Source organism: Topomyia yanbarensis, chromosome 2, assembly GCF_030247195.1.
Source record: "Topomyia yanbarensis strain Yona2022 chromosome 2, ASM3024719v1, whole genome shotgun sequence".
NCBI lineage: Eukaryota > Metazoa > Arthropoda > Insecta > Diptera > Culicidae > Topomyia > Topomyia yanbarensis.
Window position 1 is genome coordinate 199,990,585 of NC_080671.1, and position 64,081 is coordinate 200,054,665.

The 64,081-nt window shown below is 37.9% G+C and overlaps 3 protein-coding genes across 3 annotated transcripts; 1 reads left to right on the top strand and 2 right to left on the bottom strand.

Annotated features, from left to right (window-relative positions):
- Positions 1-6,546: 6,546 nt before the first annotated feature.
- LOC131679982 (uncharacterized) lies at positions 6,547-10,977 on the bottom strand. Its single transcript, XM_058960723.1, has 2 exons — positions 10,568-10,977; positions 6,547-9,025 (listed from the first exon to the last, which is right to left on the bottom strand). Exons 1-2 carry the CDS (start codon positions 10,975-10,977, stop codon positions 6,547-6,549), a joined length of 2,889 nt encoding a protein of 962 aa, XP_058816706.1.
- Positions 10,978-13,119: 2,142 nt separating this feature from the next.
- On the top strand, positions 13,120-39,377 carry LOC131682663 (multiple epidermal growth factor-like domains protein 8). The gene is made up of 5 exons (XM_058964323.1): positions 13,120-13,485; positions 13,602-14,141; positions 14,201-14,434; positions 14,563-21,412; positions 33,359-39,377. Exons 2-5 carry the CDS (start codon positions 13,797-13,799, stop codon positions 34,504-34,506), a joined length of 8,577 nt encoding a protein of 2,858 aa, XP_058820306.1. The 5' UTR covers positions 13,120-13,485; positions 13,602-13,796; the 3' UTR covers positions 34,507-39,377.
- A 16,361-nt stretch (positions 39,378-55,738) lies between these two features.
- LOC131682664 (caspase-like) lies at positions 55,739-57,241 on the bottom strand. The gene is made up of 3 exons (XM_058964324.1): positions 57,032-57,241; positions 56,452-56,750; positions 55,739-56,399 (listed from the first exon to the last, which is right to left on the bottom strand). Exons 2-3 carry the CDS (start codon positions 56,747-56,749, stop codon positions 55,873-55,875), a joined length of 825 nt encoding a protein of 274 aa, XP_058820307.1. The 5' UTR covers position 56,750; positions 57,032-57,241; the 3' UTR covers positions 55,739-55,872.
- Between the last annotated feature and the right edge of the window lie 6,840 nt (positions 57,242-64,081).

Here is a 64,081-nt window from a genome sequence, read left to right on the forward strand (position 1 = left end):
GTTACACGCAGATCTTTAGTTATGCATCGATAGCATACTTTTCTATCCACTCATTGAATGCTTAGGGTAAGGTGGGGCAAATCCGACCTAGTAAATGGTTTTGGCTATTAAATGCTCATTTTACATCGGATCAAGTCGTTTTATATACCAAATTAAAGGTGAGACTCTTGGGCAACTATCTTTATAAAATATTTTATTTGGATCTTGGGAATATCTTAAGATACAAGCGTTTTACAAAAATGTTAATTTTTGCTGTTTTCAAAAATGGTAGGGTAAACCCGACCCCCTATGTTTTTGGTTGATTTAGTGCAGATATTACTCAAATTTTATGATTTTTTAATGATAAATCAATGAATGTTGTGTTATTGAATTGTAACATGATGAAAATGGAGTTCAATGTCAATCTTGGAATGCTAAAATCACGAGCAGTAGCACGTAATGATATTCCCATTTGCCTCGGAGCAATTGTTCGACGAATACTATAATCATCACGTTTTTGTGTCTTTCGTTTGTAATTATGAACCATTTTGCATAAAAATAATAAATAATAACAATAAAAATATCTTTCAATTTGATAAATAAAAAATTTCTTAGCAAAAAAGCGGTCGGATTTACCCCAATATTTAGAGGTCGGATTTGCCCCACCGCGTCATTTTTCATTACGATGCAATTAAAAAAAATATGAATAAGGTTGAACTAAATTCATCTATGAACTTTGTGGGACTTAAATCAAAGAATTTAAATCCACTTACATTTATTATGCAATCACTTTAACAATTAGAAATATCCTGTAGTCAATGATGCACAAAAGTCAAATAAAAGTTGTAAAAACACACTTTTTGTCGTATGAGCATCTCAATGTAGATTAATAAAATGCTCTCATACCATCATTATGATTATTTTCGATGCTCTACACGACAACATTGATATTAGTTCGCGTAGTGCTTCTGATTTTCGGTAACAGAGGGGGGTCGGGTTTACCCAACGGCCGGATTTACCCCACCTTACCCTATTAGAAGTATGTGCTGGAAAATGCATAAAAATTACAGCTGAATAAAAGAGAAGGGGATAGAAAGTATGCTAACTACCCGAATAGAAATGTACAGTAACAAAACCTTGATTTTCACTGTGACAGTACAGTATTTTTACAATAATTTACAGTAAGTTTTAGTGTTATGCTACAATACAAAAACAATAAACTTTAACGTTTTTATAGTAAATTTCAATGTAAAATAGACCTTTACAGTGAAAAAGGGGGGTGGTTATGTATCTTAACATTAAAAAAATCAGTTTTTCTCCATACATTTTTTTTCTCAAAAACAGTAAAATTTAATGTGAATGCACTGTATCAGTTTTTTGCTGAACAGTGAAATTTATTGTTACATGAAATTTTATTGTAAATTTACTGTGAGAACTTGGCATCGAACAATGTTGAAACAGTAATAACTATAATATTTATTATTTTATGATTGTTTGTAGGGTAAATGCTATTGTAAAATTCTATCCGGGTATGCATATTTTTGTTTCTCAGTGTACAAGTAACGCACAACTTTTTATGCGCACGACACCAAGGAATGTGCGTTGTTCAGTCAGCAGCAGAGCTTAAAAAAATTGGCATCGCTGCATGAACTTGAAAGAAAACGAAATTCAATTCATGATCGCTGCGATGAATGAAATTTTTGGTTCGTTTCCATCGCCATTCGTTCTCCCGACGCAGCGCTTTCAGGTACGGACATGTTCGGTTTCAGAATCAAAGTGAATTTTATTTCTATGTTGGCTCTAAGGGTGCTTACAGAGTGGCCGCGAGAAGCTGAGCAGGGGCTGGCACTGACATTAAAATGCGAGATGCGAGAAACCAAAGAGAATAGGGAAAGAGACGAATAGTGTGAAGCCAAAAATACATAATAACATAATAACAAATGAATGCTTTGGTTGGTGAACGAATTTATATTTCCTCTACACTCAAGCATTCGATTCTGCATGAAATTTCAGTCAGTTGGAAAGTGAATGAATGAGAGAGGCGTTGAATCTGAATGTCGGTTTCGGTAAATGCAAGCAGAAATAGGTAACTGATTTTGAAATTTCGTAACACTGGTCAGCAGTAGGGCATTGCAAAACAAAAAAAAACATTTTTGTGTTCTCGAAGCAGCGATGCCACATGTTTTTTTGAAATGTCTGTAGAAGAATAACTAAAATGTCTGTAAAAGTCTGTAGATGGTTGTGTAAATTCTAGTTACACTAAAATTTTACTTTAAAAATAGATTGAAAGTAGAATTCTATTGTGAAGGAATCACTCGTATTCGAAAACAGTTATTCTAGTGAAATTTTACTAAACACTATTACCCTTTTAAAAGTCTGTAGATCTCTGGCTACGTCTGTAGGAGACATCAAAAGTCTGTAAAATACAGACATGTCTGTAAAATACAGACATGTCTGTAAATCTGGCATCGCTGTCTCGAAGGCCCCCCCCCCTCTCATATTGTGACAAATGTCAAAGTAAGCGTAGATGCCAAATTTCACATTATTTGGGCAATTCTAGACCCCGTCCACTTCGCTTTCTATTCTATTCTAACCCTTACAGAGCCAGTATTGAAAAGCATCCTGGAAAACACTGCAGTTATTCTGTAGTGTTTTTCTTGTCAATATTAATATTTGAAGCATATTTTCATATATCGCAAATATTAAAGCGGCCAGGCCTACTGTGCAGAGTTGGGTTTGAAGATGTTTCAAAATTAGACGGCAATCAAATTATTCATTTAATGAATAATCAAATTAACGATTTGTTTTGAATCTTAAAGGAGGAAGAAACGAGGACAACCGTACCGACCGTTTCAGTTTAAAGGGGATATAATAAATCGTTGGGAGTGACTTGGCTAAGAAGGTTAATGTCACTCCATTAGTCCTTTGGGATGGGACAGAGGCATTTAAACCTTGCCCTGGATAATAAGCCTAGGTTAAAGCGCCTTTTCTCGCTCCTAGACCCCGTCCACTTCGCTTTTTCAATTTTCATGTAAGAATAATATTTTATAATCTTATTTTACAGAATGTATATCGTTATAATATATTTTTATATTCAAATAAAAAAATATTTAATCAAACTAAATCTTTACTGATATTTACATACAAATGTTCTCCCATTTTAAAATCAATATTTTTGCAGATGGCTTTTATAAGAAATGAAATAACATTCAAGTCGATGCAAACTTAAATTCTATAAGAATTTCATGCCATATTTATTTATCATACACTCAATTTAAATACGCCATGCATTTGAAGCTTAAGTGTGTCGTATGTTGGAACTAATGTTTTCAAAGAAGCGCGTTATTAAGTGTCTGACACATGAGTTCTAAGTGTCAAGACAATTGCGGCAAAATTAAGTGTTAACACTTGAGTTTAATGTGCGAATTATCTGCAGTGTATTTTCACCTGGTTCGCTTTAGGTTGTTCGCATCGCTCTGATGTAAATTTGTTTCAGTGTTCGGTGTTCCCAATGCGATATTTTAGCCAGCTGTTCTAAATGTTATTTGATTTTGTTATTGTTTGTGTCTTATGTGACACATATTGGTTTTTCTGCTGTCAGTCGTCACACATATCAATGAAAAAAATTAGAACAGTGTTCTATTCGTGTTTTAAATTGTGGAAAATTTAAAACAGAATAGTCAAGCTGTTTTAAATCTGATCCAAAAATTGCTCGAAAAATAGAACTGCATCTCAGCATTGCGATCGATCTGTTTTAGTCGGTGATGTAAAATAGAACATCTCATACCCCATAGAAAATTTGACAGCTGCGAAATTGCAAACTCGACCGACGAAATCGGGTGTCTTCGAGATAGACCTATTAATTTAACGACTAAATCGGATTACGTCGGATATATTTTCGAATTAACATATTAAGGTTCAAGTTACCTTTTTTAAGCATGTGTTAGAATTGAACGCTTGGTAGTGTGCGTAGAAAAATTTGTGTTCAGCTTTGCCACCAGATTATCCATTTAAACCTTTTTAAAACTCTAAAAGAAGAATATCAGTCGATTTATTAGATCATCACGATTCAATTCATGCAAAATACCTGCTGGAAAAACCTTCGGCTTAGCTAAATGGTGCTTTTGAAAAAGTGGCTGTGGTTTTTTCATTGCGCAGTTGTGTTGCGTACCCCAGCTCGGTGTGGTAGTGTGATAAAAAATCACAGCCACTTTTTCAAAAGCACCATCCAGCTAAGCCGATGGTTTTTCCAGCAGGTATTTTGCATGAATTGAATCGTGATGATCTAATAAATCGACTGATATTCTTCTTTTAGAGTTTTGAAAAGGTTTAAATGGATAATCTGGTGGCAAAGCTGAACACAATTTTTCTTACGCATACTACCAAGCCTTGAGGTAACTTGAGCCTTAATCGGTAGATTTAATCTGTGTAAATCTGGTGCTCGATTTAATCTACTGAGACATCGGTTGGGAACATTGGAACATGATTTAATTGACATATTATCAGAGATGCCAGATTTGCAGGCAAGTCTGCAAATTGGCAGACTTTTAATTTAAGCTGCAGATTTTTTCGATGACGCAGATATTTGCAGATTTTTTAGTTTGCTTGCAGATATTTGCAAATTTTTTAGTTTGGTTGCAGATATTTACAGATTTTTGAATATAAAGGCTTTTGGTTACACTAGCTTTCCTGACATTTTTTGTTTTTCCCAGACTTTTAAAATTATTATTGCAGGCATTTGAAAAAAGTACCTGGCATCTCTGCATATTATTCAACAGACGAAATCGGTTCGCTTATTAGGTTTTACACCAACGGACATAACCCCGCAAAACGAGCCGGATGAACTTCGTTTGACAATTCTCGGTGGTTTGTTTACATGGGAATTATGTAAGTTCGAATATAACAGATGAGCAACCGTTGCACTCGTACTCACGCAGCTGACGAAGTAAACAAACCACCGAGAATTGTCAAACATGAACTTCATTCATCTTGAGTTCATTCGTGTCGTCATCTTGTAGAACTCAATTGACCACGAGATTGACAAAACCAGTGGTCTGAAGTTTTTTATTTCAAATATTATATTTTGAATTGCATGCGCAATGGAAAATATTCCGATTATAATTTCTGAATACGAAAATCATTCGGTAATCGGCTAGTTTTGAGTAAGTTTCAGTTGCATTGTTTTCCGTTTGTATATTTATAATATTCCGTATTCGTATTAGCAACCGTCGATATTTTGGAATTTTCTGACTTCATCTAACAGAGGAACAGATACTAGACTGTCTATCGGTTATGCATTAAAACGTGTGTTTTGACGTTGCCTATTTTAGACTGGTGGAGCAAATTTTTATTTTTTGTTTTCCAGTGAGCTGCTTCTGCAGATCCACTGATGCCAATTGCTAGTGCTAGTTTAAAATAAGTAGCGAGAAAAAAATTCACCAATAAATACTTCTATTCCAATATTCTTTTGTGCTTATTTACAGAAATTCTCGATGCTAGGTTCCCTTTATTTATAAGTATCGATAAATCGACCCAATTAATTGTTTTGCATCCACCGATTTAGTCGTGTTACGTCGGCTGATTTCGTCGGTTGTTTCGTTGACATACGCTCATGTTAAACTCTCATAAGAGTCGGTGCAACAATCTATAAATTCGTCGGTTTTGAAGTCGGGCGGTACAGACGATGAAAACCGATTTCGTCGTAGGGAAAATCAGGATTTTTATGGGGTATAGAATACATCAGCGTTGCGAACAGCCTTATGTCGTTTTTCATTGAAAAATACCGGGGCAGATTGCACTGGTTTTGCATTTTCTAGCAGAAGTGGGAATGAAACGCGTGTAGTGGCCTCCCGGATAGAATTTTACAATAGCATTTACCCTACAAACAATCGTAAAACAATAAATATTATAGTTATTACTGTTTCTACTTTGTTCGATGCCAAGTTCTCTCAGTAGATTTGCAATAAAATTTCATGTAACAATAAATTTCACTGTTCAGCAAAAAACTGATACAGCGCATTCGCATTAAATTTTACTGTTTTCGAGAAAAAAAAATGTATGGAGATATTTTTAATGTTAAGATACATAACCACCCCCCTTTTTCACTGTAAAAGTCTATTTTACATTGAAATTTACTATAAAAACGTTAAAGTTTATTGTTTTTGTATTGTAGCATAACACTAAAACTTACTGTAAATTATTGTAAAAATACTGTACTGTCACAGTGAAAATCAAGGTTTTGTTACTGTACATTTCTATTCGGGCTGCTCTTCTGCTAAAGCGAACCCTACATGTGTAGAAATATTGTCAATAAATTGAATATTGATGTGTAAGGGTATCTTTAAAATATTGATTATGTAGAAATCAAATGGGATTGACGTATTGAAGCAGTCTTGACAATATTTTTATTGACAATATTCTTGTCCCGTGTAGGGTCCGCTCAAGAGAAGAGACGACAACAGGCTTCTTGTTGTTGTTGTTGTTGCGTTTTGACGTTTATGGCTTGAGGGACTGTGTTGCCTCATATCCGCCAGTTGCTGCCTTCTGGTAATTTTTGACGTATCTTGTTTATGGTTTCAATCTGGCCATCTTCAAAAATTTCACTATTTCCTTCAGTTTTTCTTCTTCTAGCTCTCCCATTAATTCCTTCAGGTTCCGGTATATCTCCCAGTCAAAATTTCTTACGTGCCCGTATTTAATGCACCAAAGTAGGGCATGTTCGGTTGTATCCAGCTCTTCGCATATATCACATTCTTCTGACTCTTGGAGTTTGAGTTTTGCTAGCCAAAAGTTTGAGTAGTCGTATCCCGCTATTATTCTATTTAGAAGCCTTATGTCTTTTCCGTTCAGCTGATAGTTCCAGTACCATGGTTTTTCCGGGTAGTTCTCCACTATTTCAAAGAATTTCCGACCTTTTCCGTCTTCGAGAGTGATTCTTCTGTACCAGTCATTCGTGCTTATGTTTAGTTGTGTTCTAAACTCGCAGACCAAGTCGTGCCAAAGTAATTTATTCCGTACTACAGCTGGATTGTTTAAGCCAAGCTTGGCTAATTCATCCGCCCGTTCATTGCCTTCGACGCCCACGTGTGCAGGGATCCATTGCAGGCTTATATGTTTTTTTGACATGTTTTTAAATATTTCATACGAGATCTGATCCACACTTTCCAGATTGGCCTGGTTGATCAGGTACCAACATGCTGATTGAGAGTCCGTCAATATGACCGTCTTAGAATGTTTGGTTGTTGATGCCTCTTTCGATGCTATCCAAATAGCCAGGATTTCTGCTGTCATAATGCAGCATCTATTTTCCAGTTTCATACTAATCTCTGTGCCATTTTCTTCAAAGAACACTCCTATGCTACAACTGGTATCTGATCGCGATGCATCGGTGTAGATGTGCTTGCAGTGGGTATATTTCCTTCGAATCATATCATTTGTAATTTGTCTGATAACGGTTGCCGCTAGATTTTGCTTCGAGTGGGGCATTCCGTCTATTACGGTTTCAATTGCAATCTTCGTTTCGTGAATTTTGTTCTGTTGATTAGGGTACACGCTTAACAACTGGTCCAGGTTTTCTAAAAATATTTTTTCCATATATGTGCATTTATCTGATTGTACAGTATCCTTTGTTGCTGCTAGTTTCTGGAGCTGTTCCCCGATGGGATCATGTCTCCTTATGTGTTGCACCATCCTTTTCTTTGTATGATATTCTCGTATAAGGAATAATGGTTTTTCGTTGCTCAGTGCTGCTAAAGTATTTATTGGTGTTGTCTTGGTGCATCCGGTTGCAATCCTTTGGCACTGTCTGTTCGATACTTCCAGCATATTTTGGTACGATTTCGATGCTCCACCATATATGGACGATCCATAGAGAATATAGTTTCCATATAGGGCTTTGTGAAACATTGTCATGACTTTGAGGGTGGCACCATTTTTTATGCTTCCAATAATTTTAAGCATGTTCTGTCGATCGCTTATTTTGTCTCGCATGGTCCTGATGTGTGTTCCGTAGGTTAGATTTTTATCTATATAAATCCCCAGGTATTTATAGTTGCGGACCGTTTCTATGGCTATTTCGCCCACTTTTAATATCAGATCAATGTTTGCGGCTGTGAATAGTATTGCCTTCGTTTTTGTCTCATTCAGCTGGAGGTGTAGATCCGTACACTTACTTGCGAAATGATCTATTTCTATTTGTGCCTTTGCTACTGCTTCATCGCGTGTTTTTCCTTTTATTATCTTGAGAAAATCGTCCGCAAATTGTATTGTTACCACCCCCTCTTGCACTGCGTCGTGTAGTTTTGCCGTGTATAGGTTGAATAGCATGGGGGAGAGTACGTCGCCTTGAGGTAATCCTTGTTCTGCAATCATTTCGACTCTTCCTTCCTCTGATTGCAATATCAATGTACGATTGTGGAGGAAGTTTGTTATCCACCTTGTTATATCAACAGCAAAATCCATCTCTTCCATTACTGCCAGTAGCTTTTGTACTACCACCGTATTGAAAGCGTTGGAGAAGTCGAAGAAAACTCCTACGCAAACTTGTCCTGTCCGTTTACTGTCCATTATAAAATTTGTGGCATATTCTATGCAGTCTTCCGTTGATTTCTCAGGTTGAAATCCGAATGAAAGTTTTGGTAGCAACTGTTTTTCGTGTACGTGTTTTTTAATCTTTGTTAGGACATTTCCATTGATGGCTTTGGTAAGTGTTGGTATCATTGCTATTGGCCTGTATGCCGAGCAGTCGTTTGGATCACGCCCTGCCTTGAGTATTGGGATTATTTTTACTTCTTTAAGATGATTCGGTAGATGCCCAGTTTTGTAGAACGTGTTTAGTTCTTCTATAACTTTTAATTTTGTTTCTGTGTTTAGTTGTCGTAGCATACTGTAGGTGATTCGGTCGGTTCCGGGAGCTGATTTTTTTTTCTTTTTTTGTAGGAATCCATTGAGACTGTCCAGTGTTATCAGATTTTCTGTCACTTCCGGGTATAAATGGGTATTTTTGGTGTTCGCTATTGGAGCTGTGTCTGTGTTGTGTGTCCAGAAACTGTTGGGCCGTATCTTTAGAGGCCAGTATGAGATTGTTTTTTGATTTGTCTTCGTGTCTGTTCCTGAGATTCTTGACGAGTTTCCAGTTTCCCTTGGTGTCTCTTGGATCTATGTCTTTTGTTGTCTCCGCTAACTTTTCTCTCATTAAAATTTTCTTTTCTCGTAAGAAGGTTGCGTTTGCCTTTTGTAATGCGGTTAAATTTTTCACGTTTGAGTTTTGGTTATATCTTCTCCTGGCTATCTTTTTCTCTTCGTACAATATGCTTAAATTTTCATTCCAATAGTATTTAGGTGTGTAATTGTTAACTAATTTATTGTTTTTTATTTTAGTTTGTATTATATTTTCTAGATCTTTGATAGTTTCAAAATCACTACAGGTTATTTCCTTTATCTCCTTATTGATTTTATTATAGTTGTATTTTTCTCTTTCTTTTTTAGCTTTGATAATTTCCAGATTTAATTGAATCACTAAGTGTCCGGAACCTCCTATAGTGTGGTCCAGTACTTGCCAATTTGCATTGGTAAACAAGGCTGGACTGCAAAGCGATAAATCTATAGCGCTCGGTCTGAGAGATATATTTGGTGGCCTGTATGTTTTCTCTCCGCTGTTGATTATCAATAGTTCTGAAGATAGTATGGCGTCCAGTACAATATTTCCTTTGTTGTTGTTATTGGTACTTCCCCATGCTACATTGTGGGCGTTAAAATCGCCACATAGTACCAATTTGGATTTTCCTCTGGTTTCTGAAATGAGGTTATTAAGTCCTGTTTTGAGGTCTTCTATTGATATTCGTGGATTTATGTAAACGGATACTAGGTGCAACTGTGTATTGGTTATTTGTATGCCTACTACTTCAAACATGTTTGTACTACTTAATGACATTTTTTGAAAATTGTATACATCTCGTAGGTATATGCCAACCCCACCTCCAAGTTCGGTAGACCTGGGTGCGAGAATCTTGTGGTATCCTGAAATGCTTAGTGTTTTTAAATTGTTATCGTTTACCCATATTTCTGCCAACATGGCGGCGTCGTATTTATTTGTGTGTAGTTCGTGTGAAAGTTCAATCTTGTTTTTTCAAAAACTTTGAATGTTATTTTGTAGGATCTTGAATGTTATTACTGCTGCTAGGAGCTGGTCCTGTTTCTTGCATGGTATATCCGAGGGATTGTGCCAGCGTTCTCACTGCCTCGATGATCAGCGTGTAACTCGAGTCGTCATTGCGGTTAACTGCCCAGGTAACCAACAAGCATTAGTGTATGCAGTAAAGTAGCGTAAAATTTGAATTCCGGATGCTTCTTGCAGTATGCTGGCATTCGTTATGCATAACTGTTGTTAATCAGCATTTGAAAAACTGTTTAAAAACTTCTTGCCAGTAAGCAGCATTCTGAATGCACCACAGTAGTAAAAAAGCATTTTCATAGCACAGCAGTAATGTAGCCGTATATTTTGCCAAAAGCGACTTTTAAATAGCATTTAAAACGACTTAAGTGCTTATCAAGTAGCCGTTAAGGCGCATTCAGCTTGCTTATTGGTTACCTGGGTGCTGTTGTTAAACTTTTGAACGTTTCGTTAGCCATCTGCTTGTATGCTTCGCGTTGCTCCGCTATCACTTTCATTTTTTCCTCCCATCGCTTTCGCAGTTCTAAATGCTGTTCCATCGATGTAGTTTCCGGTTTCTGTTCTTTAGGTTTCCTATCCGCAGCTTTTCGTTTTCTTGCTGGTTCTTCTACTTCCAATTGAGCTTTCTGTTTCTCGTTTGCAGGCTTCTTGTTGTTGTTTGACCGATTTATGCTTCCCTCCGAATGGCTCCTCCTTTTCACTGCCTCTGCGTAACTTTCCTGGATAGTCATAAATTCCTCTGTGTGTTCCAAAATGCTGTAACTGTTTCGAGTGGGTACGATTAGTTCCTGCCGTGCCTCAAAGTACGTTAGGTTTCTATGTGCCATTAATGTTTTTATTTTGGACTGTTGTTCTCTCGTTGGACAATTGACTTCTGTAGCTTGATGTTTACCGTTACAGTTCGCGCATTTAGTTTCCTGCGTGTATTATCTCTCGTCATGTTCGTCACCACAATTTTTGCACCTTGCTTTTCCTTTGCAGTTAATGTCGATGTGTCCGCATCGCAAACATTGCTGGCACATAACCGTTTTTGTGATATACGGTTTAACAGCGACGTTAACACTGAACAACTTCACCCGAGAAGGCAGTTTGTTTCCTCTGAATACAACTCCAATATTGCTCGACGCTATTCTTTTGCCCTCTCTCGTCCTAGTCATTCGGAAGACTTCTGATACCGTGATTCCGCACTCCATATTCTCCAGCAGCTCTTGGTCTGATAGATTTTCTGGGAATCCGTTAATTACTCCTTTAACCATTACGAGGTATTTCGGGATGTATGCTTTGTAGTGCTTTAGACTTAGATTTTTGCACGTAGTCAAACGATTTGCTTCTTTCATGTCCAACATGTAAACCATTACCTTATTTTTTCCAGTCTTTCTTATGTCAATAATCGATTTGCTGAATCCATTTTGTTTGAGAATTATTCCCACGTTTATCTTATTGATTCCACTGAACCGGTCATTTTCCATCACATCCCTCTGAATTACCACTCGATATGGGCCTTCATCGTTGCCGCACACTCAAAAAAAAGTAAACGTTATGCCTATTGATTTTACACATAGATTTTTGCAATTAACGGAGGCATATAGACACTATTTGCTGGCACATAAACCTAATGTGTGTATTCACAAGAAATATTAATCTTACATTCACATTTCATAACTATTAGGCACATAAAACCCCATTCTATAATAATATGCACATATAACTTATGTGTGTGCATACATAGTTTATACAGTTGACACATAGAAGGTATGTGTGCGCGTGATAACAATAGCATTTCTTCTTCATATGAATTTTAAGCGGTTTGAAGCAAATAGAATTAACGTTTGGATTTCTTTCAGTGCAGTAGCTATAGTTTTCGTACACTTTTCCTTCTTGTCCGCCATTCTGCTTCGGTATAGCTCCTGTACCGAGTACGCCATTTTGTACGTTGGGGCACGCATTTTCTTTTCCGACATTTTCACTTCCTATATCGTTCATTTCTGTATCCACTGGTACCCCTAATGGGGCACCTTTTTCAACACTCATTTTTCCTGCACTCTATACTGTTTTTCTTTTGTATTCTGCTTTCTGAAATTTATCACCAAACACAATAACGCCGAGATATTTCACTTTTTCTGTCTGCTTTCTAAAAACGTGACCTGGCCTGTTAAAACCTCACACTTGAATGCTAACAGGCTTCTTGCTCTTCTTAATTTTCTCGACTAGAGCCTGCCGTAAAACTAATGACAACAAGTGGTTAATGTTGTCAGATTACTTTTTATGCTTTTCACAATTTATTGCTGAAAATAATTTTGTGTCTCAAAAATCGCACCTCTATTAAGAATTCACAATGCTAGCTGCAATTAAAAATTTAGTTTAATTGTTTTTGATGTCTCTCTTTACAATACACGTAGCTATATCGTCATTCAAGACTTTTATTCAATTTGCATGAAATGTTGGTGAGTACGAAAAGTAGCCAGAATAGATTCAGCAGCACTGTTTTCCATCCCGTTTGTAAATATAATGAACGCTCATCATGACTGGCAAAACGATCAATCAGAAGCTGGTTCAATATTGAGGTTAGGACTGGATCAAATTAGCTACACTGAGAAACAAAAATATGCATAATTAGCCTACTTTTTATTCCCGTTTCTTTTCTTCTGCTGTGATTTTTATGCATAAACTTCTAATAAGCATTCAATGAGTGGATAGACCGAATATGTCTAATGCATAAAATTTACAGCAGAAGAAACGAGAGGCAGATAGAAAAGTATGCTATCGATGCATAAATAAAATTCTGCGTGTACGTGATTGTCTTCTCTTCACTTAGCTCTTCTGCTAGAAAATGCAACACCAGTGCAACCCACTACCCGGGGTTTTTCAATGAAAAACGCCATTAGTTGGCCAGACTCTTATCAAAGGGTTATGTATTAAAAAATAAATGTACACCCCTGAAATAATGTCATTAGTGTCAGATAAGCTCGCAGTCGCAAAAACAGAAATTTCATTGGTGTTCGCTGAATCACAAGCGCGTTTTTTGCCAAAAACATATCAAAATTAACGTTTTAGAGGAACCCACAACTATTATTAATGTTTGTTTGTTCAAGTTTTAATCCTCTAAACTAGTTATTCGACTTTTGGGTTCGAGTTCTTAGAATAAAAACGAAAAGAAAGTCGATAAAATCTCGTGTTTGTAGTTGACTAGCGGGCGTACTGGTGATACAAAACTTGTGATTATAAATATTTTTTCTAACACATGGAATGCCCTACTGAAAGTTATTAGCCTGCATTTATTGTCACTAGCACATCCAATGCATAGATAATTACCACAGAATGCCCATACCTGACAGGTAAGCAAACGTCGTTCCGAATAAGCAGATGCGATTTCATCGTTTTGATGAGCTTGCATCTAATTGAAGACAGGTAAAATGTAATTACCATTTCCCTTTTCTATTCATGACCTCAGACAGCCTCCTACAGCAAAAGTGAACAATAGCGAAAACCTGGGTTAAAGCAGCAATTGAAGGAAGTGAGAATCAATAAACATAATCTGATAGCAATAGTCCACAACACATTCGGGAAAATGAGACAATCGTTGTAGTTGTTACATAAACAAGGTTTGCACTACTTCTTGCATCTAGCTGGGATTGCTGCAGAGAGGATGCATGTTTGGCTGATTTTACTTTGCTGCTTTTTATTTGCTACAACTCTTGCAAAGAATCAGCAGCAGCAATCTTGCGACAAAACTAGGCGTGTGTTTACCGACCCTTACGGCGAGATCAGTGATGGTCCGTCTGGATTCAATTACACCCAGGATTCGCATTGCGAATGGTTAATCCGTGCTCGCAACAGCAGCCAGTTTATTACGCTCACTTTTCGGAGTATGGGAACTGAGTGTTCGTATGATTACATATTTATATATGATGGTGATTCATTCCGATCGCCGCTGCTTGGTAGTTTTAGCGGTAAAACCGAACCGCAAAAAGTTATGGCCTCGTCGGGAAGTGTAAGTTAACAGTAAAGGCAAATTTATTTGTTACAGTTATTTAAAACGATTTATTTCAGATGTTAGTGCTTCTATATAGTGATACTAACTACGTCCTGGAAGGTTTTAAGGCTGAGTTTTCTGTTACTAACTGTCCCAATAATTGTACCGGTCATGGTAAATGTGTCGAACACATTTGTGTATGTTATGATAAGTGGATAGGGAATGATTGTAGTCTAGATGCCTGTCCAGATGGCTGTGGAGAGGAGGAGGGAAAAGGAATCTGTAAAAATGCGCGATGCGTTTGCTCAAGCGTAAGTATTCAGAATACAGTTTGCTAAGTTAATCCAATAATCATTTGAGAGTTATGAAAACTGTTTGCAATCCAAAGTATCTCGTAATATTGAAAACTATCTTATTAAACTGCGCTTTCTTTTTACAGGAGTACTCCGGTCAATCGTGTAGCTTGCACAAAACCCGTCCTGTGCCAAACGAATGGCATTGGCTGTCCAACTCGAAGAATGGATTAGCTCCTCGTGCGACCCACAGTGCAGTGTACTATGCCCGTACTGATTCTCTGTACGTGTTTGGGGGATACAATCTAAACAAAGTGCTGAACAGTTTGCATATTTATCGATTCGATAAAAGTTTGTGGGAAAATGAGTGGGGTGTAACTTTGGGCAGCGAAGAATTTCAGTCCGTGACAAAAATGAACGGAAAGGCCAGAAGAGGAATGCTGCTGTCGGAGGAAGCGAGTGAAGCACTGGGACTGAAAAGGGAACCTAATTTCTTCAATAATTTTATCTACTCGTTGGCGGATAATAGAACCGGACCCTTTGGTGTAGTGTACGGTAATAATACACGACCCGCAGCGAGATTTGGTCATGCTGCATGTGCAGTGAAGGATGGTTTTGTAGTATTCGGCGGTAAACTTGCTGGTGGTCAACTGTCAAATGATTTATGGCTGTATAATATCAGTGCAAATGGAGGAACGTGGTCGAAGAGAGCAACTAACTCAACCTTCAAGCCTCCAGCTCTCACCAGACACACTTTTACGTTGGCCGGTGATTATATGTATGCGTTTGGTGGAGCATTAGAAAACGGAGGATTTTCCTCAAGATTGTTCAGGATAAAATTGCTTTCCAAACCATCCAAAGAACAATGGGAAGAAGTGATTCCAAGAGGTGGTAAAACCTTGGATTTACGGATTGTGGCGCATACCACATCGTATCACAAACATACCAATTCATTGATCGTATACGGTGGTGTTGTGGCAGGAGTTGCTCGATTTTCCAAACTATCAGATCGAATGTTTACGTTTCAATTAGATAATTTACACTGGACTGAAATAATGTATCCAAGAACGCCTTTAAGAGATGCCTACATTCCAAGAGAGCGAGCCTTTCACACAACCACAATCAATGGGAATTATCTTATTGTTTTTGGGGGTTATTCTCATCGGCACAACAAGGAAGAAATATGCTATGACAATCAAATGTATCTTTATCACTTGGGATGCCATAACTGGATCAATCAGGATGTGCTAGGAACTAATAAGAAGTCTCGCTATCCTAAACAGCAGGGAGTATTTGCTCATGCTGCAGCAATAAGAAATGGCAACACTCTGTTCTTGGTTGGAGGATATCATGGAAACGTAAATGGGGACTTACTTGCCTACACTCTGCCACCGATGCTAGTTGTCACGAATGACGATACATTTGAACCGGAAGCCGCATGTCCAAGACATGCTTCTGTTACCGAGTGCCTGTCAGATCCGGAATGTGGATGGTGTTCGGCTGATAGTGTGTGTTATGGTAGAACGATTGGAGCGAACTGTACGACAAATTTGCAAACGACTAGATGCCGCGGCATATGCCCATCGCTGGGAGATTGTCATTCATGCTTAATCCATGGATCATCTTCGTTAGGCAGTTTCAAATCAATTGCCAGCAAGCTAGGGCTCGATCGATGTACGTGGTGCGTTCAAAATGCCCGATGTCACCATAAAGATGACAACTACGGCGTGTGTGGAGAGGATACTCCTTCACAAAACCCCGGCTGGTGGGGACCTAAGGGAACAGAAATTGTTAATGCTGATCAATGTACACAGAAAGATACGCGACCAGGGCTGACGTTCTTAAAATATCTTGATCCAGTCAATTGGTCCATGCCTGATACTGTTATGATTGTGAATGCAACAATGGTTGATTTCAACGTCCCTTCGACGACCACACATACCGAGCAATTGTTCAATGGGCAAGTCGTAGCTAGATTACTCGGGTTCATCCGTCCTCCTGAAGTATGGGAAGGAGCAGGAGAGAGACTTAGAGCCTGTGCCAGCTACTCCCAAGCTGTATTGCGCATGGCGCTAACAAATAGTCCAAATAATGAGCCTCTGAAGAAACTGAATCCTGCTGTTACAGCTAACATTACTGCCACCCAAACCGTTTGTGAAATGGTACAATGGAGAAGTCTTGAACCATGGTTCCGTGTAATGGTCGATTTTCAAGCCAAGCGCAGTATCAATGTTGGTATTCAGAACCAACATCAGCAGGTTAGCAAGATGGGACTACAACACAGCACAATCAATCAAGAAAATGCGAAAGCTTTCACTTTTGAATTTTTGGAACCATACTCCAATGGATCATGCAGCACCTACACTAATTGCCTCCACTGCTTATCGGACTCACTGTGTGGATGGTGTGAAATGACGAATTTGTGTATTTCACGACAAGAGAAGGAATCGGTTATCTGTCGAAAGGGAAACCACTGGCGCTACCTAACTGTGCAGCCAGCACAATGCTCCAATTGTTCAAACTACATTTCTTGTGAGCAGTGCATAAACACCGGCCAGTGTGAATGGTGGGCCGAAGATGCCCGGTGTTCGCGCAAAGGACGATCAGTAACAGCGGTTACGGAATTAGGTCAATGTCCAGTGCCATGTTATCTTCGTGGTAATTGTTCTGCCTGTCTCAATGAACGAGGTCGTTGTGTTTGGTGTGAAGCAACAAGCCAATGTTTTAGCTTTTCCGTGTACACCAGTGAGTACCAGTTTGGACTGTGTCGTGAGTGGTTGGATCAAACGATGCCAATGGGATTCACGCAAACCCAGGATCCAAATACTAGTGTGGGAGGCAATAACGTGTTGCACCCTGCTCAACAGTGTAAATCATGTGCCAGTCTCCAGAATTGTTCCTACTGTTTACGATCGCTTAGTTGTGGATGGTGCTATGATGTGGATAATCCTATCGAAGGCGTCTGCACGCAAGGAGATTTCAATCGTTCTGCCTTAGATTGCCGGACAGTATTGAATGTTACGGAAGACAAAGTTCGTTGGTCCTATGCACAGTGTCCGGATGTGGATGAATGCGAACTGGGGCTTCATGATTGCCATGAACAAGCCGAGTGTAGCAACACTCACGGTTCATACAGCTGTCGCTGTAGGAAGGGCTATTTAGGTGATGGTGTACGAAATTGTATTCAGACCTGTTATGAAACGTGCGTTCACGGTTACTGTTCCGGTGGACCGGAATATAAATGCCAGTGTGACCTTGGTTGGACAGGAATTGATTGCAGTCGAAACTGTGAATGTAACAATCATTCGACTTGCTTGCAAGGAGTTGGTAAATGTGACAAGTGTATGAATTGGACAGAAGGTTTGTACTGCGAGAGGTGTAGTCCAGGCAGTTTCGGAAATGCCACATCTGAAATGGGATGCCAGCCATGTGATTGCAACGGCCATGGCAACGAAGCATTGGGTGTATGCGATTCGCAGACTGGCGAGTGTTATTGTCAAGATAATACGGAAGGGCTCAAGTGTGAAATGTGCAATCGAAACTTTTACGGTGATCCAAGAGGAGGTGGACAGTGTTATTATCAATGTGAAGCGCGTGGAGTACTGACACAGGTCGGAACAGAAGGAATCGGGTCGTATCAATCGCATCGTTCTGCCCGTGGTGGAGCCGAGGCTCGCGAGTGTCTGTGGATTATCAGTCCCTATGTAAAGCACGGTGTTGAATTGAAGAACGCTATCATACAGTTTGAAATAGAACCGCATGATATGAATGTTACTTGCGGGCAAAACGCAGTGTATGTGTACGATGGACTGCCGGATTTGACTGGTGCTACGCAACAGAAACAACTATTGGCCGTGTTCTGTAGTGAAGATAAAAGTCCGTGGCTCACAGAAGCAAGGTCAGGTCATCTCACAATCCATTACAAACAAGGAGGACACGGGCAAGGCTTTAATGCTGTGTATAGTGTGATGAGTTGTACGATTAACACCTGCAAACGCCCATACATCTGTTTCGACGATAAATGTGTTTGTCCGAAAGGATTTGCTGGACCCCGATGTGCATTAAAAATATGTCCCTCTGATTGTAATATTGAGTTGAAACAAGGAATTTGTGACGTCGGCTACGGACGCTGTATTTGTGCTAGTGGTTATGGTGGTACTGATTGTTCACGTCTGATCAAACCTTCGAATATTGTTTTTACAGAATTATTCAACTCGTATCTCATTTCGGACAGTTTCGAGCACCTAAGAAAAACATTGCCCCGTTTCGGCCATTCGTTAGTTGCCGACCGTCGTGGTTCATTGTGGATGTTTGGCGGCTACTCACTGTCGCATGGCGTGCTAAATGACATTCGCCAGTTCGATACGAAAAATAATACATGGATGCAGGTGACTGTTGATTCTAGTCCCGAAGATCGGATGCCTCAGGGACGGTACTTCCATGCAGCTGAAATTATTCTCTCCAAACAAGCGATCTACATTTACGGTGGTCTGTCTCGTAACCAAATGAGCCATCAGATATTGGACGACTTCTGGCAGTTTGGATTACAGACGCAACGTTGGAGCTTGGTTAATCAAAAGGGGGCAAAACCACCACCTCTGGCTGGTCATTCTATAACGCTGATAAAGGAAATGGACAAAGAAGTTCTTCTGGTTATTGGCGGATTTTCGGTGGATAATGGAATGCAGAGCAACGTATGGATGTTTGATTTAAGTTCAAACATTTGGTCAAAAGTGCTCACATCGGGAGCAAAACCAGCTAGTATTTTTGGTCACAGCGCTGTTTGTGATCCGGCTTCCCAAATTCTTTATCTGTTTGGTGGAATTGTGTATATTGATGGGAAAACGAGAGTATCTAACAAACTATATGCGTTCAACTTCAATAACCTCAAATGGACCGAGCTGCCCGTGTTTGTAAACAGACTATCGGATCATGTTCCCCAGGCGCGTTATCTGCATTCAGCAGTTACCACCGAGAGCTATATGTTAATATTTGGTGGTAGATCTCAACCAGGAAGTAGCAGCGAGGCAATGGTGGCATATATCTATAAATGCAACCAGTGGGTTCGACTGAATGGTGATATTGAAATCATAGGAAACAGTTTTGGGCAAACATATGCTTTAGCAATGACACAAGATACGGAGAACGATGCCTTCTATGCGGTTGGTGGTTGGGATGGAAGCAGTTTCAGTCGTGTTACTAAAATTAATGTTCCTCAAGATCTTTGCGACCTGTGGAGTAGCTCGAAGTACATTTGCAGGCAATACATGGGTTGTAGCTTCTGTGCCGTCAAGACCCTAGAAGAATATATATCACATTGCTATTCTGTTGGAAATTCCGATGTTTGTGATGCTCAGAATGGTACACTTTCATTCAACAATGGAGCACCTTGCGACGACGAGTGGATATCAAAGCGTAATTGTTCATTGTTTGAAAACTGTATGACTTGTCTCGCATCTTACCCTGCTCACACGGAAGCGCGTCCAATTTGCCAATGGTGTCCGGATTGTGGAGTACGTGGAATGTGCCTGCCGTACGACTGGGAGTGTGACTCCAAAACAAAGTGTTCATCTAATCAGACCACCATTAGCACGTTGGATAATTGTCCGGAGTTGAGCTGTGCTGCATCAGATTGCGATAGTTGTCATTCGCTACCCAACTGCTCGTGGACCTTTACAGGCAAACAGTACCAGTGCCAATTGAGAAATGAAACAGAGAGCAACAAAAAACCAACAGCATGTCCATTAAACTGTCACACATACACAACATGTAGCAGTTGTTTGAATCAATCGTCATCAGAAGGGGGCTGGACGGACTGCCGATGGTCGACGCAACTAAATGAATGTATTTCACCCAGTTACCAACCCTTATACTGCGCTGGAAGTATTTGTGGCTTAGTACTGGAACCGTCGGACATTGAGCATTGTCCAGAGCCATGCGGCTCTTTTCTGCAATGCGCCACATGTCTACGACACGCGCACTGTGGGTGGTGTTCGCGGAACGGCACGGAAGGCGATGGTGTTTGTACCGAAGGTTCACTGGATAGTCCTTTTGATTATCCGGCTGCATCAACATGCGATGTAATTTATAAGATAAAAAATAACGTTACCCATATAGACCCGAGCGATCGATTCAGTTGGAATTATGTAAAGTGTCCTCCTGAAAATGAGTGTGCTAATAGGCATCACAACTGTAATGTCAAATCGGAACGATGTGTGGATTTATTGCACGGGTATGAATGCCAGTGCGCTGACGGATATCGAAGTGATTCATCAGGTGTGTGTGTTCCAGTTTGCAAACAAGGCTGCGTACGAGGCTCCTGCATAGAACCCGACAAATGCGAATGTGACTTTGGGTATGTGGGTGCCAATTGCAGCATACAATGCCTATGTAATGGACACTCCAAATGTGCAGGACCAGATCAGCTTGATAAATGTTTACAATGTCATAATAACACACTTGGAAAGCAATGTGAGAAATGTATGCCTTTCTTCGTTCGAGATCCACGTAACAATGGTGAGTGTATCCCTTGTTCTGAATTCTGCTACGGACATACCGATCTGTGTGTTTCCAAGGAAATGGAGCCGCTCGTTCATAATATGAGTCGCACAGAACTGGCAAAATTCCTAACTGAAGGACCTCAATCAGACGCCCTATGTTTACACTGCGAAAATTTTGCTGATGGAGATCGTTGCGACACTTGCTTGGCTGGCTATTTTCGTGGTGTTACAATTGCGAGTGATCCATGCCGACCATGTCAATGTCATGGCCATGGAGACATGTGCGATCCGGTGACGGGAGAAAAATGTAACTGCGGCAATAATACCGAAAGCGACAACACTTGCTCGGCGAAAGGGAAAAATCTGGCTTACAGCTGTTGGTCGATGCAATGTACCAAATGTAAGGACTCGTACTCTGGTCATCCATCCAATGGTCATCAATGCTACAAACATATTACGGTAGACTCAAGGATGTGCTTTGATGCTAAATCGATAGGTGAGTTAGAGTTTAAATATGTTTCTATAAACTAATAATTCGCAACTTGATATTGGACGAATCTTTTGATTTAATTTACTACCTATATCATTATCACACCTCAATAGAGATAGGTGTTGTTTTTATGCAACATTTAAACTGTAACGTGCTCTTGATCTAATGTGGAATGATATAACTAATCCCAATGTGTTCGGTTGGAGTAATGTTTCCCGAATCTTGTGTGCATTTTACCAGTATTTTGGTAGCAAACCAGTAGTGCTCAGTTTTAGCGAGAATTCTGCCAGAGCTTTGTTCGACTTTTGCGATAATTCTGTTAGGAAGATATTGCGATGGTTTTGGTACGGCTCACATTAGAATTCTCCACGCATTTAGTCGGTTCCGGTCTGACAGAAACCTAACGGAACGGCTTCTACCGGAGAATTTGATGTCTGGGGAGCTGTTGATTTGAACCCGATGATTTTCGAAAATACTAGAAGATGAGTTTCAAAATCCAGCCAGACCTATACAGCCGTGATCAGCATAACAGTTCCATTTGCTACGGGTTTCCTATGCAGGTGGGACTGTTATGCGTATCACGGCAGTATAAGTGGCTCGAATTTGAGAGTAATCTAGTATCCCCAAAAATCGATTTGCTTCACTTTGGATTTTTTAGATTTAAAATGGAATCTATTGCCGTTTTCGATGGCAGCGCACCGGTATAATGGAGTGCCAAGTGTTGAGCAGAAGTGTCAATGGAACATACCCAGTTTTCTGCACTTCTGCTCGAATGCACAATAAACTGCAAAACCAGTGCACTCCACTACACCGGTGCACATCAATCGAAAATCCCATATGTTTCTGGTTAGGTCTATTGGAACAAGGACAGTCTCTACACTGATAAAAATTCACGCTATAAAACCATATGAAATTTAACATTTTCATATAATCCTTGTTTGGATGTGAGTCTTTGTTTTTCCTTTTTCAAGGATTTTTATGAACGTGTCCACTGAAAAACAGACAGAGAAAGAATGAAAGAATGGTGAGAATGAAGAAATGGTGAAAATTCACCTTTATTGGTAACACTGAGAAAAGATATGTCCTCAAGCAGGAATCGAACCTGCGGTCTCCCAGTCTCTAGTTGGGTGCGTTAACCACTCCGCCATCGAGGAACTGTGATGATGCCATCACATATTCCCAACAGTATCGTGATCACCGCTGCTGCCTCCAATACCTCCTAATTGACCCATCGACCTCCAATGTCTCCTTTAAGCAGATCGTCACCTCTCCCTCTCATCGATCGGGCGAAATCTCTCGTTATCTATTTTTAGGTCCAGTGGACTGCGCTTAGGCTTGAGATATTTATTATCACTGTTTGCCCCCTTAGCTAGCTCAGTCGCTGCCAGACTTGGTTTTTTTTTATTGAAAACTTAAGTTTTTTAATGAAATTAATTCGCATTTTTGCTACTAATTGGTACTATAAACATTCAAGAAATACTAAAAGTGAGAATCTGATGTACAATCTTATTGTCTACAACTTCGTAGAAAGCTATAAATCGATGTAAAATCACCCGAGCAAGTTAATAAAATTTTATCAGTATTTAGATGTGCACGGGGCCTATGGATTAAGAAGTCGATTAACAAGGGCTTACAAAAATGTTGGGTTTAGATGAACAGTAAATTCAGATAAATTTCAAGTCCTATTCTTAACAGAAAAAAATATATTTTCAGATTTCTACGGTTCTTGGGCGAAAATGACACTTTATGAACAAGGAGGTGTGGAAAGGTGTTGACCAAATTTATTCGTTAATCTTACTTTTTCTAGTTGTTGATTAGTGTAGTAACGGATTTTATCATGCCTTTTTCATTTCTTTGCTCGCTCTAGTAGATAGCTAATGTAAACTAGAATGACCCTTCTTCCTGATCCTATTTTGCCTGGTAAAATACAATTGGCTTTACCCTTAAATACATACTGTTGCCATTTGGCAACATACCGAATTTTGTGATATAAAGCCTCAATGAGAGGTATATACCGTATCCAACTCAAAAAACGAGTACTAAGAAAAATGTAATTCATGCATTTAAGGGTTAAATTCAAAACTTTATATTTGAATAAACTAAAGTAGACAGTTCGAGTCATTGCACAGTGGCGGATTACCCTAAAAACCTGGCCAAAAGTCGAAAATGGTTTTGATTGATCTGAAAATGTTACCACGGTTTTTGGGCTCGCTGACTACGATTTTGATGTCAGATTTTCAAAATTCAAAATGGCGGATACAAAATGGCTGACATTTTAATCTAAATATAAGTAAATTTTCACGAATGAAGATTTAATGGTTCCAGTGCATGTCAATAGCGTTTATAATGTACCGAATTTTAAATGGTGCGTAGTTAAGGCTCAAGTTACCTCAAGGCTTGGTAGAGTGCGTAAGAAAAATTGTGTCCAGCTTTGCCGCCAGATTATCCATTTAAACCTTTCCAAAACACTAAAAGATCAGTCGATTTATTAGATCATCACGATTCAATTCATGCAAAATACCTGCTGGAAAAACTATCGGCTTAGCTGAATGGTGCTTTTGAAAAAACGGCTGTGGTTTATTCATAGCGCAGTTTTGTTGCGTACTCCAGTACAGTGTGGTAGTGTGACAAAAAATCACAGCCACTTTTTCAAAAGCACCATTTAGCGAAACCGATAGTTTTTCCAGCAGCTATTTTGTATTATTTGAATCATTGTGATCTAATAAATTGGCTGATATTCTTCTTTTAGAGTTTTGAAAAGGTTTAAATGTATAATCCAGTGGCAAAGCTGAACACAATTTTTCCTACACATACTATCCAGCGTTCAAATCTAACACATGCTCAAAAAAGGTAACTTGAACCTTAAATGATAAATTTTATTGATTTGCACGCATAAATACGTTTGGGTGTCTCTATGATGTAGCTATTATGAGAATTGATGCTATTAGTCATTTCAAACAATGTTTTTTGAAATATTATACAACATAGTTACAAAATTTTTAAACTCTTTGTATGATTATTATTCACTTTGTACAAACGCTTTGAGAGGCTGAAAGCGCTAGTTTCTACATTCAAAACATTGTTTTAATTAATTTCGTTTTTATTAACTTCTTTTTTGGGAAGTGAATCAGTATTTACGCAATGTCGATCTTGCCAATCATAACACCAAAACTCTCGCTTTGCGTATGCCTATACCTTATCTGGTACCATCTTGCACGTCATTTGCAGTTTGACAAGACCATAATTTGATGTTGGAACGGTCTATCCCTGAGAATGATCATAGGAAGGGCAATCCCTCGTCCGTAACTCCGGAGCCGGAAGTCGGATGGAGATGGAATTTAATATCAGTTTCCGGGGACGCAACACCTTTCATTTGAGACTAAGTTGATCAAATCGGTCTAGCCATTTTAGAGAAACCAATATCTTATTCTGAATTTGGATGCTTTCGGTTCCGTCGATGGTGGCCAGTGTAGCCAAAGAGGCATTGAATGACTGTTGGTGACCTCTACAAATTCAACAGTTGTGTTTACATTTTGGAAAAAAATTCACCTTCTTACATTCATCGCAGAATTCGTTAGAATCGGGATTTGCTGCGTGATCGTACGTATCACCCTGTAATTCAGGAACCAGAACTCGGATCCACACAAAATTCAACAGCAGCTGACGGAATACTAAACTGCATATTTTGCCTTCCATTTGAGACTTGGTTTGAGAAAATCGGTTCAGTCATCATCGAAGAACCGATGTGACTTTAATTGTGGAATATGCCCGGAATTCCGGAATCGTCGATAGTGGACAATATATTAAAAGAATGTTTGATTGGCAATCAGTGATCTAGATCTGCGATTAGAAGTTATTTGGTGACCATTTCAATAGTTTTTAGCCTCTGAGGTATTACGATTGTATTGTACCGATTTATATGGGAAATTCCAGTGTATCCTTACTAACACCCCTGTAACTCCGGAAGCAAGAGTCAGAACCGAATGAAATTCAGCAGCAGTCAATGGTATTACTGTATCTTTCATTGGAAATCAAGTTTGTAAAAATCGGTAGAGAATTCGTTGGGGAATGGGTGTGATATTTGCTTAGGAACTTGGCGGGTTCCCCGGGGGCGTCATGAACCGTCATAGGTGGCCAATGTGGTCAAAGCTGCTTTGATTGATCATTAGATTTGATTTAGACCCGCAAACTAGAGTAATGTTTCATCAATTTTAATATGTTTTACATCATTTGAACATCATGGTGGTACCAGTTTATATGGGAATTTGCTGTGTGACCGCACTCTTCAACCCGTAACTCTGGAATCGGAGGTCGGATCAACTAAAAATTCGATAGCATGGGAGCACTATACCTTTCAGATGAAACTAAGTTTGCGAAAATCGGTTCAGCCATCTCTGAGAAAATTGTGTGAGTTTAAATGACACACACACATACACACACATATACCTACACACACACAGACATTTGCCGATCTCGACGAACTGAATCGAATGGTGCATGACACTCGGCCCTCCGGGCCTCGGTTAGAAAGTCGATTTTTACAGTGATTGCATAACCTTTCTTTATATGAGAAAGGCGAAAATGCATTTTCGACCATTTTTAAAAGTTACTCATTTTTAAATGATTTTTCTACCGAAAAACCAATTTTTCTTTCGGACCTTTTCAAATCTAAGATGATAGATAATATGTTTACGTTAATTTTAAGCCTAATATCACTAACATCGGATGGAAAATGTTGATGCTATGGCACATTGAGCGAAATGGAAATTTTATGATTTTAGCGGACCCTGCCCTGGTGCGGCGGTTTAGAGGGTGTAGCACTGTTCTTATAAGCCAGTCCTCAAATATTCGAGTCCCTATCGGGAAGGAGTCTCAGTGGGATCGTAGCACTAGCCACGTAATATTCTGTGAACTGAGAATCTGCTGTGAAGCCCGTTGAAGCAGAAGACGAAAATTCCTTTAATTCGTAAAATATGTACTCACCACAGACAAAACAAAACTTTTCCAACGATATTTTCACATTTTAAAAAGAGCACTTAGTTGTACAATGAAAAATCCAAAACCATTCAAATGCCGCAGGATGGATGGATGCAAGCTCGAGAAGACAGTACCCAACACAAACAATAACTATTAAGTATAGAAGATTATTTCAGCCGAAAGTATGATTGTGCTAAAAATAAAAAGTTACAATTTTCACTCAGTGCTTCATACCATCTACATTTTCATCCGATTTTTGTGACCATTGGCTTAAAATTTATGCAAATAGAATATTTATTTCATTAGATTCTAAAAGAATTTTCTTCTGTCCTTCATTTATTATAACAAAATTACTAGAAATATGCATTTTTTAAAAAAAGGTCGAACATTGGACTTTTTTTTACTTTGGTCGATTGTAATCCTAATAAATGTACATTTCTCGACAAACATACGATTACGGCTCAAAAGCCTACTGTCAAAATTCTCTTTGAAAGGAAATTCCGGACAAACCGTTACTGGCTAAACGCAGTTCATAGCAGTTAATGCAAGAGAAAACTTTTTTTCTTTTGTTTACTATAAACACCTGTGATTGGCAGGTAACAGTTTGTCTGAAATTTCCTTTCAAAGAGAATTTTGACAGTTAGCTTTTATGCCGTAATCATATGACAAATTGACAAATAACTAAAATAGTGCCCAAAAACACCTTTTTCCAAGAAATCTTGAATTTTCTTTAAAAAAATGGATTTGGTTTTCGTATTCAGCGATCCAAAATTAATCTTTCTTCTTAGCTTATCACGATTACCTTAAAATTGTTAAAATCTGTCACGTTAGATTATGATAATATGAAAAATTATTTTTCTGTGATAAAAATAGAGAAAAAACAAAAAAAGAAAAATCTGTTTTAATCCACCTAGAGGTGCAATTGTGCCTTTCTCATTTCTCCAAACTATGATTTAATAGCTGGTTCGTACAATATAACATTACGGAAATGTCTTTCATTCTTATTACACTTGGTAAGTATATATAAGAGCACCTTTTTGCATTCATCGCGGTATCGGTTTGAATCCGAGTTTTCTATGTGATCGCACTCCACAACCCGTAATTTCGGAACCGGAAGTCGGATGGAGATGGAATCGGTTTCCGGGGACGCAACACCTTTCATTTGAGACTAAGTTGATCAAATCGGTCTAGCCATTTTCGAGAAATCAATATAACCGCTATTCTGAATTTGGATGCTTCCGGATCCGTCGATGGTGGCCGGTGTGGCCTAAGAGACTTTGAATGACTGTTGGTGACCTAGATCTACAAATTCAACAAATGTGTTTACATTTTGGAAAAAAAATTCACCTTTTTACATTCATCGCAGAATTCGTTAGAATCGGGATTTGCTGCGTGATCGTACGTATCACCCTGTAATTCAGGAACCAGAACTCGGATCCACACAAAATTCAACAGCAGCTGATGGACCTTTCATTTAAAATCAAGTTTGTCAAAATCAGTTCAGAAAATTCCGAGAAACCGATGTGGCCAAATCAACAAATTTTGTTTTGTAACCATACTCTTCAACTCGTAATCCGGAACAAGATGTCGGTTGAAAATGAAATTCAATTGCAACCTATGGGAATATTATACCTTTCATTTGAATCTTAGTTTGTAAAAATCGGTTCAGCCATCTCCGAGAAACCGATGTGGACATTTTGTTAACAAATCCGCACATACACACATACATACATACATACATACATACATACATACATACATACATACACACATACATACACACATACATACACACAGATATTTTGCGATCTCGGCAAACTGAGTCGAATGTTATATGAGACTCGGCCCTCCGGGCCTCGGTTAGAAAGTCGGTTTTTGGAACAATTGCATAACCTTTCTATATGAGAAAGGCAAAAGAATAATATTTAATTAGCTTAATCAGCATGAGTTCAATGTTATCTTCATGTGATTATATTTTGAAATGTTGGTGGAATGGGTTTGAAAGTGGAGGGAATGCGGGGTTAGTAGAGTGGGAGTGGAGGATGCGTCAGAAATCCTTCATCTTATTTCGGAATACGGGGTGGATGAAGGAAATGCTGGCGTGAGGGTGGTCCAAGGGGAGGGGGTGATGAAGGAGGGAGGTGTAAGAGCAAGGCGGGGATGGAGGCGGCGACGCAATACACAACTGCATATTTTGCCTTCCATTTGAGACTTGGTTTGAGAAAATCGGTTCAGTCATCAGCGAAGAACCGATGTGACTTTAATTGTAGAATATGCCCGGAATTCCGGACTTCCGGAATCGTCGATAGTGGACAATATATTCAAAGAATGTTTGATTGGCAATCAGTGATCTAGATCTGCGATTAGAAGTAATTTGGTGACCATTTCAATAGTTTTTAGCCTCTGAGGAATTACGATTGTACCGATTTATATGGAAAATTCCAGTGTATCCTTACTAACACCCCTGTAACTCCGGAAGCAAGAGTCAGAACCGAATGAAATTCAGGAGCAGTCCATGGTATTACTATATCTTTCATTTGAAATCAAGTTTGTAAAAATCGGTAGAGAATTCGTTTGAGAATGGGTGTGATATTAGCTTAGGAACTTGGCGGGTTCCCCGGGGGCATCATAAACCGTCATAGGTGGCCAATGTGGTCAAAGCTGCTTTAATTGATCATTAGTGATCCGGACCCGCAAACTAGAGTAATGTTACATCAATTTTAATATGTTTTACATAATTTTAACATCATGGTGGTACCAGTTTATATGGGAATTTGCTGTGTGACCGCACTCTTCAACCCGTAACTCCGGAACCAGAAGTCGGATCAACTAAAAATTCAATAGCAGCTTATGGGAGCGTTATACCTTTCAGATGAAGTTTGCGAAAATCGGTTCAGCCATCTCTGAGAAAATTGGATGAGTTTAAATGACACACACATACACACACAGACATTTGCCGATCTCGACGAACTGAATCGAATGGTATATGACACTCGGCCCTCCGGGCCTCGGTTAAGAAGTAGATTTTTACAGTGATTGCATAGCCTTTCTTTATATGAGAAAGACAAAACGTGGGATCAATTATTATCTTTCGTTATAGAGTTATGGTGTCTTCGGAAGAGTTGCTGTATGGCACTTAGCACTTTATTTAGTCGAATCACACTAGTTCGGAATTCTCTTGCTGTGTGCAGAAGCCGTCTCCACTCCACTCGGTCCATTGCTGCTTGTCGCCAGCCTCGCAGTCTTCGAAGGGCCCGCAGGTCGTCCTCTATCTGGTCGATCCACCGTGCTCGCTGTGCGCCCCGTCTTCTTGTTTCTGTAGGGTCGCCCTCAAGAACCATCTTCACTGGGTCGTCGTCCGACATTCTTACGATGTGTCTAGCCCACCGCAAACGTCCTATTTTTGCGGTATGCGCGATGGATCGTTCTTCCAGCAACTGATGCAACTCATGGTTCATTCGCTTGCGCTACGTTCCGGCTTCCATCTGCACGTCACCAACACCTTTCGTTCCATAGGTCTCTCCATACGTGCGTTGGTCTTCCACGAGGACCACCGGTCTAATCAGTGTCTTGTAGATAATTAACTTCGTGCGGCGGCGGATTTTGTTCGACCGGAGCGTCCTCCAGAGTCCAAAGTAGGCACGATTTTCCACCAAGATCCGTCTCTGAATTTCTCTGCTGGTATCACTGTCGGTTTCCAGTAAGCCCAAATACACGAATTCGTCTACCTACTCGGTTTCGTCACCGTCAATCCGAACTCGGGATGGGAGGTTCACATTGTCGTCTCTAGAACCTCTTCCTCATGTATAATGTCTTCGAAACGTTGATGGCAAGTTCAATCCTACTGGCTTCTGCCTTCAGTCTGATGTACGTTTCCGACATCTCCACAAAGTTCCGTACCATTATGTCAATGTCGTCGGCGAAGCCAAGAAGCTGGACGGACTTCCTGAAGATCGTGCCACTCGTGTTTATTCCCGCTCTCCTTATTACACCTTCTAACGCAACGTTGAACAGTAGACACGATAGACCATTACCTTGCCGTAACCCTCTTCAAGATTCAAAGGTACTCGAGAGTGTCCCTGATACTCGAACAACGCACATCACCCGATCCATCGTCGCTTTGACTAATTGTGTTAGCTTATCCGGAAAACCGTACTCGTGCATTATCTGCAATGGCTGATCTTGATCGATTGTGTCATACGGCGATTTGAAATCGATGAACAAATGATGTGCTGGCACGTTGTATTTGCGGCACTTCTGTAGAACCTGCCGAATCGCGAATATTTAGTCCGTGGTGATGCGGGAACCCATGAATCCCGCTTGGTAGTGTCCCACGAATTCCCTTGCAAATGGTGACAATCGGCGGCAAAGAATTTTAGAGAGGACCTTGTAGGCGGCGCTAAGTAGTGTGATCACGCGGTAGTTGCAGCAATCCAACTTGTCACCCTTTTTGTAGATTGGGCAAACGACACTCTCCATGTACTCCTCCGGAAGAATCTCCTCCTCCCAAATTTTGGCGATTACCCAGTGCAACGCTCTAGCCAGTGATTCACCACCATATTTTAATAGCTCGCTGGGTAGTTGATCTACACCGGCAGCTTTGTTGTTTTTTAGCCGACCGATCTCCTCCTTGACATCTTGGAGATCAGGGGCTGGCAGCCCATCGTCTTCATTTACTTACAGATTATGTTTTTAAAAAAGCGCGATATTTCAAAACCTGTAGGACCTACAAAGCTGGTGTCTTCAGAAGATATACTTATAATTATCTGACGTACAACTTTGCTGAAGACACCATCTTTCTATCTCGTTCCAGTGTCCTAGCGACTGAATTCCTAACTAATATGAAATGATCGAATAAAGCGGTAGATGTCACACAACTTTGCCAAAGACACCATAACTCTAAAACGAAAGATAAGGAAATAATAATGTGTGAATTCTGGGTTACGCCCTTTTGGACGCTAGGTACCCCAGGGTTAAACCCCCGAATTACTAAAAGCTCGTTAATTGAAAAGTAGTACATATAATGATTTAATTTTTTTTGACAACATGAATCAATGAACTACTAATAAAATAATGTATTTTCACAATAAAAACAATGTTAATTGGGAAATGCAGAAGTTTTTTTTTCCATTTCCTGTAAAAAATGCAAAATGTGGGTTAGCCCCTTTTGGACTCCAGCCATTCAAATGTTTTCCACATATCTTCTGATAGTGCTAATGTCAAAAACTTCAAGCGTAGTGGGCGGGGGTCTAAAATTGTCCAATTGACGTCCAATTTAGCATTTGAGTTAACTTTGATATTTGTCACAATATGAAAGTCTTTGAGATTTAAAAAAATGCTGCGATGCCATATTCGACAATTCTACTTGTGCGCTCAGCCATATATGCCTACGCGGAGGTTTGTATCAATCACTCAAATTGTCTGTTGTTCGAATTTCTTCAAACGGTTTAGTACATACATTCTTAAAATGTTAGTATTATGCAAAAAGAAAAAAAATCGCAAAAAAGCTCTTATGCTTCCTAAAAAGCTACGTAGCGTGACATGACATCCTACTCCCCCGTTGTCACAAATCATCGCAAAATATAAACCCCCTCGTCCCTCATATACGTCATTTATGGATGGGATTGTCCGTTAGGCTGTTCACGCTGACGAAATCGACTACCCAGTCAACATAAATTGACTTTTACTGTGAGCCGTGTTTACCAACATTGCTTCACAGCTTAATAGTAGTGTTGGTAAACACGGCTCGCAGTAAAAGTCAAGTTATGTCGATTTGCTAGTCGACTACGTCAGCATGTACAGCCTAGTAGCACAGAATCTTACAAAAAAATGCAAGTATTTTTGTTATGAATTTGATGATCTAGTACGTAAACAATAAAACATGCAATAAAAACAAACTTTTGAACGATTTTGTCAAAAATATTGAATAACTGCTGATTTTTCGAGAAGGTCAATAATCTTTTTTACATGCACTCAGATTTTTTTACGCGGTTTTTTTGTCGCGGAATTTTTTATGCGGTTTTTCTTTTACGCGGATTTTGGAATTTACGCGGTTTTCATTTACGCGTTTTTCATTTACACGGACGACGCCGGTGGTTGAGTGGTACGCGTGACCGCCACTCATTCCAGTTGGCCTGGGTTCAATTCCAGACGAGGTAGTTGAGATTTTTCTGAGGTGAAAAAATCTGTGGTCACGTCTTCCTTCGGAAGGGTAGTAAAGCCGTTGTTCCCCGGTCCATGAGTTGGATGTATCGATATCTAGTTCAGATAGTGGAGTCTCCTCTCTGGCGTCGGTAAAGAAGAAGTAGAATCCAACTTCTAAACTTACTAACAAATTCCTCCTCCCGTGTTACTTGTGGAGTGCGCGCAGTATATACGGCCTCTAGCAAAAAGCAAGTATCAGACTAACATCCCTTTCCTTCCGCGATCTACGTTCGAGCCTGGCCGGCGCCGGTATTGATCAATAAACACTTTAGGATTACAAGGAATTGCACATTGAAAGATGTTTCGCTACTCCCAGGCATAATTACCTACTGATTCTCTGTGCAACTTCAGCTATTCCAGATCGATAACGGAGTAGCAGCCAGGGGTAGTCGCACAAGCTCAAGCTCTTTAAATGGTTCTCATTTACGCGGATTTTTTAATACGCTGTATCCATTAATGAGGATTTTGAAATTTACGCGGTTTTCATTTACGCGGCCTATATCCTCTGCGTAAAAAACCTGAGTGTACTTTACATACCAACAACGCAACGGTGAGAATGTAGGTGTACAGTCGATGCACACATGTTGCAGGAATTGGATGTTCAGATATCGTTATTGCACACTAACAAATCAAAATAACAATATTCCAATCAGCACAATCTATAGCTTTCGATCGATAATAGTACCGATAATATGACGTACAATCGTTCAGATATGTTTGTTGAAAACTGATTATACCCACTACTCTACATATATTTTTTTCTCTTTCCAGATGAGTGCAAAATCAAACCGCAACCTTTGAAACCTGGTCAAACAGTATTCTTCGTTATACAACCTCGCTACATGAACGTTGATATAAGATTCATGGTGGATGTAACGCAAGGTGAACTGGATTTCTACATGAGTCCCAATGACGAATCTTTCGTTGTACACTCGAATATAAGTTCTGGACATCACGATATCTATCTAGATAGTCGCTATTCCTGGCTCCATGATGTTGTTGACATTAGTTCGGTAGACAGTTTAAATATTTATCCACTTAATGTGAATAGAAACTACTCGGATATTAATATGGATCCTCCAATGCCAATAAGCTCCATATCCCATTCCCATTGTAGGATGGACACTGAAAAGTATTTTTACGTCAAAGATAAAGTAGCAAAAGATTTGATTACTTACGTAACACTGCATCAGTGTAACTCACTACTTCGAGTGTTTGGATTGAAAAATCGTCTGGTAGTCACATTACCACACACTATCCATTCTCTAGGGCAGACGAAATTCTACATTGCCCTACGAGCGCGTGCTGCATCGACGGCAAGCTACGGATTAGTATTCTTCCGTCAAGATCAGTTGCATATTCATTTGTTTGTGTTCTTTTCTGTATTTTTCTCCTGTTTTTTCTTGTTTCTTGCGATTTGTGTTTTAGCTTGGAAAGCGAAACAAGCGGCCGATATGCGTCGTGCTCGAAGGCGCCACGTAGTTGAAATGTTGCACATGGCCAAACGTCCATTTGGTCGTATCAATCTATCCCTGGAGAGCCCCAGTGAAACTCCGGCTAGCCATCGTAGGCGTGGACGTAGTAAACACTCGCCACTAATACAACAAGACATCGCACCTGTTGCGTTGGAACCAACTTCGGACAATGTGGCCGCCGTTGGAACCGTGTTCATTCGTCTTCCAGGCAAACACAAGTCGCAAGTCACGCTAGCACTGGCTTCGTCGTTGGTAGTGCTGTCGCGAAATCAAACGACGTACAATCGTGCTTTTCACCGGCGGAGAGGTTCGTCTCACTATCAAGCGCAAAATCCACAGCAACAACTGCAGCCGTTGCAGCAACAGCCCGTGCCGCCCATTTTTATTGATGTACCCCATGAGCAGGTACCGTTGCAACCGCTTGCGTTAAATAGGGTGCTATGAATGTATCGGTTATAAGAGCTAGACATGGCGGGAAATCTAACATAGTTATTTTTTTAAATGAAAGTATTACGAAGAATTAGTGAAGGTAAAAGGGGCGAAGTTCCTATATCGTCGACCTGAGATTGTTGAGTTTCTTATTTTAAAAATCTAACCTGAAGTCGAGCTTATTTTTTCATAACAACGAGACCAAGGATTAATATTCAGCCAAAACTTGACACTAGGGAGACCTTACAATAAAACTTGTTCGTTCAAGTGAAACTTTCTCTCCATTCGGTGGTATGAGCATTGGGATTCGGACGATAACAGAAAATTTGTTATCGTGCGAAACCTAAACCCGAATTTTACATGCCCGGAGCACGCTGAGTCCGGGAAAAAAAGCGGACTCGGATGTCTGTATCATTCTCATCATCCTTGCATTGTTTATTTGCCAGATCTGTTATCTTCAGCTTCACACTGGATTTCCTATTGATACTAGAAGTAATTACGGCGTGAATGGTGCCTGTGTTTCTCGCCGGAATCTAGCCAATGAAACACCTATTTGGAAAGAAATCTTATTTGGGGCAATGGCCATAATATTTTAGCGAAAAGGAAATTTCTACAATGCGAAAGAAAACGAAAGAAAAAAAAAATCAGATTAAAAATAACTAAAAGGTAAAAAAATCTTGATGGTGAAGTATCCACCAAAAAATCTTTTTGTTATTTTTAACTTTTTTTTGCTTTTGTTTTCTTTCGCATTGAAGAACATGTTAAAAATAAACAATTTCTAATGTGTTATTTTACTGTACTGAATACTAATTACCTTTCAAACAAATGCGTTTATCAATAATTTTACATTAATTTATACACAAGCGGATCTTTTTAGAACACTACGAAAATTTATATGTCGATCCATTTCTAAATTATGAACTGCATGATAATCATAAACAATTATTTTATGGCATTGCAATCATGCCTCTGAATGAATTTATGTCTTGTATTTTTATTGATTTATCTGATATTTAGCATCTGAAATTATAAGGGCCATTCATAAACCACGTATCGCCAAAATTGTCCAAAATTGACTCCCCCGCCCACCATGTAACAAATTGACACAAATTTCTCTATCCCCCTCCCCTATTACGCAACAAATTCTTTGATTTTTTTTCTTCAGTAAAATATGTTACGTAACGGTCTAGCTTACTCCCCCTCTCCCATAATGTCACAATTTGTCGTATCCCCTTCCCCTCTAAAAGCGTTTTGTAGTTTATTAATGATCCCTAATCTCATTCTTCGATACGGCAAAGACATCAAAAACCCCAAAAAGTTTGTCCTATCGAAATTACAGACGGAATGCTACTTGATTTCCACCAGAATTCCCGCTCGAATAAAACAACCAATTTCAAATTAAAATCGGTTGATTTCATTTAAGCCAGTAGGAAAATCCAGTCGGTGATCCTAATTTTAACGGTGCATGTTATAATTTCATATAGAATATTTTCCCGTTTCGATGGCCTGGCTGCAAATTTGTGACAGGTTTGTTTGAATTAGAATGAGAAAAAAATCTCATATCATGCTCTAATCAGAGCTGTAAATTTTCAACAGGTTGTTTTGAACTTGAAGTTGGAACAAATTTCAAACCATGCCTTACTATGTTCAATTAGTAGTTGTTCGTTTGCATCATTCATTCAAACAGCCGAGTTGCTCAATCATTTTCGATTCATTTTCAATTTCATTGACCCTGTGAATATGACTATGTTTTTCAAGCAAAACTACTCTGAACCAGTGGCGGATCCAGAGGGAGGGTCCTGGGGGTCCGGACCTCCTCCGAACTTTTTTAATTTGTTAAGAAATCTTAAAATAATTTCTATTTTAAATTCGTTCTAAGCTCAAAATCATTCTAAATCTGATTTAACCACCAAAACTTATTTGAGGTTATTAGATATTACGTATTATACACTGAACATATCAAAATCAAAATTTCAGACCCCCTCCGAATTTTTTTTCTGGATCCGCCCCTGCTCTGAACATATTTCTTACTGTTCATGTAAGCTTTAAAATGCAAAACATGTCAACATTTAACCTAAACTGGCCTCTACAGTGCAGATGATAACTTTGGTTGGTGGATGAAAAAGCATCAATTTGAATTGAAGACGTATGTTTTAGTTATGAAAATCCCGCCAACGTGAAAGTGAATGATTAAGGGAGGTTTTAAATTTGAATCCTGGTTCGGTTTGATTGAACTGAAAGTTGGTATTTGAATATGAAAATTAGCACCACTGGCTCTAATATCTTTAAACCGTAGTTGTTAGTTGCATCATTCATTCAAACAGCCCAACCACTCAATCACTTTCCTTCCATTTTCAATTTCATTAACCCTGTGAATGTCTCCCTACAGCGGTTTTTCAAAACTACCCTAAGCAAATTAAAGAAGTACTAAACTGCCCATAAAAGCATAAGAGTCCCATGTGGATTTTTGTCGAAAATGAGTTATCCGTTGGATTGTATTCTGTATTACAACAGAATCACACTGCACAAATAAGATTACCGGGTTTGTTTAGAATACGGGGAACGTGCCATTTAAGCCAATATATTCTGATTCCTGATTCCCATCCATTTGGCTCAATGGATGGGACAATTTTGAACAGCGTTTTTCTCGGTTGGCTGTTTTTCAGCTTTTAATATAGAATAAGAACTGCCTATTAAAACTCGGCAGTTGCATTATACGCCAAGAGACAATAGGTAAATCGATCAGCATATAATAAATATTTTTCAAGTTCATGTTTATGCGCGTCAAAACTATTCTCGGAGCGAAAAAATGCTTGTTTGAAAACTTTTCCAAAATGTTATACAAGCGTATATGTACCACGCTCGCGTATAGCCGATGCAGCTATTCAAACTGATTAATAATAAAATCCACTTGTTTTGAAGTCGTGCTGCTTCTTTATATAACTACTCCATATAGACTTTGACGATCACTACCAAATTTTGCACAATTACTAAGGATCGTAAAAGGAATCTGTAGAGCTTATATGAGCCTGTATTCTGCAGGAAATAATTTCTTCCATATACATTTGAACCAGTCTACTAAACATACATCATACGGTTTATGTATGCTTGAAAATGCATAACATGTCAACATTTAACATAAACTGGCCACTACAGAGCAGATGACGGCTTTGGTTAATGATATGAAATGGAAGCGACTATTTTGTCATGAAAGTCTGGCGTACTTGAACGTGAATCAGCTTGATTCTTGGTTGCGGTGGATTCAACCTAAAAGTTCGCATTTGGAAATAAAAATGTGCTTCAACCATAGAGAGGGGCAATCAAGTTACCAACTACGCTATGCTAGTTCCTAAAACTAAAATTATTGTAAATAAAAGGAAAAGTATCCTTTAAAATCATTGCATGTGTTGTTAATGAAGCCTCCAGCATTCCGCTACATCGATAGTCAATAACACACACTTCAAAAATTGAAAAATTGAACAACATACGAGAGTCAAATGAACACAAGAAATAGGACAAAACCTCCGTTAAAATGTATACATTGCCCACAATCGGAACTCAGTCCCATGATCTATGGGATTCCCTATCTACACGGGACTGACTATACTATCTATTATCGTTACATTTGAAACCTGGAAAATCCAACCAACGACAATCGTTTTTTCTCTTATTTAGTGCTAATCCCTGATGTCGAAAGTAGTGCGTTGTATAGCGCATCATTGTACGAATACACCGCACTACTTCCGAAGTGATTTCATTGTTTAGAACCAGAAAAAATACGATTCTCGCTGATTGGATTTTCCAGTTTTCAACTGCAGCCTGAATATATGGGACTGAGATTACAGGCAGCACACTCGAAAGGTAATCGGTATCAGGTAATACACACAATAATACATTATAAATTGATACTTCCTTAAAATATGAGCTGCGCTTCAAGGGGAAAAAAGTAAAACCTTTACTTCGTTTTCGTTTAAAGTAGGTATATTTTTCGGAACAAATTACTTTTCTATTATACCGAATGACCATTATGCAAATGAGTTGGAGACGATGAAACAAGCCAACGCCTGTGAGCCAAATGTAAGCTGTACACTAACGTGCTGTGATTTGTTTTTCTTTTATGATCAAGGTTTTGTGCAACTTTAATGCTGCGTACTTTTACTTAGTCTACCGCAGGCTATGGCGCATCACCTGTAAAACCACCACGATCACTTAATTAGTCCTATGAGAATGATGCATTAATGATCTGGTATTAGGAATTTGAAACTATTTTTTTTGTACAAATACAAGCGATTAACGGTTTACAATCAAAGACAATTATTTATAGCTAAAATATTAGAGAAAAAGTTTCAATTAGACTAATAAGACGATTGATCTCGAGAGTGATGACCCGTGTAAATATGACAAATGGAAAGAGTGAGAGAGAGGAGAGAGTGCAATTTAAAGTTACTAATCAAACTATTATACTAAAACCAGATTGGTACATTTCCATACATGCGAAAGTTAAATGAGACTAAATGTAGGACTGTCCGGATGATATTGAATCCTCGATTGTAGAATAGCGCATAGAAACAGAATCTGGGGAGCATATTAAGCAAACAATTATTTTAGTTTTAGCTATAAGAGGTGTTGTGTTTTCTGGTATTAGTTCTAAGAGGTCATAAAGTAATTTCATATGTATCATATAAAGTGCTTAAATGATTTGAGTCAGTTGAATAAGTACATATTCAAAATGTACTACACTAAATAACAAGCTAGACAGAAGACTCTGAACTTTGCAGTAGAGCATATAGAATCTCGTGAGCGAATCAAAGTTTAAGCGAAAAAAATATGTATATTTTTATGACATTTGTATTTTGAATAATGAAATACAATATAACATATAAGAATATTACTGTTGTATCAGATGACCGTTTCTTTGCCTAACATACTGTTCATGTAACCATGCTTCTAGCACACTGAATGATTTTAGATATAACCTCGAAGCAGTGCCTGAAATTTTGCATTTTTCTACATCACTGATTAATAGATCACATGCTGATCTCGTTTCTAGATTCGAGTCGCTCTAGGTTTATTCGAAACTGTCATTTTTAAGGGGCCCTATTCTCACAGTCACGTCACTTAGTGACTAGAAGAAAATTTCCTTCTAGTCACCAAGTGACGTGACTGTGAGAATAGGGCACAAGTACATTTTGCAAACATTAGACCGAACCCGGAGCGACTCGCATCAACACTAGCCTTATTTCCAAACCTGAAAATTTACAGCCTATGGCTCGAAATGATTATGTTGTAGACATTATCTAACCACCTTTTTCATGCCCTTTTAGCCAGGATAAAGAAAAACGAACTTTTTTGATCAAAACTCTGTCTGCGTGGGACAGATTCCGATACATGGTTACATGTAGAAATTGTTACTGGCTTAAGGGGTTACATTACATTATTACTTTATCTGAAAGCACAGCTCCTTGACAATATTTTCTCAAATTTTCATAAAGATAAGAGCGAAAGTAACAGCGCTGCGAAGCACGTTTCCTCTACCAAGAGCAGCGGGAACTTGAAATTTCAAACTCGATCATCTCATAATCATCGATTTTCATATTTTTTTTCAATTGTTCGTAATTAGTTTTTCTCGTACCTTAACGATTCCATTTTTTACATAAACCTTTTGTTTCATAGATAAGAATTTATTAACACAATTTTCAGAGCCAAAACATCGATCTTTTGGGGAACACGTTACCGTATGCAGGGAAAAATTATTATTCATTCAACTAATCGTTAAGGTACGTGAAATACTCCTATCTTTTTTTGTAATGTTAAGATTTATTTATACATTTATTGTGCACGAAAAAAAAAATATTTGCAATCACCCGGAGCCACATATACGAGCGTTCTAAGAGTAGACGTCCAACCATTTTTCTTCAAAATAATAGGGAGAATTTTTTTTATTAAGTTTTCTGTGGTTCATCGACAGGCTACACATATTGTGCATTCTCATAAAAAAAATCAAGTCAATTCGTTGATTAGTTTTCGAGTTTTTTTTATTCTTTTTTTGACACGGCTCGTTGCGTGAGCTTAAAGGAGCCGTGGGTCTTTTTTTATATATTTACAGCAAAATATATATTAAAAAAACATATTTTAATGTGTTTCCTTTGAATCCTTCGCACGCAATTTACTTTTGCGAGCGGAGATTCTTTTCTTGGGAGGTGGAGCATTGTCGACGTCGCCAGACAACGCCTGGGGGTCATTCAATCTGATGCCTTGATCGTCGCTTTCGTCCATAGTTTCATAGCTGCTGTTGTCTTGAAGGTTGCGGTCAATAGCTTTGTTGTACTTTTTCGTTTTGCTGGTTATGGCCGTGAAGCTTTCCTCCTTGTTGTCTGTATTTTGTTTGGTGGTGATGTTTGTTGCTATCGGAGTACTAGGTGTTGATTCTATATTCGTTTGTTGTTTAACCGTCACTACTTGTTGGACATTTGTTTGTGCTTTAGTTGTTGGCGTTGAAGTTGAGATGGTTTTGTTGGTTGTAAGTGATTTTTTTTCGTAAGGGTTTCCACGCATAATGCGCAGATTTTTCACAGAACTGACACGTGGCAATTTGTTGATCATATGTGCACGATGTGGTCTGTGCATAGAGGGTACCAGGTTCCAGGGTCACAAATGATGGTATAGGGCGTTTTAGTTGCATTCTAACCACTCTAACGCCGTTGGAAATGCCGGGGAAGAAATTTCTCCAAACGTCATCTTTAATGGAAACCACTTCGCCATATTGCGACATGAATCTGCGAATTGCGCTATCAGGTGTACCAGGAGACAAATCGTGTAGTTTAACCTTAACTGCATTGTCCTCCATATTAACTGAGACCTTGACCTTAACATTATCATGTTCAATGAAATGACACATATTGTTGCTGTAGACAAATGGATCTAGTGAAACACGAGCACCGAACTGCACCAATACCACATTGCGAACATGATGCAATTGAACGAGTCTAACATCATATCTGCCGATACACATTTTCTCCTGTAGCAAACGTTCCACTTCCCGCACGGGCGCACGAAATCCACATGTTTCGAAGTCAATGACCGCTGTGAAACAACGCCTCAAGGTGAACTCATCGCACACAGACTGGGACATCTCGACCAACAAAATGCATACAATACTCACAACAATAACGGTGCTTTCTTTGTTTAGGGTTTCTATAGCTTAGCGTGCACGAACCGAACGCGACGGGGAGCTGCTTTGAACGTGGCCAGCGTCGTTGGTGGCTAGAAACAGACTGATTAGTTTTTGAGTTATCATGTTCGCCAATTTGAAAAACGCGGTTTCGAGAAAAACGCTATCAAAGGGTGTCCCACATCAAATTTCATCACGGAAAAACGCTGTAGAAAATGACCCAATAAATATTTTCTCTTGAAAATTTGGGTAAAAATAGTTTAGAGTGTATTGTTTATACTGTATTTTGATCGCTGTCAGTTTTTCGAAAATTGTTGCCGATAGTCTGAAATCTGCGTGTGTTATAGCGAAAATGCGCGAGGTATGCATGGCTGTTTAAAACAAAAGAAGTTCAGCGTGGCCATAGAGATTACGGGAGATTATTCTAGGGTAGGGTGACCATATCAGAGAGTAAAAAACCAGGACAGTCGAAAGGGGACTGCTTTCTCCCGTTATCTCTCAATCGACTGTGCCTTCTTCGTAGGGTTTCGGCAGATTTAATGTACTGAGGTATGTCAGGCCAGAATTCAATCACCGGGCACTTTTTCGGATTTACACACATCCGGTTTTGTCTACACCACCTTCAGTGAAGGTTTCTTGTTGGTTTTGGAAAAATCGGAAATCCTGAATTGAGAGGATAACGAAATATTTTGAGATCGTCTGTACAAGATCGGTGGAGTTTTTAGCACTAAACACACGTCATGGAAGTAAAGCAGAGACATCAACTGTCTCAAGTAGCTTCCCTGCGCTATTCTTGATGTAAAAATAAGTTCCTGCCAATCTCCAATGACAATCATCGATCGTAGAGCTAGGACTGAAACAAATGCAATTTATTTACGATTGTTATGTGTCAAACGGGGAATAAGTTGATGTAAATCAAATCAGTTTGAGCGCGACATTCGAAACTCCCTGTTTTGTAGGATGCTAGACTCTGCAGGTTAGTCGCTGTTCAGCATCCAGGCATGAATCCACATCAATCGTAGATTACGTACTGCTTGCGTTCATCCTGTAGTGGTTCCATGATCACCAGCTAAAGAGAGCGCGCAATGAAGTTATTCTTTGATAATTATAGATGTTTCGTCATTCCCCGTTTTAAGGATTGGAAGCATGTTTGCGGATTTCTACCAAACCGTCGATGTGTTCAAAGGAAATTCTTCAGCTCTTGGATTGAACGACGAATTTACCCAAGAAGAAACTTTGATAATCATTGACATTGATATTGATTAGTGTTTGGTCCACAACTGAAATCGGTTGGATTTATTCGGCTGCCAAATTTCATTGCAAACGAACCGCACCTCATTCATATCCATCGTATATACGAACGCCACGTTCTACCTCTTTTCATTTTCTATGTAAGAAGAGAAAGTTGAAAAGTGAAATAACGAGGCACGTTTAAAGGATTTAAAAAGACATCAGATGCTATAATTGGGAGAGTCAAGTGTACTAAGCTTTATATTCTGGTCGGTCGCAACTGCGAGCTGGATAAGAGTGAAAACAGAGAAGACTCTATATAGATAAATATTTTAGGCTTATAGAAGAAAAACCAGGACAAATCAAGCGTTTACCTCGACTTCCCAGGACACCAGAACAGTCAGTGAAAAACCAGGACATGTCCTGGGAAACCAGGACGTATGGTCACTCTAATATAACTGTATTCTTGAACTTCCTACCACAAAATTTTAATATATCTCGCTGTTTAAGATGAAGCACTGATACATCGAAATACCTAGCTGGTAGTGTCTCTCATTCGGACCTCAGGCGCATTGTGGAATTTATTATCTGCAGAATGAGTTATTCACAATTATACTTAGATTAAATAACATAAAATAACTAAATTGACACATCAAAAATAATTGTTTAAAACAACACAACTTCGAACTCGCTTTTATATTAGCTTCAAAAATTTTGGAATATATTCATAGCGAACAAACTGCCCTTTTCAATAAAAATGGCTAATTTTGTATTAAAATGTTTGTTTTCAGGTTTTTTTTCCAGGAAACTAATAGCTTCCAAAAGCAAAAAAATTTTTAGCAATTGATGACGCAAAAATCAAAAAACTAGTTCGTTAAAATAGCCATTTTAGTTGAAATAGTCAAGTTTTGTGTTTGCGGAGTTTTCCGTGTACTTGTTAATTAATTATTTTGTTAAAGATATAGCACACAACTAGAGGTAGGGAGAACACAATCAAAATGAAGATTATAAAATTTAGTGCTTCCAGAAATTGTAGATCGGTTGATGCATTCAAATTTGTTAGCAATCCAATTTGATTCAAAGTTCTTTGCTATATAAGATAATATTATGTATTTTCATGCATTTAATACAAATGACGATATAACACCTAATTCTGTTTATATCCGTTGGTGTGTAAAACGCACATTATAGCATTGAATTCAATTCTTGTGATATTGAAAACAATTGAGGTATAGCTGGAAACAAATGCATCAATTCGAATATAAAATTTTGTAAATCACCACTTTGGAATTAAGAATGATTGTGATTCTATACATCTATCAAATAGCGATCAGACAAGTAGCAAAGTGAAGACAAGGTGTCTTCACTTTGCTACATCGATTTGTTTTTAACACTTTTTACTAATACTTGATGTAGGATAATTTACTATCAATATTTAGTATTACTTTTTATAAAAAAAGTATGTTCCTGATGGTGAAAATAGATATATCATAAAGTAGCTCAAAGTACGCGGGAACTTTTCACACCTTTTGGTGATTTTATATCCTCTAAGTATTCCGATTGTTAACCAATTTAAAAAATGACATGAAATAAATACACAAATCATAATCTCGAACGATATTCGATAGCAATAAAACTATCGAGCAAATACGTTCGACTCGAGTCGCTTTCGAGTTCGATTGTTTTGGTTCCATGATGCCAACACTTCTCGATAATCTAGTACTTCTTCGATCGAACTCGAACGAAAATTTACTTTCGTGCTCGGCTCGAAATACATAATGCGAAACAAGACTCGTTTTTAATAATTGAATAGATTTTCCCGTACCACACCGGTATGTTCGTAATAAAATTAATTTGGAGTAATCTTGAATGCCATAATGCCAATAGTGTGTTTCATTGTATACATATTGTACAAAGATTTCATCTTTGGACGCAGATTTTTTGAGTGAATGGATTGCCGGATAAAAAGGGGGCAAAAATTGAGCATTTTTGCATTGTCCCCTAACGCAAAAATTATATTTTTTCAATTTTTCACGAAAACAATGCACGATATCTATGAAATATTTTCAGAAGCTATTAGTACTCATCAATACCTTTCTAAAAATGTGCTATTTGTATATAACAAACTTTGAAATCGTTCTTTCACAGGGGTGCACTGAAGTGTTGTCCCCTAATGCTTCCGTTACCTAATCCTTCTGCAGAGATACTTTGGAAGCCTACAGAACAGGATATAGACATAAAAGATATAAGCAACCTATTTCAGAAATAGCGCAGCCATGCAGTGGTATGAGTGGTCTAAGGGGTGGAAAGAGAGGGGGGGGGGGTTATGCCTTTAAATCAACAATTTCAGAATAAGGTTCAAAGATATGGAATGGAACCCAATATGCCAAACAAGTATGAGAGCGCATGGAAGAATTTGATCACTTGTCCTCCTTAAATATTCTTTCAAATTGACGGGATAACACTGTTCAACACACGATCTGGGAGCAGAACGAAAAAAAATGGCGAAAGTTTTGGGTCCCAGGAAACCCCTGCTGAAGAAATTTTTGAAAAAAATTGGAACCGGGCTTCACAGTTTAAAATCAAAGTTTGTATGGAGAACTAGGGGTGTTCAAGAGGCGAGATATCAATGAAAATGGTCATCTTAAATTTTCGCATAAAGTCTTACATAAAATGCTTATTACATCGAAAAAGTAATCTATGCAAGTTTTTAGCTCAATCGGACATCATTAAGGGGGTGCGGCGTTTGAATATTGTTTTCATAATATAAGAAAAAATCCAAATGTTGAAAATCGAAAAAAAAATTGTCGAAATATGTATAAAAATAGCATGAAACATCAGCATCTAGTCTCAAAACAAACGAAAACCGCTAAAAACAAATTATAATATTTTTTAGATCCAAGGAAAATTTTGTAAATGTAAATTTTTGAAAAATGATTCGAAAATTTTGCTGTAATGCCCTACGATTAAAAAACAAATTACCGTCGAACTGGGCTTGGTAGCAGCACAAATAAAAAGATGGCAGGGATTTGGAGTTCATACTAAATCACCGTGAAAGAATTTTTGAAAAAAAAAAATGGAACGGCACTTCACAGTTTAAAACCAAAGTTTTGTGAAATTTTTGAAAATTTGCATCTTTTAAGTGAAAATGGACATTTTTGATCGAATTTTTCCAACGTACTGGGCTTGGGAGCAGAACAAATAAAAAGATGGCGGAGATTTACGGTTCCAACTAAATCACCGTGAAGAAATTTTTGAAAAAAATTGAAACGAAACTTCACAGTTTATTGGAACAAACTACGGTTTGTCTTTTCGGAATTGATTTTCTTCTACATGAACCAAACATCGTAGTTTAACACAGCTTTTTAATGTTTTTATAGCACGCTAAAGTCAAAATGTTATCGAGGATACGCATTTCTCAGAATTCGCAAATAAAAGATACAATTTCACAAAATTCTCCAGTTTTCTATCATTTAGATAATTCAGTGACAAGCCGGCCAGCTGACCCATAAGACCGCAATTGTGTGCAGATTTTTAACAATTTTTTCATACTGTAATATATCTAAATTTTCAAAAAGCTGCGTCTTTCCCTTCTTTTCCAAAAATCGCGTAAAACGGATGTATTTTGATTAATTTCCGCAATCATAACTATTAAGTGCCTTCTTGCAGATCTATGAGTAGAAACGGTTGAACAAACGCCAGAGGTTGAACTGGAAGGGCGATATTCTATTTCTAAATCTTTACTTCAACCGTATTACTGGTTTTTCGCGACATTATATACAATATGTAAATATCATAACTGCTTGACTGAGCATAATCTTTGCTGAGTTGCTTCAGTGTCACATTTGTTTATTTTTAACGCAATAAAAAAATAAATATTGAACCACCCTAATGCCGTTTTTTGATCTGCTCTAATCAACAGTCAATCTTATTTTCAAAATTTTATATTGTTAAAAAACAAAGTCAGCACATTAAAATTGCTTGAAAAAACTTAACAAAATAAAAAATTGTTGAGTCACCCTAATAAACAGTTAATTTTATTTAATATATTTTCCGATGTCAATAATGTATTCAACTTACCAAAAATACTTAAAACTACCTTTTTTGAACCATTAGAAAGTGGCGATCTCTTCTATACCGGGCCACACTGTGGTATGCGGTGTGGCCTGTTCTCAATCCATATTAATTTGATTTCTAAATATCATTTGTCAATTACACATGAAGGTGAAACTAGAAATACATCTGGTTTAGCATTTCAAATCTTTGTTTTGAGGTATGCACATGTCTAAAGGTAATATACTTCGCTTTGTTTGATCTTCAACAAACACTTCGGTCGCGTTAGGGGACAACACTTCATATGCGACCGTTTGTGCTCATTTTGGTGTTGTCCCCTAACGCAGCGTTTGCAACGGTCGTGAAAAAAATTTCATGAAAGCACAAAAATCTAAGTATACAGTATTGTTCTGTGACTATCGATGATCAAATTCCTAGAACAAATGGATGGTCTAAAGTTTGAGATAGACATGTGCATTACGAATTTCTATTTTGATGGAAAGAAATGCATTTAATTTTGCTGAGGAATTTTGAAGGCATTGTGAAATTATAGCTATCTCTTAATAAATGTAAGTTGCTGTTCAATTGTATGATGCCACAGATCAATTGAATAACATATTAGGATGTGGAGCCTATTTTCGCCATGTTTCTATTACAGTCGTGATTCGCTGGTTGGACACTCTTTAACTGGACTGTTTTTTAGTTGGACTTCCGCTAGTTGGACTATTGCCCAACTAAAAAGCATCGGAACGCAAAAATCTTATGTCAAATTTACTTTGACAATCTATATAACAGTCTTTTACACTACTATCGTCTTCCTTGGAGAGTTTTTGACATTTGTCAGTCGGTCCAACTAGCGATTTAAACTCATTAGTTGGACAGAGGCTGTGGCCCAACCAGGGAATCGCCCTACCCATTTGAAGCCATTAGTTAGAGCAGCGTCTGTCATCTTTGTTCGACGGATGGCTCAAATGGTAGTGCGACAATTGGAGCATTCCATTCGAGTTTTGTTGCGCTCAAATAGAAGTATTTCATCATTCTCAGGACATTTTTGTTATTATATTGGTTCTTGTGAACGAAGCAAGAATCCTAATGCTGATTATTGCGCATTTCATCGATTGTAGACTGCGTAATTAATAGAATTGTGCGGCACCCACCCTAATGGGGTCAAAACTAAGTCTTTACCCTATATGAATCATTCCACGTCAGATTTACAATCAAATGTTTTATTCATTCGAAAATTTTTCTTACATTCTTTAGCGAAAAATAATCTACCCGTATTTTTATTGAATACAGTCGTGATTCGTTGGTTGGGCCACTGCCTTTGTCCAACTAACGAATTTAATTTGCTAGTTGGACCGACTGACAAATGTCAAAAACTCTCCAAAGAAGACATTAGTAGTGTAAAAGATTGTTAGATAGATTTCAAAGTCAATTTGCATTATATTTAGACGTTCAGATGCTTTTTAGTTAGACAATGGTCCAACTAGCGGAGGTACAACTAAAAAGCAGTCCAGTTAAAACGTGTCCAACCAGCGAATCACGACTGTATTATATCGGTTTCGTTGATTTTTGAGCTTTTGAGGTTTGTAGAATTGAACATTTTTCAATCACTGATAACTCGGAAACTATACGATTCATGAAAAAATAGGTAATAAAAATTACGTTTTTGTTTCAGGTAACCAGAACATTCATTACATATTATTTTATTTTGTTATTAAACTTATGTACGGGGCATTCCACGCAAAATTTGCCGCAATTTTTTTTTGCCTAGATCATTTTTTTCCCGGTTGCGTAGTCAAAAATATTCGACACGTATTTTTTTATTTCAGCATAGTAGGCGAGACTTTCGAGATTTTTTGTGTTGAATTTCACCATTTGAAAAAAAACCTGCTTACTTTTTTCGATCGCTCGTACTGTTAAAAGTAAAGAAGGTACCAAAAAGTGCCCAAGACATGAAATGTGCGCCTTTTTCAAAGCTTTCGGATGAAGTATATTAATACTTACTCAACGTATTGGTTTCATGAAAAATATTGAAAAGTTTAAAACAAATCGGTTTTTTCAAACTTGGACATGATTTTTTCTTTTTTTATTGTATAAAGTAGTAAAATCATTTTTCTTGATGCCATAAAAATTTGGGAGTGGGCAATTAAATACTTACGGAGATATGAATTTTTCAACCGCGATTTGCGCGCGAAAAGCGTACCGCTACGCACTTCGCTCATACTCAGGCTTGACTGTATGAGATTTTACACACTACCGCGTTGTGTAAAACACACTTGCAATTAACTTCATTATTTATTAGAAATAAATAAAAATAAATAATAATAATTATTCAACGGATTGACTTCATTTTTTATGAGGATGCATAATATGTGTAGCCAGTCGATGAACCACGGGAAACTGAATGAATTTTTTTCTCATTTTTTTTAAAAAGTGAATTAATTTCACTTAAAAATATCAGATTTTTCAGATTTTATAAGGCTTTTTTCCCAAAATTCAAACCATTATATATATATATATATATATATATATATATATATATATATATATATATATATATATATATATATATATATATATATATATATATATATATATATATATATATATATATATATATATATATATATATATATATATATATATATATATATATATATATATATATATATATATATATATATATATATATATATATATATATATATATATATATATATATATATATATATATATATATATATATATATATATATATATATATATATATATATATATATATATATATATATTAAAAATCGTATTGAATTTCCTGTTTCAGACAATTTTATCAAGCCCATGGAAAAGGTGCTTGCGACGAAGCCATTATCTGTCGAGCAGGTTTACAAATGATCAATGATGATCAAATTTCGACCGCAACTGAGTCGCACGAGGTGGCAAGGAAAGCTTCTTTGTTACGCAATGTTTCAAGTTCAAATCTCAGAATAACAAGGAAACGTGCCAATCGAACCAATTTAATCTGATGCAAGAGCAGAGAAAAATCCACAGAATTGTTTCGAAAAACGCCAAACCATACCTGGAACACAATCATTTCACTATGTTGAGACGAACGTGGACTTCAAAATAAAACTGAAGATCTTTTCTTCCGGTGAAACTTTTGAATGATTAAGTCAATATTAATCTGAAGTTAAACATACATCTAAATGCAATAAATAGTAAAGTTAATTTACACAACGCACTGGTTTGTAACACTTCATACAGCCAAGTCTGAGTACGAGCGAAGCGCGTGGCAGTACGATTTTCGCGCGCAAGGCGCGATTGAAAAATGCATAAGTATTTAATTGCCCACTCCGAAATTTTTACGGTATCAAGAAAAATGATTCCACTATTTTATACAATGAAAAAAAGAAAAAAAATCATGTCCATGCTTGAAAAATTCCGATTTGTTTTAAACCTTTCAATATTTTCCATGAAACCAATACGTTCAGTAAGTATTATTATACTTCATCCGAAAGCTGTGAAAAAGGCGCACATTTCATGTCTTGGGCACTTTTTGGTATCTTCTTTACTTTTGACAGCACGAGCGATTGAAAAAAGTAGGTTTTTTTAAATGGTGAAATCCAACACAAAAAATCTCGAAAGTCTCGCCTACTATGTCGAAATAAAAAATATATTTTTGACTACTAAACCGACAAAAAATAGATCTGGGCAAAAAACAAAATTTGTGGCAAATTTTGCGTGGAATGCCCCGTACATATTCCACAATAATTATAAAACAAAATTTTTTTTTAAAGCAGGTTATTTTTTTAATATCAGGTATTTTATTTGGAAGGTTTCGTAATAATTTTAAGAGCAATAATCTCAAAATAATTAGCGAGATACATATTACAGTTATAACAAATAAGCAAGAAAATTTTTCAGTAAACGCCATATGATATCATTAAAATATCTCGCAAAGCACTTCTGAAATTTCTATCCTATCTTCTCATTATAATTACAAGTAATAAAAAATGTTAGTTCAACATTAGAGAAATTCAATTTCTTTCTAACGATTGCAAAATACATAATACCTAGTTGAATAATAGCAAAAAATATTACAATATTTCCGATGAGATCATGCAAAAACGTTGCTTTTATTTTAAACTTTTTTCCTTCATCGAACAGTCTCCGAGTAGAGCTTCCATCACTCATTTCCAGGATTCCAATTTACGCTCTGCAAATGAAATTGAGCACCCGAGAATAAAAGTCGGAAGAACAGAACATGCTTCGTAAAACCAGTTTCAATTATATTAGAATGTAAAAGTCGTATATAAACTTCAAGCGTAAAAATCGCACAGGAGTTCTTGGATGAAAGAGTCGCATAATAAGAACCCCCAGTATAAAAATCGGACAAAAATATAGCCGGTTTATACAAAGTATTTGTTTTAAATGACTTTTACCGTTGAAAGCAAGTTTATGCGGATTTTACAAAGTAAGAATCGTTCGTTACTGTTGTGTGGTAATTAGGACAATTTTTTTATTCATTCGTTCAATTTCTCTATGTAGTCTCTTCCCAAGTTCCCTGTGAACCTTTAGGTTTGCAAGATCTTGAAAATATCAGAACATGTCGTCTGGACTCCGCGCACCTTGGTGCAACATTAAATGCATACTTTCAAGCGTAAGGCAATCCTAAACCATTCGGAGCAAGCGTAAACTAAACCTGCTAAGTAAACGAGCAGCCGCGCGTGCTCAACGACTATTTCACTAGATTAAATGAACAGGGTGCCTTTACAGCATTAGCGCAACAACCGGATATTTAATTGGCCGGTATGGTTAGGAACATCCAATGCTCGATCAGTAATCTAGAGACGTACGAATTTGGTTAGTCATTGTTATGAATCCTTTGCTCAAAAAATGTCGTCTGTAGCGGTGGAAGCAATGTTTTAAACCAATTATTGCTTGATTCCAGGTATGGGTAATATCAAACAATAGAGATATTCATATTATTTAATTTTACTCAAATGCGAGTGTTCTTAACCACCCAGAAGTCGCGTAATCGCCAAACGAGTAGCATATCGTACATAAACAATTTTGGTAGAATTTCTGATCCTGGTGCACCTAGTACATTAGCACCCATAATTTGTCAGATTCCCGTAACAGGGCTTTGGCGCTCCGTCAGTTATGGAGTATTCTGGGTGGGCTTTTATTCATTAGGATACTCTCCAATGACTACCCTCACTTCTAGAATGATTGGTGCAATCATAGTAAGCAAAGCGTTTTTCACTTGTTAACGCAAAGGTAAAAGACATTGTTGCTTCAGGATGGACCTACCGGATGGTAAGTATGTTAAAATGTATATGATTAATTGTAGAAATATAATATAAAGGGGTTCACTGCTACTTAAAATTAAACATACTTTTTGCTTTTATAGACAAAAAGACCTTGGCCATTATGTCCAATTCTCATTATTCCAGCGAGACTGACGACGAAGTAAGTTTGAAGTGGCAAAATGAAGGTACGTTATAGTAATTCACGGTAATTCGTCAGTGTATCAGTCGAACATTAAGCATTTAAACCCTAATTTTCACTTCTACAGTATGTTAAAGGTTTCTACATACGTCTCGGTTCGAACAAATTATTCGGTTTTATAATTTTGTCTTGTATTAATTATTAATTTTGATTAACAGACATGTTCGATGCACCAAAACTTTCTCAAAGAAGACGAAGGCTTCCTGATACGTGGAAAGTAAATGTAGCCAAAAACCGCGTTGAAAAAGGCCTCCAGCGTATGACCAAGAAAAGGAAACGCTTGATCCCAAAAATTGAATTCAAACCTCAAACTATCAGCAAGTGTAAAAAATGCTCTGGAGTGATTGACAATCTTTTGAGGTCAGACGATGATGCACTAGACTATGGACTAGCAAGTGGCACAAGCGACATTGAATAAATTTAATATAAGTATTACTGATTTGATTAATAAACACTGATTACAACAAAAAAAAAATCATAAAATTTGCATTATTTTTTCCAAAGGCTTTGATATTGATATGGTTCATTTTAATTACTCATGTTTTAGCTAAATTTGGTATCGATAAATGTAGGTAATAGATACAACTATTTCCTACATTTATCAATACTAGCGGACTATTCAACGTTTTAGGATTTCTGATACTTTGAGAAACGGAGTTTCCAGGTACTGAAATCCTGAACTTCGCAACATCGATATAAACTAAAAGTGTCTCATTGTTCCAGTAAATTATTTGCACAAAATGGATTTCAAACTAGCTAAAAGTAGCAGTAATGTTCAATTTTGGATAACATAATTAGAGCTACAAAGTTAGGAGAATGCTGCATTTTCTATTTTCTTTAATTTTGAATTTGAACATTACTACCCAGAAACGAATAGTTGTTTAAACAAAAAAGTTTAATTTGACTAACAACATTAGATGTAACTGAGTATAATTTAAACGAATGATATGAAAATTAGTTAAAACCAATTTCCCATATTTACTCTGTATCGTGGAATTAGTCGACAATGGAGTGTTAACCACATTATCAACATAATAGTGAATATTTATTAGCACTACTTGAATAAAGGAATGTTCATATTAATGTACCCTGTTCAACTAATAATATGGTGTTTACTTTTGTTTGGCAATTTTTGTTTTCTCTTCGCTGCTTTTAGGCTCTTCCAGCTGAAAGATTTAGCGAACACTTGCTTGATGCTGTGACAATTAACAAAAGTTTTAAAATAGCCAAGGTACAAATCAACAAATTCAATATTACTAGTTATCTCAGATTTGACCAATTAAAGAAAAGGCGCACTTGTGCCCCAATAATATACGTCTATTTACTACTCAACTGTGACGATTGATACTTACTTTGTAAAATCCGTATAACATTTCCTTCCACACTAAAAGTCGGATAAAAGAAACTACTCTGTAAAGCACGGCAATTTTTTGTCCGGTTCTTATACTGAAGGTTCTCACTTGCCGACTTTTGCGGGTGCGAACTTTTTATACGATTTTTACATTCAAGAACCCCTGTGCGATTTTTACGCTTAAAGTTTATATACGACTTTTACATTCTAATATAATTGAAACGGGTTTTACGAAGCATGTTCTGTTCTTCCGATTTTTATTTTCGGGCGCTCAATTGTGGCTCAAAAATTTGGACGCAAACGCCATTAAAATATGGAAAGTTTCTAGAAAGTCTGCAGAAATGTTTGGTCGCTTCATCGAATGCGTATTACATCGCTATGTATCGGACATGTTATATCAATTTTATCATGAATTATGCATTCAATTTTGCATGCCGGGATTCTTAAATTTTTGAATGTATGAACGGATTCGATATATCGTGTTTTCTCACTTGATCGGAAATAACCGCACACTACCCTGCAGCAACTGAATCATTACATTCAAGATTACCAAAGAAGGTGCTTTGCATAATATTTATCACATTCCATCGAAAGGCACCGAAACCATTTCTAATTTTGGACAGTAGCTCCAGTAGCTGCGATCAGGATGTCGTCTCAATTTAGGTTATATTTACATTCATCCAAGAAAAATCATTCAACAGAAGTTGGTATATGAACTGAGTGACAAGTTATGAAACGATTAAATTAAGTGATTCCGCCAGATCGACATCTTTTGACAACTGTTTTTAAAACAGATTTACATAAAATCAATCGGATTTGACAACTTTTCAAATTAAAAACAATTATTTTTTATTTTTCTTCTTCATTCTCGGGATCCCGGCATTTCCCGGGATTTTTTAAATTTATTTCCCGAATCGCGGGAAGCTGAAAACCGTCGAGAAATGGAAGCTCTATTTCTATATCACCATTGATTGAAAAATGTTTAAAAATTTCAAAAGTTCAATGAATCATTATTTGGAAAAAACCATATTCAGCAAAATAAGATGTTTAATTTTTTTTCGCTGAAGAATTTTTTTCAAAAAACCTAAATGTCGATTGCAAATCTGAAGTGGAATGACCCATATGTATGCTTGTAACTCCAAGGTGGGCAAGGACATTATGCCATTTTCGCAAATACTATATCTCAATACCCTGTATTCACAGATCATTCGTGTCTTCAACAAAGTTGTTTCTAATACCTATCTCAATCCTTTTGCTGAAGACACAATATCTCTTAATATTGTTTTTTTTTTAAGAAATAATTCTGCATTATTACTTCTAGGGGGATAAGCACATTATTTTTTTCAAAAGATGCACTGTAATATTTAAAACTTTTTGGTGATCGGTTTCGAAATAATGTGATCTTGACCGTAAATAACTGTTTTTGAACATTTATTTCAGTATTCTTGACATTAAACGTACATAACTTGACAACGCGACCTTGTCTACAAAACTTAATAACAACATTCAACTCAGCACACACATGTACACACAAATAATCGCTTATATCACCATTTGTTAATTTGCCTTATTTTCAATCGCACGGGGTGACTATTTTTAAAATTAACTAGCTAATACCCATCGCGCGTTGCTGCGACTTTCAACGAAATAGAAGGAAAACACAATTTGTTCCTTGGGGGTGGGTGTAGCGTAGTTGGTAAATTGATTGCCTTGTACGCAGCGCACCTGGATTCGAGTCCCGACTCCGCACATAGGGTTAAAAAATTTTCATAAGAGATTTTTCTAACCCGAAGAGGCGAATGACCTTAAGGTTAAAACCTCTTTCAACAATTTGTTCCGAATCATCTGGCGGGCAGATAATACCAAATAATCACGGCACCCTATTTTTGTCGAACAGTGATATATTTAGCTTGTTCGGAAGAAACAAAAGAAACGTTTTGTTAATTTTATTAAAATTATGCCGATAAACATAAAATATCAATTTAGTGCATTTGATATATAAAAACAAAGTATAAATAATACATAATAATACTCGTACATAATGATAACATTACATTTCATTGAGTTAAACATAATTGAATAGTAATAGTCTAGTTAACATTGAAACTACGCAGGGTGTCTGCTTCTTGAGATGGTATTCTGGAGTGTTTGGAGCAATTGATTCGTAACCGTAAGCGACTTTCTGCACAACAAACGTCAATAGTGTCAGCAGATCATATCTTTGGCCATTTTCATTTAGTTCATTGCACAGTTCGCGTATAAACCAGGACCCGTTTTTAGTGTTGCGGAAGGACATAAACCCGGGAATTGTAGCAAATGCAAATAGGAAATCGGCATGCGTCGGTAGACTGTAGCGTGCTATACCGTCTTTTTCAACCTTCACTCCAGGGTCCAACTCGTTGCCACGGCAAGCCTGAATGAAAAACAATTTTGGCTTTCCGATTAACGTTGGACACCTATCACCAGTGAACTGCGTCCACACACTCGAAATTTGGTAAGGACAGTCGTGGGCGTAGATGATTTCTCCTTCATCACCATGGCTAAGAACTGCAACCAGTATGCAATCGTTGTTCGAATGGTCCATCAAAGAAACTAGAAACATCTATATATAACATCTTATGGTACATCTCAAAACGACACAAACCTTGCTCGGTGATTTGCAAAATATCTTTCAAGCGTTTATCCCGATACAGGTCCACATCAAATCCCAACCGTTCCAGTGAATCTATTAGCATTTTACAGTCCACTTCACCGCCCTCACGAATGGGCAGCTTTACGTTGGGTACAGCAAACACGGCATGTGTAAAAATTAAAGCTTTCCCGCGATTCTTGTGGTTCATCGGATAATACGATGAGTAACGGTCGATGGTGTATGCAGGGGCCACCGATGCCTGCATTTGTGCGGAATCAACATCCTTACGGCCAAACATGATCTTTTTCATACTAAAAATAAACGGAAACAGTTACAGGAACAGACGCATCTGCATGATAACACTTGAACAAAGAACTTTCAACTGGATAGTGGTTGTGAATGCGCACAAATACAAGATTTGTCCGTGACACAATTTCATCAGTCACAGTGAAGTTCATCGACACTTTTTAAGTTATGACTCACGGCACGCGTGTCGAGTGCACGGTTCCTTGATACAATCAACCACGTGCGAATTGGGCATTTAAAATACCGGATTTGAGAAATAAAAACACATCATCTATTAAATGTTTACCTAGCAGTAGATATGGCACGAAGAGTTTTACTGATAACGAGGTAGTTTGCTTTCAGACTTTTCGGTTATTGGGAGGAATCAGCATAATCACAATTAGCGAGTGTATTATAAAAGAATGACTTCATCTATGAGCTTATTTTGATTGTTGATTCGCTTAACTCAAATATTTAAACGTCGAAGCGACACTTGTAATCTGTCAGTTCAATAGAGTACTTTGCAATCTGTAACTGTACCAGTGTGTTCAACGTTTTGTTTACCTCGACCTGTAATAGACGAGGAAAACAAACCTGGAACCCAAGACGGATACAGGTGTGCACATTTTTTTCTGTGTGTGAGTGCGGTTGTCATTTTTCTTTGAGGAAGCCGAAAAAACAAGAGGATATGAAGAAGAAAAGCACAAACAAATGACGTAGTGGGCCTTTCTGTTGCCATAAGTTTTCTTTCGGTTCGGTCATAGTTAATTTAATCGGTTTTTTCGAAGTAAAAAGTGTCCCTAAGTGTTCTAATAGATAGATCCGAGGTGAAGCTCGGCCTTTTCTCACTTTTCATCGTGCGCCAAAGAATCAAAATGCTCGTTCGTTCACTTCAAGGGCCCCGGCCGCCATGCTTAATTTTGCAAGTATTAAACCAAAGACTGCATATCAAGAAGACTGGCAACTCTGTCCAGAATCTGGAGACAGTAACAGCAACGCCACTTGCGGGTAAAGGTGGTACTTCTCATAGTGATGCACACACACATGTACACTTTTACATTAAGCTTCCTACCTTCCTCCAATAGAGGCGCTGTAACCTCTGTCGCTTCTCGTTTGTGTGGGGGAAGGAAAGAGATATTAGTCTTCTTAATATGTAGTCTTCGATTAAACTAATACACTCAAAATCGTCAAATGTTCCCACCTTTCTCCCATCTTGCCTAGAACCTGACCAACCGGTATTGCAAGACGGATACAGTAGAGCACTCTAGTTAGAGTGTGGCTAAGAGGCCATGACGTATCCAAACGAACATGGAATTTGACGGATACACAATAGAAATACGTCAAATTTCATGTTCGTTTGGATACGTCATGGCCTCTTGGCCACACTCTAACTAGAGTGCTCTAGGCAGAGTCGAAAAATGTTTTTTTCGTTTACCAAAATCCGACGAAAATGACGAGCGAGCGATGCTACTTTCTAAACCACTAGAACATTACGAAACCGAAAATGAGACAGCGGCCTACGACAAAGCATTGAGTTCTTTGCGACCGGTCTCACGAACACTAATGAAGCTTCCTGGTTGAAAACAATCCCATTTATTTTTGCCGTCTTTGTTTATTATTTTCCACCAGCTTGTGATGTAGTATTTGTGTCATGCGGCGTGGACGTACATGGACCGTAAAAAAGTCTATGCGGGTAAATTCAATTTCATTATTTCCTCCACACATTCGTTTTCGCTTCGAAATTGAGAACGACATTGGTCTCTTCGATATTGCACATAGCGCTGGCCAAACGAAAAGAAACTAGTAACGATATTTATTTGCCGTTGTTCGATTTGGGAGAATAACAAGCTAGCGATGATATTGGACGACTGAAAGGGCAGTGGTGTGCGTATTTCCTGTGTTTGCGGCGTACTAGTTGCATTGTATGATGCACATTGCTATAATTTCATTTAATAAAAATTAAAATAAAAATCAAAATTACTGATTTGAAATTAAAACGAGATTGAAGTTGAGTGCGGTTGTCATTTTTCTTTGATGAAGCCGAAAAAACAAGAGGATATGAAGAAGACAAGCACAAAAAAATGACGTAGTGGGCCTTTCGGTTGCCATAAGTTTTGTTTCAGTTCGTCAATACCCTCTAAGAACGGTTGGTTTCAAAATCGTCCAATGAAGGACGTTCGCTGGACCAATTTGGACAACGTCCAAATAACCGTTCAACGAAAGACCTTCGTTGGACCCGTGTTGAACGATTTTGCAACAATTTTTCGGACGTCTCAGTGGGTAGTTCATTTAATCGGTTTATTCGAGGTAAAAGTGTCCCTAAATGTTCTAATCGGTAGATCGGAGGTGAAGCCCGGCCCTTTCTCATTTTTCATCGTGCGCCAAAGAATCAGGATGCTCGTTCGGATGTTTATGTTTACTCCAAGAGCCCCGGCCGCCATGCTTAATTTTGCAAATATAAAAACACACTCAAAAGTGTCAAATGTTCCCACCAGAGTCAAAAAATGTTTGTTTCGTTTATCAAAATCTGACGAAAATGACGAGCGAGCGATGCTACTTTCTAAACCACTAGAACATTACGAAACCGAAAATGAGACAACGGCCTACGACAAAGCATGCGGGTAAATTCAATTTCATTATTTCCTCTACACATTCGTTTTCGCTTCGAAATTGAGAACGACATTAGTCTCTTAGATATTGCACATAGCGATGGCCAAGCGAAAAGAAACTAGTAACGATATTTATTTGTCGTTGTTAGATTTGGGAGAATTACAAGCTAGCGCTGATATTGGACGACTGAAGCAATATTTCCTGTGTTTGCGGCGTTCGAGTTGCATTTTATGATGCACATTGCTATAATTTCATTTAATGAAAATTAAAATAAAAATCAAAATTACTGATTTGAAATTAAAACGAGATTGAATTTTCGTATTGTCATAGGAAAACGAAAGTCACTACTTCTGCTACTCGCTTCCATAGAATCGAAAGAAGAAGGGGCGTTTTCTTTATTGTTTTGCTTTGTGTGAATTCAGTAACGAAGGAGGCAGCGAAAAGACGAAGGTGAATTCAGTGAATTTCATCGTTCATTGAATGGGTATGATAATTTTCTCTCCATCTTGCCGGTATTGTACGTTTTCATAATAAGTTCTACGAGGACACAAAGCCATAGACTTTTCTGCGGCTCATGCATATACACGTCACATAACACAAAAACTACATCACCAACTGGTGGAAAATAATAAACATAGACGGCAAAGGCAAATGGGATTGTTTTCAACCGAGAAACTTCATTAGTGTTCGTGAAACTGGCCGACAAGAACTCAATTATAAATACTTCAGGTGCGTTATTTCAAATCTCGACAAACATATGGTTAGGGCTAAAGACGCTGAATCCCTCTGGATAAAGACTCGCCATCTCTATCTTATTCTTATTATTTATCAGTAAGTGTCATTCCAATCGAGCACGAGACCTGTCAAAAGCCTTCATTCCGAAGAAAATCGCTTCGAATCCTTCTGGAACGAGGGCCATTGACAGGTCTCGTGCTCAATTGGAATGACACTGACAGATAAATGGTAAACAAACGATTGACGTGTCAAGTCTTTGTCCAGAGGGATTCAGCGTATTAAGTTATGGCATATACTATCAACTGTCAAAATTCCGGACTAACCGTGTTTGACCGAACGAAGTTCACAACAGAAAACGAAAGAGAAAACCTTGCTCCTCTATTTACTACCAACAGCGCTCATTAACAAGTAACGCTTTGTCCGCCCTTTCTATTCACTCAAAGTGAATTTTGACAGTTGGCTTATACCCCCTAATCATATGTTTGCCGAGAAATCTCTTAGCGAGAAATGTTTAAAATGATTACATATGACAGCTGAAGGAAAACAAACCCTTCAAGTAGTGTGTGTGGACTGTGGAATGATTTGCATACACTGATAAAAAATCACTCTATAAAACCATATGACATTTAACATTTTAATGTGTACTTGCATGTTAAAAAGCAAATCAAATGATTTCCCTTTGAATTTCACATGCATGAAAATCTGTTAAAACGCAGTTCATGTGGTGTTTCAAATTATATTCTTACAACATTCACATGAACATACGACACATTTTACCCTTGACTGTTAGTTGTCATGCCGTTGAGTCGCATAGGGGACCTTTAATAAATTACGTAACGCAAACATTGCCCAAAATTGATTCCCTCCTCCCCCCATGTAACAAATTGTCGCAAATTTCTCCATCCTCAACTCCCCTATTACGTAACAAATTCGCTCTTTTCAAAAAAGGTGAGATTTATTGTATAAGAATTGGTGAAACATGAGTGCAACGAAGAGAAGATTTGAATGTGTTGGTACTGCCGTTTGGGGATTTTTTTTGTTCCGACCGTTTTAGTATTAAACGTCTTGCTATTAGAGCATTTTTTCCTAGTACCGTAAAAGTATTACGGTAATAAGAAATTGATGTTGACGCCTTTTTGAAATCCAAGATGGCGACTTCCGGTTTAGCGAAATTTGCTATAACCCAATCAATATGGGTATTTTCGGAATAGTATTGATGAGTAGGTGCCAGCAATTGATATTTGACGACATTTTGAAATCCAAGATGGCGACTTCCGGTTTAGCGAAATTCGCTATAACCCAATCAATATAGATATTTTGACGGGTAAGTGCCAGAAATTGATATTTGACATTTTGAAATCCAAGATGGCGACTTCCGGTTTAGCGAAATTCGCTATAACCCAATCAATATGGGTATTTTCCAAGGATGAAAAATGTCTAGCTTTTGTACGGCTGTAATATTTCTGCTTACATTCTCCTCATACGACGCTACTCTCGTTCGCTAATGCAGGACGCCCAGCGCTGTACGGCTGCCTGTGTGCAAAGCAGTAACATGACAAAAAAATACTGCTCCCAGTACAGCCACCAGACGTGAACGGTACAGCTTCTCTTTCCTTATTTTATATTTTTTAATATTTTCAATCTTTAATATTTTTAATGAAAAATGACGACAATGAATGCGGTTTATTTACACCACGGCCGGCATCAACGCTTTTGTGTGCGGGTTTCTCCCTTTGACTATGCAGAGAAAAGTGTACAAAGCAAGGAGACAAACTTTACTACGCCACACCCTCACCGAGCAGTCGGGGTACAGCAACAAAAGAAAAATGTATTTTTCTGCTGTACGGAAAAATGTGTGCAAATGTAAATATACCGAAAAAATGTAGTTTATCGGTACCGTTCGTGTCCCTGGTATTTTCGAAATGGTATTGACGAGTAGGTGCCAGCAATTGATATCTGATGACATTTTGAAATCCAAGATGGCGACTTCCGGTTTAGAGAAATTCGCTGTAACCCAATCAATATTTCGGAATGTCTTGAAGAGTAGGTGCCAGAAATTGATTTTGACACCATTTTGAAATCCAAGATGGCGACTCCCGGTTTAGCGAAATTTGCTATAACCCAATCAATATGGGTATTTTCGGAATGGTCTTGTCGAATACGAGACGAAGGTCGATGTTTGACATCATGTTAAATACCAAGATGGCGACTTCCGGGTTAGCCACATTCGCTATAACCTAGTCAATATGGGTATTTGCGGAATGATCTTAGCAAGTAGGTTCCAAAAATTAATTTTTGACGCCATTTTGAAATCCAAAATGGCGCTTTCCGGTTCAGTGAAATACGCTATAACCCAATCAATATGGATATTTTTGGAAGTTGAAGTTGTAGTACAAATAGTTTTAATTAAACAGTTGAATTTACTTCAATTTTTGCAATGTGTTTAATTTGAATCAATTCAAACCCCAACTCACACCACATAAGTCTCTTTCTTCTCTCTGATTGAGTTGTAGAGAATCTCGCTAAACCGGAAGTCGCCATCTTGTATTTCAAAATGGCGTCAAAAACCAATTTCTGGCACCTATTCGTCAAGACCATCCGAAAATACTCATATTGATTGAGTTGTAGAGAATTTCGCTAAGTCACCATCTTGGAATTCAAAAAGGCGTCGAACATAAATTTCTGGCACCTACTCGTCAAGACCATTCCGAAAACACCCATATCGCATGGGTTATGGCGAATTTCGCTAAACACGAAGTCGCCATCTTGGATTACAAAATGGCGTCAAAAATCAATTTCTGGCACCTACTCGTCAAGACCATTCCGAAAATACCAATATTGATTAGGTAATAGAGAATTTCACTAAACCAGAAGTTCAAAATGGCTTCAAACATAAATTTCTGGCACCTACTCGTCAAGACCATTCCGACAATACCCATATTGCATGGGTTGTAGAGAATTTCCGCTAAACCGGAAGTCGCCATCTTGGATTTCAAAACGGCGTCAAACATAAATTTCTGGCACCTACTCGTCGAGATCATTCCGAAAATACCCATATTGCATGGGTTGTAGAGAATTTCCGCTAAACAGGAAGTCGCCATCTTGGTTTTCAAAATGGTGTCAAACATAAATTTCTAGCACCTACTAGTCACGACCATTCCGAAAATACTTATATTGATAGGGTCATAGCTAATTTCACTAAACCGGAAGTCGCCATCTTGGATTTCAAAATGGCGCCAAAAACCAATTTCTGGTAGCTACTTGTCAAGACCATATGGAAGAACTCGTCCCTTTCATCATTATTAAAATTGTCTAAGTCTTTTGTATTCAAAAGAACTTGAAGTATTTTTTGTAAAAACCGTTTTAACCTTCCGGCAGTCGCGCTACCCGAGCAAAGTCGAACATCAAAATTACAACAAGTAGAAATCATATTTTGATAATAGCATCAAATTGAAAACTTATTTTACTATCAGTTTTAGATTTTTTAAATATGACATCAAATTTTGATCTCATTTTGCTATCCTTGTTTCTTAGAAGAATGTTCTATGTTTATATTTCTTTGTTGAAACATCAAAGTGAATACATATTTTGTTATCAAAAAAAAATGAACATCTCAATGAGCTTTCAATTTACTCTCACTGATAGCAGAATTAGTTTTCTGTTTGATGTCATAGGACAGTTTTGCTGCACTCCATTTTGATCATTTAACCGTTAAAACGACCAAAACGACAACAACCTGTGTAATCATTTGCCGAACATCACAACATCAAGTTTAGTTTTCAATTTGTTGTCAGACCCTGCTCGGGTAGTGCACTGAGGGTACGCTGCTCTGAAAATCTAGCGAAATCTTCTTAGGGCGCCAGCGGCTGTTCGTTTAGTGGACCATAAGCGCGACTTCCGGAGGGTTAATTACGAAATTTTCTTTGCATTTAAAAGACTGAATTTTTTTTTAAGAAAAAATATACCGAAGTCTTTTGCATATTTTTTGCAAAACCGTGTTAATTGCGAAATC

Bases quoted from the DNA above. Each gene is read 5' to 3' on its own strand.
- LOC131679982 (XM_058960723.1), bottom strand. From the start codon at position 10,977: ATGGCACATAGAAACCTAACGTACTTTGAGGCACGGCAGGAACTAATC. The intron at 9,026-10,567 runs GTAACCAATAAG...ACGGCCCAACAG, and splicing joins AGTTTAACAACAGCACCCAG to TTTCTGGACACACAACACAG.
- LOC131682663 (XM_058964323.1), top strand. From the start codon at position 13,797: ATGCATGTTTGGCTGATTTTACTTTGCTGCTTTTTATTTGCTACAACT. The intron at 14,142-14,200 runs GTAAGTTAACAG...GATTTATTTCAG, and splicing joins TTATGGCCTCGTCGGGAAGT to ATGTTAGTGCTTCTATATAG. The intron at 14,435-14,562 runs GTAAGTATTCAG...TTCTTTTTACAG, and splicing joins CGCGATGCGTTTGCTCAAGC to GAGTACTCCGGTCAATCGTG.
- LOC131682664 (XM_058964324.1), bottom strand. From the start codon at position 56,749: ATGAAAAAGATCATGTTTGGCCGTAAGGATGTTGATTCCGCACAAATG. The intron at 56,400-56,451 runs GTTTGTGTCGTT...AGATGTTTCTAG, and splicing joins TTTGCAAATCACCGAGCAAG to TTTCTTTGATGGACCATTCG.